Consider the following 72089-nt stretch of genomic DNA (forward strand, 5'->3'; position numbering starts at 1 on the left):
CAGCATCAGACAAAGCCAAACTCTTTGCCAAGAACTTTGCTGCCACTTCTACCCTTTGCGACCAAGGCCGCAAACCCCCAATGTTTCCTCCTGTATCAGAAAACACACTATGTGATATAAAAATACATGTATGTGATGTTGCCAAGCTAATCAAAAACCTTGATTCCAGTAAAGCAACCGGCCCTGACGGTATTCCAATTATAGTACTCTAAAAACTTCAACCAGAACTAGCACCCATACTTACAAAACTGTTTAAACGTTGTCTTTAAAACAACTGCTTCCCATCATCCTGGAAAATCTCATTAGTATTCCCTGTATTTACGAATTCAGATGATTGTTCATCCTCCTGTCAGTACAGGCCAATAAGTCTCCTGTGCGTCATGAGTAAGTTGCTGGAATCTGTGTTAAATACAGAAGTAATCAACCATCTCAGCAAAAAATAACTTTCTTAGTGAAACTCAATATGGTTTCCGTTCTGCTAGATCTACAGCAGATGTGCTTACAGTTATATCTCATAGGATTAGCGAATCTCTCGACAGAGGCAACCTTTCTAGGGCAATTGCTCTTGACATATCAAAGGCCTTTGATAGGGTATGGCATAAACGTTTACTTCACAAGATCTCCAGCTATGGTAAAGCTGGAAATGTCTTCTCAATTATTAAATCATTGATTCATAAAAGTAGTAGTTGATGGGCAAAAATCAGAAGCTCACAGTATAAATGCTGGAGTCCTTCACGGGTCCATTCTGGGCCCAACTCTTTTCCCGATCTACATTCATGATCTTCCAAATCACATCCTTACATCATTCGTAGACATTTTTGCTGACGACACTACCATCTATGGTAGCACACCTAAGACAGTAAACGACAAAGTTCTCTCCGATTCTCTCTCCTCTGATCTTGATCACGTTGTACAATGGAGAAAGTAGTGGCTGGTTACTTTTAATGCATCTAAAACCAAGCTTCTATCTTTACATCATCAACGTTCTGATCCCCATCTTGCATCAATTAACATGAATGGCTCTCGTCTTGGGGAGGCCTCAAGTTTTGACAGGCTTCTGGGCTTGACCATTACTCCTGATCTTAAATGGAATACGTACATCAAATCTGCTGCCAAGGCCGCTGGAAAAATGGTCGGATCCTTCTATCGATCCAGTAGATATCTCACTGCTGATGCAATTCTCTATCTATATAAGAGCCAGATACGTCCAAGGATGGAATACTGTTGCCACATATCGGCAGGAGCTACTAGAAAAGACTTGTCCTGCCTTGATAGGGTTCAAAATAGACTTCGTGGCCTGGTGGGAGATGTCTTTTTCTCTTCGCCGCAACCTCTATCTCACAGAAGAGATGTTGCGAGTTTGTCTCTGCTTTATCGTTATTTGCATGGAAATCGAACGCCGAAGAAAGTCATTTAGCAGCAAAAACGCACATGAACCTACCGATGAGAAATATAAGAAGGAAAACCCACCATTGGAATCATTCAGCCAATTTATAGAAACTTAAAATCTAAAAAAAAAAAAATTAATAAAACCTGAAGCAAAAAAATAATATCTAAATAAATAAAATAAAATAAAACTAATATTGAAACAAATTGAATAAATGTGTCACCAAAAAAGAAGGAAGGAAGGAAGGAAAAGGGACAGATAGAGAGTAGTTGTAGTAGAAGTAGTAGTAGGAGTAGTAGTAGTAGTATTCTTGGCTTTACTACAATTGTTCTTATGTTTGTCAACGGGTTAAAGTTGTTTAGTTGTAAGAAAATAGCGACAGTATAGTTGTAATAAAGTATAATTGCAAAACACCCACACTCTCCCATGTTAAATAATAATTTCGAAATAATTACGTTAATATTTCAGTGCGCAGGTCGAAATCTGCAAAAGAAGTGATTTGTGTTCATTTGTTTACGTCGTTATGGGTTAATGTTTATGCGCGCATGCGCAACCGGATGTTGTAAAAGGGAAAGTGGGTAACATCACTCGTCACATGGTCATTTGAGTTTTATAATTATATATATATATATATATATATATATATACTAGTAGACGACCTGCCGTTGCCCGGGATAGAAGAAGAATCATCAAATGGTCAACATCAAAGTGACAACAAGAAGAGAAAACAACCAAGAAAATTAATCACGAATCAATATATATATATATATATATATATATATAGTAATTATTAAAATATATATGTCACTTAAGCTACGCAGAATATTCCGTGTTTCATTCTCGTGAGAATTCGTCAAAAGAAGCCTGGCGAATTCTCAGGAGAATGAAACGCGGAATATTCTGTATAGCTTCATTGCCATACATGTGTTTATACCTTACTACCTAGGTCTACATATGTATTAAGCACTGTTGACGTAAACACTGAAAATTGTACGCATAAAACTATATCTGCGTATATTAATGTATATGATTAAATGAAGTAATCATATATATATATATATATATATATATATATATATATATATATATATATATATATATGGTTTTAAATAAAATAGTAGGCGGAAGTTTCTCGAGAGCTCTTTCGGCTATCATCTCTTCAGGAGCAAATCGATAGCAATCTAAATAGTATTGTGACGAAAATAAAGAGTTCTATAGGGGAACTTATTTAATGTGCCAACGTACGGGGGCATTAATTAAATTTATTTACGTTTAAAAAACGATTAAAAAATGTTGGCACAACGAGGGAGAAAAAAAAAAAAAGCGGGAGAAAATTTCAAAGTTCCCCAAAGAGAAACAATGCGTTTGATGTTTCCTTTTGCCGGCACAAAGAAGGTTGACGCATCGCGATAGAGACGGCCTCCAAAATCTTTAAATGGTTTTTGGAGTCCGCTCTAGGTAGCACCTCGAACCAATCTATTTTATATCTATCGGCACAGCACGGGTTGTCAACCAAATGCTGGCCAATAGCAGAGTCCAAGGCTGCAGAAGGAGGGAGACCTCCGAACCCCATCCTCCCTTGTCTATATATATATATATATATATATATATATATATATATATATGTAAAATTTAAATGAGAAATTTCATTTTGGTTTTATGGCGAAGAGACGAGAATTTACGCGTTGTCTGGTGGTTTCAAGCGATAGTGCTCCAGTTTCGAGCGGAATTTAAAGTATAAAATGGTCACAAACCTTTTGAAGACACTTATTTTTAAAGTAAAATTTAAATGAGAAATTTTTGAAAATTTCTCATTTAAATTTTACTATACACTTGAAACCACCAAAACGTAAATTCTCGTCTCTTCCCCATAACACCAAAATGAAGAAAAAGAAAAAGAAATTCACGAACCGGACTTATTAGCTAATGTATTAGCAAAATATAGGACTGACAAAATAAATCAATAAACAAAAATGATTTTAACATTAAATTCGACACTTAAAAGTTTTCAAAAATTTCTCATTTAAATTTTACTTTAAAAATAAGTGTCTTCAAAAAATGTGTGACTGTCTATATATATATATATATATATATATATATATATATATATATATATATATATATATATATACATTGTTGTTGTTGTTGTTGTTGTTATTTATTTTTTATTTATTTTTCCCCCCAACCTCAGGGATTTTTGCTTAAATGATTACAAGTTGTTTCAATTGACAGGACAATAAAATTATCCTGCCGATCCCGACAGTCGATCTAAGCCAAAATAAATTAGAAGAAAAAAGATTATTTTAAATTACATATGAGTCTAATAAAAAACAGGAGTTGAAGTGCTGAATATAGAGGGAGGAAGGACGAGTGAGAGGAAAGAAAAGGAATATAAAGGGGGTGGCGGGGAGAAATGTAGATTATATTTATAGTTTGGAGTGAAATTAAAGATTAAGAATAAAAGGAATTAAATTCAAATTTAGCTCTACTAACGAATTGAGCACTTTTCCCCCATGTTTTTTACCAAATATACTTCCTAACACACACACACACACACACACACACACACACACACACACACATATATATAAGTGTGTGTGTGTTAATACTAGTAGAAGACTAGCCGTTGCCCGGGATTTAATGAAATCAACAAATGTTCATCACCATTTAAGAAACAAAGCCTTTTATTATCGACCCAGAAGATTAAATCACGATTATATATATATATATATATATATATATATATATATATATATATATATATATATATATATATATAAGCGGGGAGCACATCCAGCGCCTAGTATGCCCAAATTGTCACCCATTTGGTACTATCCAGGTTTAACGTTGTTTAACTTCGGTGCTGTGACGAGAACCGATATGTCAACAAGTCAATTTATTATCTACTAAACCAACATGCACAACTAGAGTTGTTTGTTTTATTTGTTGATTTTAAACATTAAGGAAAGACTTAAAGGAAAAATATAAGGTGCTTTTTGGGGTTGTGTTTTTCTTTTTTAAGGAAACTTCCCAATAAACGAACGCGGAAATGGTGTCTATGTAGTAATTTCTCGTTTTAAAATTAGTTCATTTCCTTCGATTATTTCATTTCTTTTTCTCTTTTTAGCACATAAGAAAAACATTAAATATTTATTATTATTGTTTTATAATGTAGACTGCGTTCTTATCCTATTGGTTCATATTTGCTTTTTTATCCCTGTTTTTACTCTGGTTTGATCACGTTCACATACATCTACTTCGAATTCGTAGCAATAGACCGTCATCAATGAACATTCTTTTTTTTCCAAAACGGTCTTTAATACCGTTTTTTTGTTTTGTTTTGTTTTGTTTTGTTTTTGTGACGTTTACTCCCTGAACTCACTTTGGAACTAGAAATTACTCGGTAGACACCATCTCTACGATCGTTTATTGAAAAGTTTTGTTTAAAAAAAAAAGGAAGCATCCACCTAAAAAAAAAATGCATCTTAAACAAATATATATTCCCCCACCTTTTTGTAAATGAAGTTAAAATCATAAGCTAGAGATCTTAAGTAGATAAACTCCATGGAGAGAATATGGTATTATGATGATAGTGTCTCGTTTAGGGATGAAATAAAGTTTCAATAGAATGACTAGCAAAGTAGTTAGATGACTCCCGACCCCCAGCTCCCTCTACTGACCTAGGTGCCTAAATGTCTTTGACCCCAAATAAGGTTCTGGTAGTAGATAATACCAGAGCCGGAGACAAGCACTAAATAATTACTTAATTCATTTTCTCCTATTTTACTTACAAATATCTACCCCAAACGTAATGCAGCCATACCTGTCCTACGTTCTCATCGCTACCTCTTTTTTCTCATCTGACTTAATCTCTACCATTATCTGTTCCTCAGAACTTAATTTCATTCAGTAATCCAATTAATTGGCAAATAATAAACGCACAAACGATTGCAATTTACAATGGGGAAAAAGTCAGTGAGAATTAAGGGGGTTATGTACAAAGAGAAACTATATAGCGGGAAAAACGCTGACGTTCCACCAGCGTCTGTCCAAGACCGTCTTAAGGCCCAGTAGTGTAGGCTGGTTTATGACCTCATAAGGTAGTTGGTTTAACGAAGGTGCCAATCGAACCGAAAATTCTGCTTGGCGCCGAAGCCTCCGGAACCGTCGAATGTAGACCTTTCTCGCGTCCCCACGGAGCCTGTCTTCCTAGGATTTTTTTCAACGATTCTGTATAAATTGCCAACGTCTTTTAAATAAAAACATATTTCCATGCATAAGCTCTGATTTACAAACCGAAATGGTCCTGGATATGACCTTAAACTATATCCGATGGTGAGGGCCCCAGCTTGCAGGCCTTAGGGAGTGTAGAGCCACCCTTTAATTGCCATTGCTCCCAGGTCCACTCTGACCCGGAGTGGTAGCACCTGTTAGGGTCCCAACTATGGGTAAAATAGAATACGACTTAAAAAACAAATATACTATATTAAAAAATCGTTCTTCAGAATCACTAGATTCGGCATTAAATAACCTGAAAAAGGGTTGATATGCCGTAAAACAAAACAACCAACCAACCAACAAACCGAAATATCGATGCCCTAAATAAGTAGATAGGTCATTATTTTAATTATACTGATTTTATTTTCATTCACACCAAAGCAGATGTCATTGATACTGACACGTAAGGAGCTCCTATTATAGGGGTCATATTTAAAAGGACATAATGTGGGTGATGTTGTTTGCTCACATTGTATGTGGAAGCAATTAGCAAAAGGTGAATTGCAAATGCAATCGTCCCGATGAAAGAATGTCAGGGTAGAAAAGATTCTGGGATCGAGGGAGCACTTTAGTAAGCTCACATTCTATAATATATACTCACTTTTTTTTTTGTCTTCTGGGGCTAAAAATCAGACTCTCTGAAGATACTGGCTTTTTGGCTTAAAATGCACAAACATTAATGTTATTGCTTTTTTTATTTTCTATTGCAAAACTCAATCATGTCCTGCAATATCCCAAAATAAAAACAAGAATTTTCTTATACAATAAAAGCAAATCTAATGCAATGAAAAAGTATTTAAAGACAAAAAGAACTGGAAGCATAAAAGCGTTTTGTGAAATTAGTGAATTCGGAATTAAAAAATAACCTACAAAGGTTTATTTTGCAATAAAACAAAGGAATTAAACCAAATATTTAAAATAAATATTTAAAGGCATGAGAAAAACTTTCAAATTAACATATATTTAAGGAAATGGCAGAAACACTTATGGGTGACCTCCAATCTGTAGTTGAATGGGGGCAAAAATGTATGGTCACATTCAATGCTGCCAAGACTAAGCTTGTTTTCTTCAATAACTACAAGAAACTTTCTCAACCACCAATAGCTTTGACTAAAGATACATCACCTGAAAGCATTTCTTTTAAACTCATCAGCCTAACGTTTACAGGGAACATGAGCTGGAATAGATATATTCAGAGCATTGCCAATGTTGCTGCGAAGAAGGTGGGCTCCCTCTACCGAGCTAGAAAGCTACTTACGTCTGAAAGTATCCTGTACCTCTATAAGTCCACCGTTCGCCCATGTATGGAGTACTGTTGTCACATTTGGGCTGGTGCATCTGCTACTAGTCTCTCGCGCCTGTGCAGGGTTCAAAGAAGAGTCGCCAACCTGATAGGTCCTAAACTGTTATCTAAGCTTCAACCTCTGTCTCATCGACATAATGTTCCTTCTCTCTATCTGTTCTACAAGTATTTTAATGATGAATGCTCTGACAAACTACAAGCTCTTGTACCCCTTCGTCATAAATATTCCCGAAAAACCCGACAAACACCAGAATCCCACCCTTACAAAGTAGTGATTCCTAGATGTAAGAAAGCCTTCTACTCCAATAGTTTCTTCCCTAGAACTGATAGACTTTGGGACTCCCTTCCGAGATCCTGCTTTCCTAACTGTACTGACATGCCGAATTTCAAGTATAATGTGAACGGTTATCTCGCTGCTCAACTCCGTACATAGTATCCCTGCAACTTATGTGACCGATACTAGCCCTCTACATCAAAGTAACACTGTGCCTTGTTTGTGCTGAAACTGGAATAAAAAACAAAGCAAAACATAAAAGGATTGATATGTCATAAAACAAAATTATCAAAATCCATAAATAAATGTGTAAAAATATGAAGAACTTGAAATATCAAAGACTTTTTTTCTAGAATTACTGGATTCGACATTAAATAATCTAAAACAACCAAATAAAACTCGATGAAAACATTTTGGAAGAACTTAAAGCATATAACAATTTTCCAAAATGAATGGATTCTGCATTAAATAATCCGAAAAAGATCGATATGCCGTACAACAAAACAACCAAACCCAAATTATTTTGTTTGGAATTTCAATCCCATCATCAAAACTTTATTAGCAAGTTAACGTTGTCGTCAAAAACAATATTTATTCGCAATAAATAACTATGTAAAAAAAAACTAACTTTATCACAACTCTTTTAGAAGAACTGAGATGATGATGATGATGATGATGATGATGATGATGATGATGATGATGATGATGATAAACTATTTAGTCGGATAAGTCTTAATCATCCATAAAATGCCTTTCAAGATGCCGTCTAAAGCAGATGTGTTTGGAGTTAGTAGCAACACACGAGTGTTCACATTACAATCTCCAATGTCTCTTCATCTATGTTTGTCCATTGATTATCCCGGACACACTGATATGGTTCCCTAGCAACATAGATATTCGGTATAACGTTGATGTAATAGATGGTTTTTAAGTGTTTTTAAGTGTAGACATTTTGTCAGACAGCCTTGTACCACTTTCTCCTTTATTGGACGCTTGAGGGGCTTCCTGTTTGGAGACTATGAGATTGAGCGCTGGTTGTATTTTTTCAGACTTAAAAAAATGATTAAACATCTGTGTTCCTTTTTATCTTTAGGATTAGTTCTTTTCAACAAGTAGTTTTATACTTTATCCGGTTCAATTTCCATAAAAGTGACTTTAATTATAAATGGTGGGATCCTTCTATCGATCCACTTGTTATCTCACTGCAATTTTCTATCTATATAAGAGTCAGGTACGTCCAAGGATGGAGTACTGTTGCCACATCTGGGCAGAAGCTGCTAGAAACGACTTGTCCTGCCTTGATAGAGTTCATAATAGACTTCGTAGCCTCGTAGGAGATGTCCTTTTCTCTTCTCTGCAACCTCTATCTCCCAGAAAAGATATTGCGAGTTTGTCTCTGCTTTATCGTTATTTTCATGCCCCCTTCGCCAAACTTTCACAAGAAACACTCGTCTAACTGAAAACACTATCAATAATTCCCCCACTCTTTATCTGTGCCTAAACCTAAACGTAGATTCCATGAACAAAGCTTCTTTCTTAGAACTGTACGCCTTTGGGACTGTCTTCCGTTTTCCTGCTGTCCGGATGACTATAATATGGTTGTCTTCAAGTCCAATGTAAACAAGTTCCTGATAATCCGTTCCCCTTAACTTAACAAATTTACCGAATTTCTATTACTAGCGATTACTATATTGTCAAATTAACTACCGTACACTCTTAACCCTTATTCTCGAGTGGTCTCTGGGCCTTGATAAGTGGTTATGCCTATGTAAAAAACAGTCTTTTATGTCGTGAGCCTTGTAACTTCTTCATTACTCATTGAACATCTGAAGGACTTAAACGTTTTGTCTAGCCTGTTCGGACTCCATAAGATTGAACCTTGGCAGTGGAATTTCGTTTAGGTTCGATTTATTTGGAAGTGATTCATTTTTATTATTACCGTTATCCTTTTTTATCCTGTAGTTCCATGCCTTGTCTATAACGACTTCTATTAAAAAAAACTGTGTACCAACAGAAAAATACTGACATCAGTTCAGTGTTTCTTTTTGAGGTAATATAAAAACACAAAAGAAAAGACATTACGAATGAACTAGATATTTTCAAGATTTGAAAGTTTACAAGTAAATTCTCTAGTAAGATGTTAGAGACTTCATTGCGCTGATAACATAAGGTTAAATAAGAAATATTGGGATAGCAGATATAGAACAATTGCAATGTCAGTTAGCAAGGAAAATACAGATAAAACACTGGAGGAAGTGATAAAAAGGTCTCGGGAGGAAGAGAGATAATTGTGGTTTTAAGGGAGTAGAAAATAGACCTGCATTGTTACTCTCATTTTCTTATTTTCTCTTTAGTCCTCGCATTCTATGAGAAATGTTTCTGACAAAAGGGAGAAGTATTGCTGTCTTCTTGATAGGAATATTTATCTAATACCTATGTTTGCAAGTTTTTGACTTTGAATAATATTTATTTTTTTTTAGATTTTTACAACAGGTAACTGCATACCTTGTCTGGAATTTAATTTTTTTATTATTAGAAAAATAAAACAATTAGATTTTGGAAAATGTGGATTTAAACCTTGGAATGTTTAGTCAGGAATTTAACTCAGAAATAAAATAAGGATTTGGGAATTTTCAGAAAAGTTGCGGAATTAGGTTAGTTAAGTAAACAATGTTTTCGCTTACGTGAACGATACGCGATTTGGTTTGTCTTGCTGACGTAATACTTATTTATGTTACGCGTTAGCGCGATTAAGTGGTGATGCCATTACGAGAGTCAGTTAAAATGCGTGATGACAATATATTTTCTTTCTTAATTAGATTTTTATTCGATTAGTGAAAAAAAAAAGTGAATGGCTTATGATTCCCACGCGTTACAAACGGAAATGGCCGAGAAAAATGGCCCCTCTGCCCCTCCTTGTCATGTCACAATTTTTTTTTATCCCCTTACAATTCCGCCATTCGTTCTTCATATTTCTTACAGAGAGAATGTGGGAGGGGATTTGAAATAAAGTTGGCGCGCAAAATGAAACCGTGAGAGGAAAAAGAACTATTCTGAAATCGACCAACACAGGGAGCAGACGAAGAATCCATAGTAAAGAAATTGTTAAATTAACCACGGGCCCTAAGTAACTCAATTTGGAGATAACCAAACTGGATAAAGGGCCAACATGCCTATATGTCTTGATCGATGCAGCACAAAAAGGGCAGACACATAAAAGAATCGTGTTTACTGCAATCCAAAGCGAGGAATGGACGTGTTTACTGCAATGCAAAGCGGGGAATGGGCATGTTATATCAAGGAACTGTAAAAATTCCGAGAAGCTTGAAATTTGACGATGATTCTCTAGAACATTTATTTCTGTGATTATTAATCTCCCCTTTTTATCTCAATCCTGTCTACTCCAGGAATAGCCGAACTCAAATCTTCAGACATCTGTTTATATATTATCTTATATATAAACCTCACTATGTCTGTGTGTGTGTGTGTCTGCTAAACTTATATAATATATAAAGAAAAGAAAAAGATTGCTTAACTTGCGAACTTCCTCCTTTTACCCCATTTTGTTCTGACCCGTTGAGATATTGCATTATATGTTTTGTTTAAAAAATAAAAAAAGAGAGACATTGGTTAACTTGCGAACTTCCTTCTTTTCCTCCGTTGTATTTTAACCCGTTGTGACATTGCATTCTGTATTTTTTTTTGTCCTTTGAATTTTATTGCACAATAAAATAAACACATACACACACATATATATATATATATATATAATTATACATACATATATATATATATATATATATCACAAAATCAGGACAACAAAGGTTGTATTGATAGCAACAAGTAGTGTATTTTCATTGTTTGTTACAAATGTTTAGCGACTATTTAGACAATTTCAAACATTATATCATTTGGAAATATTCACAATACCGGCCTTACTTCAGACGTTAAGAAAAAAGACTTTTTTAATAAACAATATTGAATCCATTTCCCTTTTAAGGAAAACTATGCGATAAAAGATTTGCCTACATTTCTTCCTTCAGAGGTTTTCGGTTTCCTGTTTGTTAAGTGTTTTTATATCTACCCATGTTGGCATCTCTATTTTTGGTTGGTTGGTTGTTTTTGTTTTACAGCATATCAACCTTTTTCAGGTTATTTAATGCCGAATTTAGTTATTTTGCGGAACGATTTTTAATGGAGTATATATATATATTTTTTTTACGTTAGATTCTATTTAACCCATAGTTGGGACCCTAACAGATACTACCACTCCGGGTCAGAGTGGACCTGGGAGCAATGGCAATTAAAGGCCTCCACACTCCCCAAAGCCCGCAAGGTGGGGCATCACCATCGGATATAGTTTTGGGTCATATCCAGGTCCAGTTCTATTTTTAAATTTTAAAAAATATGTATATATATATATATATATATATATATATATATATAATTTTGTTGTCTTTTTTCTTGTCTTATTGAATTGTTCTCTGGGTTATTTCACGACGGTCCTGATAAAAAAAAAAATAGGATTGCCGTGCCCTTTGGGTTATAACATTCAATAACCGGCATATTACATTGTCTTTTATTAACACGATAGTAATCGGGAATAAATTCCAATTTTGAATAATCAGTGGCGTATCATAACAGTTAGCAGATATCAACCTGAGGAATAAGCGAGAAACGCATTATCGAACAGACGTGTGGACGACCTCGTTGGAAACAGAAGGGACAGCCAGTGAAAATGTAGAAGAGTCTCAGCATGCCAAACTCCGACAGGAGAATCTAAAAGATGAATAAAACCCGTGTAAAATACAGCCCGTTGTTATGACGTTCTTTTGGGGGTTGGACAAATAAGAAGGTATGTGTTTCTTTTGGTCTGAGACAAGCAGACATGTTGGTTTCCGTTACATGAAAGAAAAGCTGTCTATAAAAGTGCATGTGTTACGTTTGTTAATAACGTGTAATTGTGAAGAATCGCCCGCACACACAACAAACATTTTTAAACATGAAGGACACAATGAATATTTCTACACTATGCATACACACATTCACAAGATGTCAAAGACTGTAATATGCACCTCTAGACGATATACGAGCTCATGTAATATATATCGACACATGTAAGAAATATAGACAAGTATTAATATACAAGATACACACATATATCTATGTATCCATGAAAGTGATACACGTATATCTATGTATCTTTAAAAGTGATAAACGTATATCTATGTATCTTTAAAAGTGAAAATGTATTTCTGTGAGGACATTTTCAACCTATATACTCAACGAATATTTATCTGCAGACTTGAATTTTGTCTATATGGTATGCAGACATTTCGAAAAGTTTTCATCGGCTTTCCTCCGAAAAAAAAACGGCTGGTAGGGGGGTCAAAATTGAAAAATTGGTACGTGTGGGGATCATAAGATTTTTATGTGTTTTTTCAACTGTTTTATGAATGCGCATGTGTTGATGGTTCACATGACAGATTCCTTATGTTAAGAATAAGTAGGTTTGAAAATGCGTTTAAAGGTCGTGTCAAGTTAATACTTATGGTACTTGACTGTTTTAAGATATTTTGTTTCGATCTTAGCTCAAGTATTTTTTTACGTAAGAGAAGCGAATTGTTTAGAAAAAACATAATAATTGCATGCCCATGTCTCAGGCTCTGTAAGGATTAAAATTTAATAGTTCTACGTAATTTACGACCGGGCAACGTCGCGTAACTCCAGGTGCCCTTCTAGTATGTAATACAGCCATCGGCTACATAACGAAACGGCTTCGGAGTTGGCTTCAAAAGTTATCGATATGTGACTGAATATCAAGATGAGTGCCAGAGTTGGATTATCAGACATGAACAATTCACCTGCAATTTTTCATTATTTGATTTTAAAATGTTAACCGATAGAAAAAAAATAATCATAAAAACGTATTTTTGTAAATACTTTTAAAGAAGAAAAAATATCTTTCATGTGATTGCTTGAAGATCTTTGACTTTTTATAAAATAAAAACTTTTTCATTGATTGAAAAATTTTATGCAAAAAAAAAAAATGTTTCTGAAAAAAATTGACTAAGTATCATTTTGTCGACCATAAAATTATTTCAATAGTTTTTTTCTTTTTCAGATTCCTTCCCGCCAATTTTATTTATCGATATATTCAATAACGATTTAAAGAAAGATCATTCTTTTTCGATATTATTTGCCTTTTTTTGAGGGAGGAGGTACTGTATATTAACATTTCTTTCGTTGGTTATTCTGTATGTACACGAGAAGTGGCAGGAGAGGACTGTATAGGTATTATTTTGATTTCTCTTCATTTTCATTTTCTATTACAGTTCCATGCGACATCTATACAGCGATTGCTTCTCACATGAACAACAATGTTGCGTATTCTACAGTCGGCAAGTCACGCACTATTATATGTGCACAGAAAATGGAACATCACAAAGTATTGTGTGGCCACAAGTATTGAGATCATAAACATGTAAGAAACATGCATTTTCTTTTTTTGTTTGTTTCCAGTAAACCAAACTAAGCCAAGACAACGCGTGGCCGGGTGCAACAGTAATATGTATAAAAGTGATTATAAATGTGTGAGCCTACTTCAAGCCTATATACTCCACGAATTTTGGATCTACAGACTTGAAATTTGGTATATAGGGTATTCAGATATGTTAAAAACGTGTTTCAGTAAGCAAATCTCCATGTAAGTTCCTAATGCTAGCATGAATCAGAAGATTCTATTAATGGCAATGTTTTCCCCCAGAACATTCAATGAGTGCTATTGGTTTCAGAATTCTTTTTCGAAAGACATCAGATACTTATATAAAGAGCAATAATCCATTCATTATTATAATGTACTCAATATATACTAGAGAGTTAAAAAGTTGAAAATATATAACTAGGTTGCCATCAGATAGAATCGAAACCGAAACATATAGATCATCAGTCATCGACACTATGTCCTAACGCATTAAAACAAATTAAAAAAAAATTAACATTGTGAAACGTTAAAATGAGTAATTGCGCATATGTAGAAGAACACCTCAATCGATTTACTCCTGCCAAGTTCTAATTGTTTTCTTTTTATTTTTGTCTCTAAGCAGCTATATCTACCAGCTAAAATGCGAACACGAATTTGTTCCACGGGTCAAAATTCCTATATATAAAGTTTGTAGACCAGAAATTTAAAATGACAGTAGTTTTGTAGAGAACGTTTCTCAGGCAGACAGACAATGTCTCTATCTCTTTCTCTCTCTCTCTCTCTCTCTCTCTCTCTATATATATATATATATATATATATATATATATATATATATATAGGCATTTCAATATATATATATATATACATATATATATTGAAATGCCTACAGTAGTAAATTTTAAATATGTATACATGTATAAAAAAACATTGTCCGCACATCTAACTCGTAATACGCCACCACGTGACCGTGACAAAAATATGTATATGCCTGAGGATGGTGGAAGTATTCCTATCGAAAGCGCTCGCTAAAGAAACTTATGGATCCAACCTAAACAATTTTGAGAAAAACACCAAAAAATTATTTGGAGATTGGAGAAAACAAAAAAGAAATAGTGAAACAGAACAATTCCGTGCTTTCCAATAACACTTGTCACAATATATATATATATATATATATATATATATATATATATATATATAATTCCTCATTATATGATATATATAATTCCTCATTTAAACATAGTCAACAAGATTCATCTTGGTTTCTACATGTGGAATATAGAACAGCAAGCGAGATCATATATATTTTCAAGACTTTCTACCTAACACTAAGTACGTACAGAGCACTGTCGAAGTAAACACTGAAAGTATTTACATAAAAATTTATGTAGATACATAAAATAATATATATATGTATATGTATATATATATATATATTATGGACATATATATATAATATATATACGCACATATTTTATGTATATATATGAATGTATACATACATGCATATTATAGTCACATACATAATATATACGTGAATATATATATACACGAATATGCATATATACATATATGTATATATATATACGAATATACATATATGTATATATATATGTATATATATACGAATATACATATATACATATATATATAAATATATATATATATATATATATATATATATATATGTACATATATCTGTCTGGTGTGTGCGTTTGTGTCCGCTATCGATTTTATGAAATAATCAATAAGGTATCTCAAATTATTTCTACTATCTAAAACGTTAAACTTAAAATTACAGCCATTAAAAATCACTTCAATTTTAGCGTATTTTAATCAATTCAGTATCGATATTTTATGAATACAGTAATTGAGACATTTTGGAATTGGATAATCCGTTGCATGTTTAAACATAAATATTTCCCGTATGAGTTTTGGTCCCCCGACAAAATAAGGGTGGACCTGTAAATTCTCTATTGTCCGTTCGTTCGTTCTTCTGTCCGCACTTTTCTCAATAACTACACCTTTTTTGAAATTTTGCACAAACATTAAACATGATATGAGTAAAAAAGTAACATAACGGATTTTCCGGGAAAACTCCGGTTGCCCCCCTAGACGTGCCTTTCGGGTTAAAATGGCTAAAATTGACACATTTGTGCGTATTAAAAAAAATTGATACCTTGGATTTTTATAAAACTTTCTGAAAATTTGTAACTAACAAATTTCTATATAATTTTGTTTGTCTGTACTTCGCGATACCTCTTGGGTGTGCCCCAGGGGCTCATTTTAGGGTTATAAAACACTCCATTTTTAGGACGAGTTTACCATATTTGTCCATAATGTTCTGTGCATGTCGATTTAGCAGTTGTGCGTGGTGCTGAACTCAAATTTTAATATGTTAAAGCCTTGGGGACTTTTCTGACTAAATGGTGGAAACGCAAATGATGGACTTAGTCATTTCTTTTTTTTTTCTTTTTTTTTTGCATGATGCAGAACTCAAATTTACATATTTTCTGAACTTAAACTGCACTGTTTGTTCATTTTCACCGGATTTGAAGTATATATATATATATATATATATATATATATATATATATAATTTAAGTGATTCAATGAATTTTAAAAAATGTTGTAGTGAAATGTTTGAGTTTCATATCAAAGAGTTTTATTTTCCTAAGTAAGACAAAGAATACATAATAATTTTTATCTCCTTATCCTATAGGGTTTCGATGTCTACCATCTCTTCAGAGGAGAAAATATTAGCAAATAGCTATAATGGTATACACCCTATTTGCTAAAGTCAGTGAGACATGGAAAATCATAATTAAAAATTGAATAATTTAAAAGTCATAGAGTAAGGGAAGATAAAGAAAAGGGTAAACAAGTTCACACCCATGTTTTTCTTTTTTTTGCAGACAATCAACTATTAATAGTTGGCCAGTTGTGTACAGATCATAAGAGCGATAAAAGCGTTCTATCATGTCTCAAAGTGACACAATGTTCGTGTGCCCGATAATGACGGCCAGTATGCGAGCCTACTAGACCTTTTTCTCACAACTTGCCCTGAACTATGTTCAGTTTCTGTTCTGTCGCCTCTTGGATCTTCCGACCACTCTGTTGTATCAATTAAGATAAAAATGAAATGTAATAAGTCCCCAGACGTACCTCTTCATCGTACAGTATATCGATACACTAAGGCTGACTGGGATAGCTTCCGTACATTTATATCTGATCTACCTCTGCATTCCATGTTTAAAAAGGATGTGTCCTCTATAGTATTAGACCTAACTGAATGGTTAATTGTAGGTATTGACAATTTCATACCCTCTAAAAAGTTTCAGAAAAAACCTAACAGCCAGCCATGGTTCTCTCCAGAATGTGCTGCTGCCATTGCGCACAGAAATCACTTTTACCACTGCTTCAAACGTAATAGATGTATGGAAACTAAAGCCGTTTTCAGGACTGCCAGCAACCATAGTAAGAAAGTAATAAGGAACGCAAGAGTGTTGTATGCTCAATCTGTTAAGTCCAAAGTAGCTGAGCAGCGGCTTGGTTCCCACCAGTTTTGGCAAATAGCAAACAGAACCCTGAACAGAAGCGTGTGCTCCATCCCAACTATTATCAATGGACCTGAGGTAATCTCGTCAGCATCAGACAAAGCCAAACTCTTTGTCAAGAACTTTGCAGCTAATTCTACCCTTTGCGACCAAGACCGCCAACCCCCAATATTTCCTCCTGTATCAGAAAACACGCTATGTGATATACGTATATCTGTACGTGATGTTGCGAAGCTAATCAAAAACCTTGATTCGAGTAAAGCAACTGGCCCTGATGGTATTCCAATTATAGTACTCAAAAAACTTCAACCTGAATTAGCGCCCATACTTACAAAACTGTGTAAACGTTGTCTTAAGGAGAATAGTTTCCCATCTCCCTGAAAAATCTCATCAGTATGCCCTGTATTTAAGAATTCAGGTGATCGCTCATCCCCCTCTCAGTACAGGCCAATAAGTCTCCTGTGCGTCATGAGTAAGTTGCTAGAATCTGTGTTAAATACAGAAGTAATCAAACATCTCAACAAAAATAACCTTCTTAGTGACACTCAATATGGTTTCCGTTCTGCTAGATCTACAGCAGATGTCCTTACAGTTATATCGCATAGGATTAGCAAATCTCTCGACGGTGGCAATCTTTCTAGGGCAATTGCTCTTGACATATCTAAAGCCTTTGATAGGGTATGGCATAAAGGTTTACTTCATAAGATCGCTAGCTATGGTATAGCTGGAAAAGTCTTCTCAATTATTAAATCATTTCTTTCTGATAGGTTCATAAGAGTAGTAGTTGAGGGGCAAAAATCAGAAGCTCACAGTATTAATGCCGGTGTCCCTCAGGGATCCATCCTGGGCCCAACTCTTTTCCTGATCTACATTAATGATCTTCCAAATCATATCCTTACATCATTTGTAGACATTTATGCTGACGATACTACCATTTATGGTACCACATCTAAGACAGTAAACGACCAAGTTCTCTCCAATTCTCTCTCCTCTGATCTTGAGCACGTAGTACAATGGGGAAAGGAGTGGCTGGTTACTTTTAATGCATCTAAAACCAAGCTTCTCTCTTTACATCATCAACATTCTAATCCACATTTGTCATCAATTGAAATGAATGGCTCTCGTCTTCAGGAGGCCTCAAGTTTTGACAAGCTTCTGGGCTTGACCATTACTCCTGATCTTAAATGGAACACGTATATCAAATCTGTTGCCAAGGCCGCTGGAAAAATGGTGGGATCTTTCTATCGATCCAGTAGATATCTCACTGCTGATGCTTTTCTCTACCTATATAAGAGCCAGGTACGTCCAAGGATGGAATACTGTTGCCACATCTGGGAAGGAGCTGCTAGAAAGGACTTGTCCTGCCTTGATAGAGTTCAAAATAGACTTCGTAGCCTCGTAGAAGATGTCCTTTTCTCCTCCTTGCAACCTCTATCTCACAGAAGAGATGTTGCGAGTTTGTCTCTGATGTATCGTTATTTTCATGGAAAGTGTTCAACTGAGCTTCAATCTTTGGTCCCCCCTCGCCAAACTTTCACAAGAAACACTCGTCTAGCTGTAAACACTATCAATAATTTCCCCCACTCTTTATCTGTGCCTAAACCTAAACGTAGATTCCATGAACAAAGCTTCTTTCTTAGAACTGCACGCCTGTGGAATTGTCTTCCGTTTTCCTGCTTTCCGGCTGACTACAATATGGTTCTGTTCAAGTCTAAAGTAAATAAGTTCTTGATGAGCCGTTCCATATAAGTTATTAAATTTACCAAATTTGCATTACTAATGATTACTATATTGACCAATTTTTACTGTACACTCTTTAACCCTTATCCTTGAGTGGCCTCTGGGCCTTGATAATGTGGTGATGCCTTTGTAAAAAAAAAAAAAAAAAAAAAGTGAGGTCGGAAATGCGCTGCTGTACAATTCATGCTTACTACTGATCCAAGTTACGATAACAGGACCATTGCCAGCACCCTCAAAATGCACCGCTGGGTTGGCATGAATAACAGAGACGTGCCCAGAGTGATGATAAAAAAGTTTTCAACCACGGTTATAGTCTTTGTTGTGGTTTCATGTGACGGCCACATCATGCCACTTCACATCTTCGAAGTCACCTTGAAAGTCAGCACCAAAGTGTACCTGGATATGAAAAAGACTGTGGTGATCCTCTGGTGCAATCAGGTGGTCGCTGGCAGATTCTGAGTGTGGTAGCAGGGCTCGGCGCCAGGCGACAAGTCTGAAGAGATCCAGAAGCAGTGCTACGACTTTATACCTTTCTTTCATTGGCCCCCTTCTTTCCCGACCTAGACCCGCTGGACTATTTCGTTTGATCATACGTCGAGAACATCACCAACATGACCTCCCACAACACCAAAGCCAGCATGATCGGTGCCATCCACTGAGTATGCATCGAGTTCCCGCCGGCACTCTCGGTCCGCATCCGTCTCGAGGCAGTGATTGAGGCTGAAGACGGCTCCATTGAAGAGATGTCATCTCTACTCCATAATCAAGTTACCTGAATGGATTTTATCAATAAAAGTTTTAAAATAAATCTGTAGCGTGGTTTTATTTAGAGTGAAAACTTTATCGCTCCACCTCAGCAGGAGGACTCAACGTTGCCCGGGATTAAATGATGATCAACGAATGTTTCACACTCTTATATTTTTATTGTCATCGAAATCGGTGAAAACTGACTTTTTTCAATCAAATCGATTGATTGCCTGCTCTAGTTGGAGACCCATCGCAGTGCAATGAGATGGTTCACGTGCCTCCTTGCAATTACTTAGTTCATAATACATTGTAGTCAACGTTGCACTGTAGAGAACCTACTGTTGATTTTTAGTAATTATTTTTCATATAGTATGACTTAAATTAAAGGTTAAAATGCAGAAGTCAAGCATCATGGATCAATTGTGCTCTAAACAGAAATATTCACTTCTAACGCGCTGTTGTCATATCAAAGAACCTACTGTTGAGTTTATATGGCTGGCTTGACTGCTTCTGTGGTGATAATCAAGGATTTTTTTTTTTTTTAAATCGTGTATCATGATGCAATCATGTTTTTAAACAGAAACATTAATTTTTAACGCGCCCCTATCATATCAAAGAAGATACTGTTGATTTTATATGTCGGGTCTTTCGGCTTGCGTGATAAAAAGAACACTTCTCCAATAACCTTGTGATGTTATGCTGTGTTAACTGTTAACTTCGCCTATTTCTACTTTCATCGGATTATATCGATTATCGATAACTGTCGAAGATATTCCGATATAAAACTTATCTAAGGACACTGCCAGGCGCATAATTAGCTTCGCGTGACGTTTGTAAAAATCGGCGCGGCCGTTTTAGCGTCCATAAGGAACAAAATCACACAGCAGCACACACAGACAAAGTTCCTTTTATATATAATAGTAGTGATGGGTATAGAGATAGAGATACACATGCAAATAAGCAATCGCCCTCCTACTAACATTTTGTCATCGAATACTCTATCTAGTTTTTGTCATTGCCTTTCATTTTTCTATCATCTACTATTTTCTTTTATTTATTTCCATCTTTTATCTGTCTTTTAATTGTGTATCTTTCTTTCTCGTAGAGATGAAAAGGTTCTCTAAAAATATATATTTTTTTAAATATAGATAAAGGAATTTTCCAGAGAACAGACAACAAATCACGTATTTAATCTGACCATTTTTCCGCTATCTGATGGCGCCATGATTTTATTTTTAGATTACGACCGAGCTACTGAATTTCTTCATTTTGGAGTGTATTTTTCTATTTTCGCTTTTGCAAATATCATTTTTTTACCTTTAAATTTCCTTTTTTTTTCTTTTTAAATATGAATACTGATGTTTATCTGAGAATGTTACATTTGTGTCTTGGTTTCATTTGGGTAGAACGATTGCACGTTTATTATTTAATAAAAAAGCGGGTGATATTTATTCATTCATAATGGTGCAGAACTTAGATCAACATAGTACCTTAGGTTTGAAGCCTAGAAATTGGATCTAGGCAAAGAATACTGGGTTTTCTTAAATGTCCACCATAAAACGTTTACTAATTTTTGTCACCCATATTTTTTTACGTTTTCTGATTATTGCTTATTTGGAGTTCGTAATAAAAAAATTTACAAAGAAAGACCATGGGAAAAAATTTTGTCCACAGAACTTCTGTAACATTATTGTTGTGGGAACTCATTCACTAAAGACGAACTCTTCCTAATAACAGAAATAGACCGAGAAATATAACTCTCGGAGTGGGCTGTTAACTTCGCAGTTAACTTTTGTCAGGGTTCCAACCTCGACAATCAGGCCGACAGAAACTGAAGGCCAAAATGCTGCGCTTGAAGCACTTGACTCATTTTCTCGCCTTCCGACTTGTGTCACATCCACTCGTGGTGGGAAAGAGGTAAATGTCAGTCCGTGTACTTTCGTCACTCGTTTTGCTGTCGGATTGATGCAAAATGTTCTGTGTAGCCCTAGGAGGTACACTCTCCCATGCCTTGCCTCCGAGATTTCGGAAGAAGCAAGTTTATCGCTTATTGCCTGAGGGGCTCTTACCAGGCAATGTCAATGGGGCTACTCAGGCATTTTTTCAGGCCCGAAGTGCTCCTTTTTTTGGAGCATCGACTCATTTTCCCAGTTTCAGACCTTATGTCACATCCTCTCGGTATGAGAAAGAGATAAATATCGGTCAGTGTACTTTCGGAGTACAAGTAAGTCGAGGTTTCAACATCGGCAATCAATCTGACAGAAATTTGGACATTTCAATCACCTTTTTGCTTTCGGACTGATGACTTCTTGGCAGCACAAATTTTCGACCCTAATGGATTAAAAAGCTTGCCCTATCTCTGAATACCATTTATGTAAAATTTTAAACGTTTAGACTAGAACTTAACTGAGTAATTTGGTAAAGACCGCAGAGACCAATTTATTTCTTAATTTGGACCCAAATTTTGACGCCTTCATTTATTTTATGGGCTCAAATCAAATTAAAAAGTTAGATCCACGCCCAAGTAACCTACATGTAAAATTTCAAGTGTTTACCCCCCAAATTGGCGGAGGAGTTTGGCAGAGTTTTCAAAGATCAAATCGCTGAACTTTGACACCTTGACAGCCAAATTTATGGCCGAAAACCGATTAAGATTTTCCCAAAATCTTAATAGACCTTATGTCAAATCTCGAGTCTTTAGACTGGAAATTGACAGAGTTATTTGGTAGGGAAGTGGACACACACACGGACATACACAATTTCACTTTAGGAAAGTACTAATTTATTTATTTTAAACGCTATTCGCCGACGTTTCACTTTTGAAGATGTGTCGGTCAAAAGGTAACTCGGGATTTTGTTTTGTTTTCTATCTTTGGTCGAATTAGATTAAAAAAAAATAATATACATTTTAGGTTTTAGTAGAATCGTCATTTAACTATTAAATTAACGAGCATATTTTTTCGCCGTTCATTCTTTTCCCCACTTTATTATGTAATGTAATATCCTACCCTGATTCATTATGACTCCATTTATTCTTTTTAAAACTTTACGTAAATTGTGTACATTACAAAATCTTCTCATAGATTCATTCATATATATATATATATATATATATATATATATATGTGTGTGTATGTGTGTGTGTGTGTGTGTGTGTGTGTGTGTGTGTGTGTGTGTGTGTCGGTATGAGCATTCTAAATTCGAATATATATTTATTTTTATGCATAATATTTTATTTTCTTACACGTGTTTCCTTGCTTAAATTGGTGCACAACTGGTAAACCTGTGGAATAAATGTTAACCGTTCTTGTACTGCTATTCGTCTTATTACATTTAGCTTTTTGGATTATTAAAGGTACGATATCAAGCGAAATTTGAATCCTGTGTAATAATTGTGCCTGTATTGTGTTTTTATAATGAAGCTAGGTTACGTAGTAGTAACCGCATTTCTTCATACTCAGCATAGTTTGAGGTCCTGAATATGAGCTTAAACTATATCCAGTGGTGAGGCCCCAGCTTGTAGACTTTGGGGAGTGTGGAGCCACCCTTTAATTACCATTGCTCCCAGGTCAACTCTGACCCGGAGTGGTAGTACCTGTTAGGGTTCCAACTATGGGTTAAATAGAAACCGACTTGAAAACAACAAATATATTCTATTAAAAAAATGTTCTTATAAATCTTTGGATTCGGCATTAAATAACCCGAAAAGGGTTGATATGCCGTAAAACAAAAACAACCAACCAACCAATCGGCATAGTTTGAGATTCGTGGCGAAATTAATTGAAGATAACTGATAATAATTAAGAAAGATGGCCGTGATTATGCAACTGTTATGTAGGTTCGAAGATGGCGTGTTAGATCGATTTGAGCTCTAAAGTATTTCCCACATGTTGGACATATGTGGATAATTCTTAAGCAACAGTGCTGACTGTGCTGTTTTTTGCTCTTGCGTCCTTCATTTCGTGCGGAGTTGCCAATTGTAGCCTATTATGTGAGTTGCGTCATGCAGGGACACCTGACTTCGATTAGTTTTTCCCTTGAATTAAAATACAAACCGAAATGCTGTGATAAGTAGTCACAAAATACCATTATTTGGAAAACAATCCTATTGAATTAATTATATACGGCACAATCACGTTGACACACCAGTTCTTGCAGATCACCGAATTTAAGCAACGTTGAGTCTGGCCAGTACCAGATGAGAAGGCGAGGCGCTGTACTTACCGCCAGGTAAAATACCAGGTTGGGAAACTGGCGCGGTATCCTTCTCTCGAGGGTAGATGAGCCTCTACTTAAGCCGTGGTAGGCAACCCATCTAGTGATGGCGTCACGATAAAAAAAAGATACCCGTAATAGCCCTGGCAAAGGGTCAAATATTTAGCTTCGGACAAGATTTGAATTACACTACAAATTCATGCAATGAGTTCAATCTCGGCTGCGGTCGTATGTTACGCTGTTATTGAATTAATCGCGAAGTTCAAAATTTATTTACTCATATACATTAAAGTATAAATATGTTAGTGAACATTTATTACATATGTTTTATGGATTTGTTATTAATTAAAACTAATGTCCTCTTTTCACAGCAAACAATTTTTCAAAGTCGTACGATTAGTTGACGTAATAAAGGTTGCTCAGTCGGCTAAATGAGAGAACGCTAAAAATGTCGAAACATTTTTTTTTCTAATGTTATTTTTCGCTAACACCTACGGAGTTTGCACGTTTGTATTAACTTTATTTTCATTCTCATACACAGCATAGGTGTTTATGTTCATTTAACAATTTTCATTTTACTAAATTGAACTAATAATAATTAGAATTTAATTGCAATAAAGCTATGAAAACCCTTCTTTTTTGTTGTTGCGAGTCTTCATTTTTTTTCTAAAGAAAAATACGTCCTTCAATTGTTTTAGCATGTAAGAATCAGTAAAACGAGGGGTAACGGAAAATGCAAACTAAACTAATCATGCATATTTTGCACCCATTTTTTTGAAGAAGTTAATTTTCAGCAATATTCTATCAGAATTTTGTTTAATTTTCAATGATTGAGCCATTATCGAAACTCTTAATGTATGTAAGAAGACCGACATTTATTCGTTCTAACTCAATAGATTTTCAAGTAAATACCAAAAACAATTTAACATCAGTTAAAACATTAAAAACTTATCCAGTTATGTGAAAGAGTAAATAATACTGCCTTTGGTAACATTTATTTGCTGTATATTTATTTTTGTCCACCATTTTTTTTTATTGTGTGTAACTTTGCCAATATGAGAGGCAGGTAAGCAAATTACTTTGAATTACGTATAGCAGCGCGGATCGCTTGACTAATGAGTCGTGTCTCATGCGTATCTCTTCAAAAAAAATAATAAAAAAGGAGGGGTTGCCCTTGACAGCGATAGATACTGAATATTCATATGTAACTTTTATGATTATATCTCCGTTTTCATTTTAGTTGATTTCTTTCTTTTCTCAGTGTTTTTTTTTTACTTCTTAATTTCTCCTTATTTTACTTTTTTTGTACAATTGCCAATTTAGTTTTCAATGTTTTCGTTTAAATCTATTCCTTACCTTTTCTATTTTTTTATATAGTCAGAACCATCCACCTTGTTTTATTGTCTAGTTCCGCAACGCCTTTTCTTCCCGAAAACTTATTTTTTATTTTTTTATTTTCCTTTTCTTTTCTCGTATAGAAGCAATTTTTAGCTAATTTTTAAAGCCAAACAATCAATATATTTAAACGAACGTTGCCATTTTCTGATTTCCTTGGGAAGTTGTTTTTTTTTCTCTCTCGATTTCTTATTCCTTTATTTCTTTATTGGTTTGAATCTTGAGACTTTTGGCATCGATCATTTCATCTATTTCTTGCGGAATGAAAAGCTCCAGGTCCCTCGATACACTTCAGCCTGATTATTATCCTATATTCTCTCTGCACACAGCCTCACAAAATTGCATACACATACATATACCAAGCGCGGGCATCCACACCCACACATATATTCACACACATAAACACAGAATCACACGTGAGCAGAAATATACATACGCTAACATATTTGCATACATATCCGCACAGGCAAACAAATACATATACATACAAACACACGAATACATATACACACATAGACAAAAAACGCGCGTCATGACACTCACACCTACATAAAGACTCATTTAAACACTTACATAAGTAAAACAAAACACACACATATATAAACATATATACTTACACCACCGCATAAGCAGACTGAAAAACACTCAACAAATAAGCGTACATGCATACACTCCTACATACTCACACATGCATATACATATATCAACTTACGCACCTAAACCAAAATCATATTAATGTGCTTATTTTTGTGTATTTTGTATAATTGTGTATTATGCGCACGTGTGCGTACGTTTACGCAGACAGGCACAAATACACGCATACATAGACACATACATATGTACAGTAAGTTATGAACTGATAGACAGTAATTAAACTGCACAGATTTTTCCGCGTATTATCCTCTCATTAGGCTAATGCGTAGAATTGATGTTACCGCGTGTTTTTATATATAAAAGTGGTGTTAAATTTGCTAGTAAATCAATCAGATTTTTTTTCAATATATAAATATTTGATATATTTAAGCAAATTCGAAACGTGCATATACAATGCTGCCAAAAAGAAAGTCCGCACTTGTAATTTTTCAAAAACCGTAAATTGAATGTAACTGTTTAAACAACCTATACCTCATGTGATTCGCCTCTATAATGTTACCTGTGCATATTTGACTGTTAATTGAAGTATCCTAGTGTTCACGTCAATTCAAAAAATAACTTCAAATTGAGAAGACAAAAAGATACTCCGCACAATGGAAAATAGTTATTAATATGTAACTTTAGAACATTAAACAAACACAAGAGGAGCACAATGAACTAGTTAATATTTAGTAGCATAACTCTTCTGCAATTTGACAGACTGCAATGTTTTGGGTATTCTTTGAGTTAGACTGAAGCAATACTCTTAAGAAAGGGCATCCTACTTCTCATTACTTTTTGTCCCAAGTTCTTCCAGATTTGAAATTTTATCATTGCGTAGCTGTTGCTTGATGTAATGCCATACATTTTCGATAGGATTGAGGCCTGGAGATTGTGCAGGCCAATCCAAACATAGAATATCGTGCTCTTCAAGGAACCTCTTGACATTGCCAGCTGCGTGAATGGGGGCATTTTCCTGCATGAAGATGGAATTGTCATCCAAATTCCGACCAGAGTCGGGTAGAAAATGCTCAGTAAACATATTAATGTACTGGGTCGAATTACAGGCGAACTACAAGCCCTGAACCATTGGCACTAATAACGCCCCACACCTAAACTGAACCTCCGCCACTTTGCAGAGGTGAAACTGTGCACCTAGGCTAAGATTTTTCTTCCTGTCTAGCCTACTGAACTTGCTTTTGTCGTTAAAAATCACTTTCGACAAATATGAAGAGTCGTGGCCTTCAGTGCATCTAACGAAGTTTAGACGGCGCTTTCTGTTCTTTACTAAAATCATTGGCTTGTGTTATGCAACACAACCTCGCAAATTAAATTCTTTCAATCTGTTCTAAACTCTAGGAAGAGAGGACTTTTTTACCAGATTACACTGCTATTGGATTTGGGGAGCCGTTTTAATCTGTTTTTTAGGCTGCAGATATTGATAGCATTGTCTTCCCTGTAAAAGTAACTCTAGGACGACCAGGTTAGGAGACATCACGAACACCTCCGCTGTCTTGGTGCTTTTGCAGTCATTGATACTGTTTTCTCATCACATTTCAATCTGCAGCCGATTTTTCGATTTAATAAACCAGAAAGGATTAGATTAAACAGCTCCTGATGTTCACTAAGAGAAAGTTGAGGCATATGAACTAAATGTTACATTGTATAACCTGGAACAATAACAATTACGATTAGAGATGCTTTCTTACATAAAGAGTGGATATTTAAAGCTAGTTTTAAGTTCATTTGTTTCTGCAGAGTTTCCTTTTCGATTTGTAGTTAATTTTTTAAATTGACGTTAACACCACGATACTCCAATAAAAAAATAAAAAAATAAAACAATTATTTTAAAATATCGAGTTTCTATTCGAGATTCTAAAATAATTATTTTGTTAGAAACAGGTTCACTCATAAATTTGAATTAAAATTAACGTAAAATTGTTATCGTTATAATTTCCCTTTACCTAATCGATCTAAATCGAAAATTAAAGTCCTGGTAGAAAATAACATTTTCGCTGAATTGTTTTGATGTGTTTCTATATGCGTTTGTTTAATTTTCGATTTTGAGCGGTTATCAAGTGTCCTTGTGTTGGGTATATGAGGCAGCCATTTTCTTCCAACATTACATAGTGAACACTAAGTTTATTTTGAGCTAAAACACGCTTTTAAATAAGTTTGAATAGAAACTTATCCAGTCTTGTCTTTGATTGTATTTATTTGTTTTATGTTTGATTTCTTTTTTTTTTTCGTTATTATTTAGGGAATATTTATTGATGTAACGAATGCGGGAATCTCATTTTTCTTTTTACATTTATATGTAGATATAATTTTTTTTTTAATTCATAAAATTTCTAAATGTTTCCTTTTATGTAATTTATCCAAGATTTTTAAAAACTCATTATGAAATTTTCATCTATATTTTCACTTGTGTCCAAATTCAGTAAGTCAAACTCTGCATTAGCAACCAAGGAGGCTTTCCTATCAGCAGGTGAAAAGTACTGGGGTTACTGTATTCCCATTTGCTGAATTGATTCAGGTCCATGCAGTAGCATCTGATGGGACCTCTCAATGCCATATTAGTAATTGTTAGTTTTTTTTCCTTATCATGGCCTTCAAAAAATATTTTTCCTTTCTTTTTCACCCTTTCTTTTTCTCTCTACGCTGCTCTTACCAACTCTGCCGACCTGTTCCACAAATCCCAAAACTCCACCATGAAATGTCTCAAGAAAGAATACAGAACTCCAACTTCCAACATAGACCTCGTCTATCAGATCTCCTTATCAAATATCTAGCGTCTACATTCCAACCTTCCAGAGGTTGAAACCCAATTACAGGCGACCAAACCAGACCTATTATTCCTAAGTTACACTAGGATTGGGCCGACTATTTCTCTAGATGAGTTCGTGATTAAAGAATACTCTAACTTAATATCAAAATCTGACCCTCAAGATCGCCATGGGCATGGAATATGTGCCTACATTAGAGACGGTTTTCCATGTAGTAGGAATATCTCCAGAGAAGATCCTAAATTTCCCTTTATGTGCTTTCAGTTGTATTTGCTCACATCACTGCATTCATATTTGCCCTGTATCGCCCCGCCACGGCAGAATTACTATCTTTAAAACATATCTAAGAAAATGACCACATCCTTTCTTCTCATCCCTTGGCTTACATTCATGTATTTAGAGACTTTAATTTTCACGATGTTGAATAGTTAGCCGGCTCAAACAAGAAAGGCGATGAGGGAAGGTTCTGTCACGATTTCCCCATTGTTTATGCCCAAACTCAGATTGTTCACGAACCCATCTGTGTGCCTGACACTGGTTGCCAGTGTGCAAGTCTCTTATACCTTTTTATCACAACTTACCCTCAGTTATGTTTATCTTCCGTTCTGCCTTCACTGGGATTTTTCAACCACTCGGTTGCCACAGTTAAGATAGAAGCAAATGTAATAAGTCTTCAGACATTCCTCGCCATTATACGGAATATCGATACTCTTTGGCAAACTGAGATAGCTTCCGTACATTTATATAAGATCTACTTCTGCGTTCCATGTTTAAAAAATACGTTTCCTCATTCCTCTGACGGAATGGTATATTGTAGGTATAGATGCTTCATACCCACAGAAAATGCCAGTAAAATATTACAGCCAGGCATGGTTCACTCCAGAATTTGCTTCTGCCATTGCGCACAGAAATATCTTTTTTCCATTGCTTCCAACGTAACAGATGTACTAAAACTAACGCCGTCTTAAGGACTTTCAGCAACCACTGTAAAAGTGTAATAAAGAACGGAAAAGAGTTGTATGCTCAGTCCGTCAGTCCAAAGTAGCTGAGCAGCGGCTTGGTTCCCATCAGTTTTAGCAAATAACAATCATTAGCAATTGACCTTAGGTCATCTCGTCAGCGTCGGATAAAGTCAAACTCTTTGCCAATAACTTTGTAGCTAATTCTACCCTATGCAATCACCCACCGTCTTTCCTGCTGTGTCAGAAATAACACTATGCGATATAAAAATAGTTGTGCGTGATTCCAGTAAAGCAACTGACCATGAGAGCATTCTAATTATAGTGCTGAAAAGCTTCAATCAGAACTCATAATTGCTTCCCAACACTCTGGAAAACCTCATCAGTATGCTTCGTATTAAATATTCAGGTGATCCGTCATTTCCCTCTCAGTACAGACCGATAAGTTTCCTGTCGGTTGAGAGTAAGTTGCATGAATAGAGAAGTAATTAACAACCTCAGCAAAAATAACCCCCTATGACATGCAATATGGTTATCGTTCTGCTAGATCAACAGAAGATTTGCTTACAGTTATATCTCATAACATTAGCATATCTCTCGACAGAGGCTTCATTTCTAGGACAGTTGCTCTTGACATATCAAAAGCCTTTGATAGAGTATGGTATAAAGATCCAGCCCATAAGATTTCCAGTTACGGTAGAGCTGGAAATGTATTTCCAATTATTAAATTATTTCTCTCTGATAGGTTTATAAGAGAAGTTGATGGGCGGAAATCAGAAGCCCACAGGATAAATAGTGGAGTCTCTCAGGGATCCACCCTCGGCCCAACTCTCTTTCTAATCTACATCAATGCTCTCCAAAATCACATCCTAAGATCATTCGTAGACATTTATGCTGACAACACTACCATCTATGGCAACAATTCAAAGGCTGTAAATGACCAAGTTCTCTCTAATTCTCTCTCCTATGATCTTGAGCACGTGGTACAATTGGAAAAGAGGTGGCTGGTTAATTTTAATGCATCTAAGCTTCTATCTTTACATCATCAGCGCTCTAACCCGTGTCTGGCATCAACTGAAATTAATGGCTCTCATCTTGGTGAGACTCTATTTTTTGACAAGCTTCTAGGTCTGACTTTTACTCGCGATCTGAAATGAAACACGTACATCATATCCGCTGTAAATGTCGCTGGAAAAATAGTGGGATCATTCTACCGCTCTAGTAGTCCAAAGATGAAGTACTGTTACCACATCTGGACAGGAGCTGCTAAAAAAACGTATCCTACTTTGACAGAGTACAAAATAAACTTCATAGCCTAACACGTGATGCCCTTTTTCTCTTCCCTGCAACGTCTTTCCCATACGTTGCGAATATGTCACAACTCCGGAATTATTTTCATGGCAAGTGCTCGTCTGAGCTCAAGTCTATGGTCGCCTATTGCCAAACTTTCATAAAAAAAACTCGTCTTTCTGAAACACGTATCAATAATTCCCCCTGCAACTAATCTGTGCCTAAACTTTAACGTAGATCCCACGGACAAAGCATCTTTCTTAAAAATGCACGCCTGTGAAATTCTCTTTCGTTTCCCTACTTTCCAGCTTACTACAACACGGTTGTCTTCAAGTCCAACGTAAACAATTTCTTTATGTACTTAAGTATTCCAATTTAACAAATTTCCACTATTAACTATTATAAGATAGTATTCCATTGACTACCGTATACTCATAAATCCTTATCCCTGACTGGCCTCCGGGCATTGATAAGCCGTAATTCTTCTGTAAAAAAAAATAGCGAAAACATATAATAAAAAATACATTAATTATTCCGGAAGAAGCCAATTACAGACGGTTTCCAATCCGTGCCAACGAAATTGAAAACCGTGTACAGTATATTTTAAATCTTTTAATAATAAAGTGTGAACTCCTTGAATGTAAGCAAATTGATGTGAAAAGGTTTACAAAAGGAATGGGCAAGTTTACTCTAAACGTTTACTTTCTTTACAGTAATTTACCAATAAAAGAAGTAAATTAGATAAGCAATGGAATGTATAACCCTTAGGCTTATGTTGCAACTGAGAATTTCCTAATATATAAATACATTTGTGTGTGTTTCATTTATTTTATTTTTAGGGAAAAAAAAGGATCGTTTTGGAATCGGAAATCGGGCTCAATATTTTCGATTCCGATATTCAAAAACGTCCCGAGTTTTCCGATTCCAATTAATTGCTCCAATACTAGTAAATTTCCTTACTAACTCAACAAGCAGACAAAATATGTAGAAGAAAATACCCTTTACGTAGAAGAAAAATTTCTGCTTTAATAATTTATTTTGTATATCTGTTACATCGACTGCGTGCGCCCACTTTTATAAACCTAGTCAACGACTATAAATGGAAATTAATGATCGAGGTCCCAAGATGCTTGGAAGGACTCTACCTACTCCCCACCTCCTTCACCTGTTTCTTTCCGCCCACGCTTAGTCCCCACTCCCACTTAGAGATTGATCTGCTTCTTTCCGTCAAACCGAAAAACAGTACGGTCTTATAAACTAATTTTTGTAGCTTCTTGTTTATTCCCCATTCCTTCGCTAATAGAATGTTATTACTGTAAATAATTCAATAAAACTTTTTCGAATTTGGGTTTATCTTAAGTAGGACAGCCCCTGGAGTGAATGTAAGTAATATGAAGATTCTTAGTAAAGAATAAGAGATACAATTTTAAGTATTGGAGGCGAAAGATGATTATCCTCACATTACGAATGACTAATTTGTTTATAATTTATTTCTAATATTTTGTGTAAATAAATATTTCAAGTTTAGTAATAGAGCTGTCAATTTAAAGTTTACCGCCTCGAAAAAAAATTGGCAAATAAATATCTCAAATTTGTTCTTTTTACAAAGATGATACAAAAATAGGTATTGTGCAGTTTTTCTTGATATAGGTTTCTGTGAAGGGAGCATTTAAATATTCTGTACTTTCATCTAAAAATTTAATAAACAAACGATACGGTAAAAATTAAGTACAATTCGAAAATTTTATCTCAAAAGGGGAACGGTCGGTAAACAGCACAAGCACTCAATAATATCATGGGATCTACATTCGCGCCGGACGTCCACAGAATGGAAATATTTATAAGCATGATTGCAACATACAAGATTAGCGGATACAACGGTCGAATTTCCATGGATTCCGCTACTATAATATGAAGATTTATGAATAATATTATGAATATTTAGTAAAGCTTTATATGCTTCTAATTATTTTATCCGATAGATTCCAAAATTTCATTTTTATAAATTAATTTTTTACATTTTTTCTGAATTCATCTGTTTTATATAAAAACTATTTAAATTAGAATGAGTGTTTTTTTTTATATTATAAGACAATATTCTCCAACGATATTTTCCCGTATTAAACAAAAATAACTGTGTGGAAGATTCCGTGTGTAGTTTTTCGGTAATGTTTAAAGGTCACGACCAGAGGATACACACGAGAAAAAGTTTGTATAAGCATTAAAAATGTGTTTATGCTTTTTTTTTTGTTAAATATTACTAAACGAGGAATCATTTCCATGAAAATGTACTAAGCATTATGCATGCAAAATTGAGAAAAGCAAGCTTCAATTGTGCCAGCATTATACGAATCAACTAAATCAAGAAGAAAATAGCCACATTATATTATCTGATGTTGTGTTTATCTAAAAACAAAAGACGAACTGTAATTCGAAATGATTACCAATTTAATAATAGTTTTAATAACTTCCAGGGGGCTCGGCTTTGCCTTATCATAAAATACGCTTAAATAGATTTTAATTCACTCAGATTTCGTATTCATTATTCTGGATTGAATATTATATTGTACCTAATATAGAGTACTGATTTTAAAATTAAAAGAAAACGCCTTGGACACCATCGGCCAGAATCGAAACCAAAACATTTAGCGCTCCAACCGCGTTCCCTACCGTTTGAGCTATCGACAGATAGACGAGAAAATCTAAAATTGAATCACTTCAAGCTATGAATAAACTTTCGCATGCGCAAAAGTAATAGAAATATGTCGGTAAGTTTAAATGAACATTTTACATTTCAATTGCCTATATATTTCTCTATGAGTTATTCATCTTACCAAACAAAGATTTTACTCGTTACAAACACTCCTTGGTGTGTGATTACTATTTCCAGTTAATTTTTGCCTTATGTGACCTGTAGTTTAAAAGTTTATCGGTTAAATATTTTCACGCACAAAACCATGCGTGCATCTACTTTTTTTTATTTATTTAGAGTATACGAATTAAAAATAATCAACCAAAACAACAACCAAAATCATTCGAATGTCTAGATTGAATTTTTCCCGCGTTCTTCTTTTAACAGCAACCTTTAGATATTATCACGCTTTCTTGTCAATGAATTACTAATGCGAAATGCAATCGTCAATAAAATGAACCCTGTTTATTCCAAGCAAACTTCTTAAACCTAATGATTCCAAAGTATGTTTATAATTGAGAATACATCGTAAAGTTTTTAATGAACAGTTAAATCCGTTATATTAAATCCGTTATATTAAATCCGTTATAAATCTGAAAAAAGTTAGAGTTTGGGAAATGTAGGTGAAAGGAGCTGAGATTGCCTTTTATTGATTCATTTTAAATCGTTGGTTTCGCTTTTTTATCGATTATTTTCTTTTATCAATTTATTGATTAAGATGAACTGTTTATATCACGTATGTGTGTTTGACGCTTTCAAGCAGTTAACAGACATGCGTTCTTAATCTTATTGTAGCAGTAACAGTTAAATATTGCTTTATTTCCAAATATGCGTATCATACAAACAACCTCTCTCTCACACACACACGCACGCGCATATATATATATATATATATATATATATATATATATATATATATATATATATATATATATATATATATACTAGCATTGGTACCCGGCTTTGCGTGTGGTTGACATGAAGTTCCATTTGGAGCACACCTGTTATACTAATCATTTTCATCATGGGAAACGTGGATACCCCCCACAACAATACAAAAAGACAAGAACAGATAAAAACATGCAAATGTAATCGCCCCTAAAAAGGAGAAGACCATGATACTCTCTCCCCCAGACATTTCGGCAGAAGTGATACAAACAGAAGTAACTATTCTCCGGATATTGAGCACTGGAAAGACAATCCTCCCAAAATTATTAATTAAAAATAAATGATTACAACTTTTGTTTCAATAAAAAATAGCCGCGAATGCCCGTGCGACTGTAAAAAAAAATAGCCAAGTAGGCAGGCTCGAATCTGGAACGCGAATGAAGGGAACAGGTAACTTGAAACAGTTTTGCCCACTCTCCTAAGAAAACTCACAATTTTATGAATCTAAAAAATAACGTTTATAAACATTAATGCGTGCGTTTGTTTTTTTTTTTGTTTTTTTTTTTTTGTAAGGACACTTTTTTTCACTGTTTTTTTTTGGGGGGGGGGATAAAGAAAATTTTCGATTTGCTTTTTTTTGAGGGGGTGAGGCTTTTTCTGTTTTGCTTTTGTTTGAGGGGGAGCCTTTTTATTTTTAAAAGTGTGTGCTTCGAATTAAAACTTTGAAGTTGAAAGTTCGAATTTAAACTAAAGTTTGAATTTGAAGCAGTCAAAGATTCTGTAGTAATTTTTCGACGTGACCCAGCGTCGCTTAACCCCAGCCTCATCCCCAAAATGAAGATCTACCAGGTTTTTAGTGGCATAAGATGGAGTCCTTGGGGGATGATAAGGGGTGTCAAAGGAATAAGAAAGTTAGAACACCAAAGTTTTACTTAAATAAAGATCGACGAAAAAAAAAAACGATGGTAACCGTAAATGTTAACATTGCTTTTATTTTCTTCGATTCTCCGTATGTAACAGTCAGCGATTATCATATTTTTTAGTTTCTTTTGTAACTGCTCTTCAACTTCCGGGTTTTTTTTTCATTTTGAATTCTTTCAAGTATCCACCCTAAAAAATACAATCTCTGAAACAAAAAGCATTTATGTTTAGCAGTTTTTTTCCTACTTTGATTCTTCTTATCAGACAATCAACAACGCTATTTTCTTTGTTTTTCTTTACACAGTTAACTATAATGCTTGACATTTATTCCTAACTACAAATTGACATTTTATGTACTTCAAAATCTCCTTACGTGTGATTTTAAAGCCTTTAAGCTGTCTACATCTTACTATTTTCGAAGTGTGTGCGTGTGCGTAAGTGCTTATGTGTGGGTGCGTTTGTGTCCGCGTGTTTGTGTTTTTGCGTGTGTGTGTGTGTGTGTATGTGTTGACATTGTCTTAGATCCGGAAAACACCGGTGAAAGGAAAATAAGTTGTAAGACTGGACGTAAGTCCAGCAGTGGACGTAAGTCCATGGCAGAAAGAAACTAAATGCTATGGGCAATCTATATTTAGAATTGATGTAAAGCTATGCCGGGGGGGGGGTCACGTAGGGAACACCAGGGCAGTAGAGTAGAAGAGAGAGAGAAGGAAAACAGAGGAGTCTGAAATGCCAATGGGAAGAGACGGATGTTTTCGCTGGGCTCCGAAAAGTAAGAGAAAAGGAACGAAATGGAAATAACATAAAACAGTAAAAGGATTTTCTTTCCTGTGCCTCTGTTCGAGTGAATATGAAGTTGAATTCGGAGATCAGAAAAAGGTTTGTGAAATTCACTTCGTCTCTCCCTTGTTACAAGAACAGAAGTCTGTTTTTGTAAGTGAGTAAATATGAAATAAGCTAGTAAAGGATTCGAACTTGCGAAGCTAGACTTGGAATTGGGAATTCCAATCATAAGTTAAAATAAATACAGAATGTTATTGAAAATAAGGAATGTGGAATTGCGATTCTTTAGCTCACACAGAATAGTTAGATATCTATTTATTGAAAAAAGAATGTAATGATGAAATTTGTTTCTGTTATAAAAATGAAAACTAAACTAAGGAATTTAAAAACGGGCAATGGAAAATGTTATTTGTAAAATGGGTTACGAAAATTAGGTTAGAGGGTCGGCTTTGTAAGAAACACGTGAATAACAATGCATGTTTAAACACGGAGGCATGTCGTGCCATGTGTTCTGAGAGATACGTGTTGGTCATGCAGTGACGTAACGAGTTATGAACTTAGTTAGATTAGAGCAGGGGATCAGGGGAGTCAGTTAGAAGAAGCGAGATCAGTCAGATCAGAGGAGCAGAGAGGTTCAGACCGATTCTCGGATAGAGTCACGGCTCCCTCTGGAAGCGGGAGGGTTTAGAAATAACGATGTAACAACTTTGAATCCCTGAAACACAGAATCATTTCCGACCGGTCGAAGAATAAGTGATCATCATGTTTTTCATATATGCCGTCTTTCTGTGTTCATCATTACAACGAGAAAGGTAACGTGTTTATATTATATGTAAAACTGTCAAACATAAATGCCAAACGCGCTCTAGGTCTATCTATCAAGATATTCAAAAATCCCTTCTAGTTGAATTACAGGCTTGGTGCCCTTGTAGTAGTGCGTACCTGTCCGTTCCGTTATATATAAGAACTGTATGTCTCTCTTTATATGTATCCTATCTCTCATATATACAGAACGGTGTCTCGTTATATATACCCTGTTTATGTCTCCAATATGTTTTCCCCACAAACATGAACATTCTAAGACAATATGAACACTCACAATGAATATATAATATCTAAGATCCAACAACATGACCACACATAGGAACACACTAAGACTCCTCCTAAGACGAACAACAACAACAACAACAATACAGAATATACGTCATCTTAATACCACCTACAACATAACAAGCAGTGGGGGACACTGATATACATCGGCGCTGAACACTTTGAAGCGGTCAAGATAGACCGAGCAGAACTCAAGAGAACATGTCGGAAGTACCAATCCTTACCACCTTATCATGAAGATCTCTATATCTGTGAGGTGTGTGACCGGGATTTTTGTCCAAGATAGGTACGTTAATCACATGAAAGTTCATGATGATACAGGTTCCGTTGCTGTTGATTTCATCCAAACCAATGACCGCCATTAATGTCATGTCTGTTAGAGGGTGGGATATTCGCTGGCAGGACTGAAAAGTCATCTTCGGGCAAAGGGATGTTCGGTGACTGGGAGAGTGGCACTCGTCTGACAAGACGTCGCAATCATCACATGTATATATATATATATATATATATATATATATATATATATAGAGAGAGAGAGAGAGAGAGAGAAGGAGGGAGGGAACGAGGGAAAAAGAGATCTTGGAGAGTTTGTACGTTCGGTTAAGAAGGCCTTATCTCTGTAAACAGAGGGAATGCCTCTTGAGTTTGAGCGTGATTAGTCTATAGGATCTTTGAGTAATATAACGTTGCTTTATTTTAATTAAATTAAAAATGTTTTAGTTGTTGTTGTTGTTCTTCTTCTTCTTCTTCTTCTTTTATATATATATATATATATATATATATATATATATATATATATATATATATATATATATATATGCAGACAGAAGGAATCCCCCATTTCTTATCCCCTCGCGGTGTTATTTTAATCGCTTTTTATCCGTTTTATTAAATTAAATTATTGATTTTTTTGGCACCTTTAAATTATAAAAGTTCCCCCATTGCTTTTTACTTTTCGTCATTAATATTATTCCAATGCTAACGATTTCTCCTGATGAGATGATAGCCGAAAGGGCTCTTGGGATATTTCCGCTTATTTTCAAGTGTATGCATATAAAATATTAAAAGGTTACATTATATATATATATATATATATATATATATATATATATATATATATATATATATATATATATCCATTTTTCAGTTTTTACTTCAATAGTGCTCAATTCGTTAGTAGAGATAAGTAGAAAATTCTGAAAATATGTCAAAAGATTTACCGCTCAGCTTTAATAGAAACCGACTACTGAACTAAGTACATTACTTCTTAATGAAAAACAGATAATAAACAAAGATATAAAAAAAAAACCCTGAAGCGAATGAGTGATTAGGCAATTGCAGTTTCAAGTAAACAAATGAATTGTAAAAGTTTAAACGTTGTGAAAGTCGGCAAAAAATCACTGAGCTTGTGTAATTTTTTTGTTTGCATACAGTTTGGCTGTCGGCCGTCATTTGTCAAGGTGAGTAGCGCGTTGCCATAGGTTTTGTGTTTTGCATCTTCCGTCGAACAATAGTTGGTTGCTAGACAACAGAGAGGAAACATTGGCAAGTGAAGGGAGAGATGAATACGGATGAAGGGAAAAGAAGATAATACGCAAGGAATAAAGAAGAAAAAGTAGAAGAAATGGAAAGAAAGTAAGGATTGTATAAAAGAAGATGACAAATAACAATGGAATAATAATAATAATAATAATAATAATAATAATAATAATAATAATAATAATAATAATAATAACAACAATAATAATAATAATAATCACAACAATAAAAACAACAACGGAATATTAATATTAATAATAGCAATAATTCCCCTGTTCGTTGTGTTTTTTGTTTTTCTCGTATTACAATAGACTAGTGACATACTAAGCTCTGAAGGTCAAGGAGGATTGAAAGACCGAGGAAAGAAAGCACTAGCAAGACCTCCGCTCGATGAGGGCAAAAAGGATTGGGACATTGGGGAGCCTTATTTCCATCCAAATTACAGTAAAGACCAGTGGTTGCTGCTTATGAGAAATCAATGTCAAACTGATGTTTATCTGCAAAGGCTATCGAAAAAGTGAAGAGTACTGATAATAATAATAAAAAGAAGAAGAAGAAGAATGATAATGATAGGAGCACTAGGTACAATTCCGAAAATCTTTGATGAAAAAATAATGGCAGAAATTGGAATCAGAGGAATGACTGGAAAGATACAAGGAATTACAATAATGAAACCAGCTGAAATATTAAGGAAACCCTTTGAATGCGGAGACTGAGCCACATGAGCGGGCCAGACCAATTACTACATGAGCCACATGAGCGGACCAGACAAACTGCTACAGAGGCAAAACATGAAGAAGCGTTACATGAAGGCAAGAAGTGTCAAGGAGGAACAAAAGACAAAAGAGAGAGCACTGACCAGACCTCCGCTGGATAAGTGCGAAGCGAACTGGGACCTTGGGGAGGCTTATTGCTACTCAAAAATTCCAGTGGAGACCAATGGCCACTGCCAGCGAGAAATCAATGGTGGCGTCTCTTGCGACAACTCAAATTCATTTGCAAATGTAGCCGAAAGAGGTGTAGAGTACTGGAAACCCAGAGAGACTTGTTGTCACTCAGCTTCCAGGGAACACCACAGGTTATTTTTGAATGATAGATCTTTGATGACTTGTGTGAAAGCTCGTTGTGAGCCAATAATAATAATAATAATAATAATAATAATAATAGTAATAATAATAATAATAGCAATAATAATAGTAATAATAATAATAGTAATAATAATAATAATAATAGTAATAGTAATAATAATAATAATAATAATAATAGAAATAGTAATAATAATAATAATAATAATAATAGTAATAGTAATAGTAATAATAATAGTAATAATAATAATAATAATAGTAATAATAATAATAATAATAGTAATAATAATAGTAATTATAATAATAGTAATAATAATAATAGTAATAATAATAATAATAATAGTAATAATAATAATAATAGTAATAATAATAATAATAATAATAATAATAATAGTAATAATAATAATAATAATAATAATAATAATAATAATAATAATAATAATAAAAACTTTTTTGCAAGAAACGAAAAGAAACTTGAAATTCTAATAAACACAACCAGGTATCCGAACTGGAATTTGGCATGGAGAACTGTGTAATGTAAGCTAATTGAACGGGAAATTGGAGACAATGAAAGATATGGAACTATCCAATCAAGAGGAGCTGAATACATTAGGTGAACATACTTACAAATATTTGGGAGTTATGGAAGCTGACGCCACAAAATCAATAAAAATGAAAGATACAATTTGAAAAGATTACCACAAAAAGACAAGAACATTCATAGAAACTATACTGTAGAAACCCAATTAAACATATGAGCAGTGCCACTAGTAAGACCGTTCACAGACTGAACGAAAGAAGAACTGTTGCATTTAGCTCAGGAGATCCTGAAACTTATGACCATGCAAAGTGCACTACACACAAAGGATGATGCTAACTGACTCTACGTGAAAAGGAAAGACGGGGGAAGAGGTGTGGTTTACATAGAAGACTTCGTGAATAACACACATACTAAAAAAATATAAGAAAAATACTTGACGCCGGACACTGAACGATTAATCAGCGCAGCATGAGACACTGAAAAACAAAAAAACAAAAACAAAACAGAGTACAGAGAGGTATGGGATAAACAAGAAAACAAAAATAAAAGGAGAGACAGCTACAGGACGACAACAGATGAGACTCACGAAAACACTTGGACATGGCTACGAAAAGGACGCCTAAACAGAGAAACTGAATCCTTAAAAACAATCACACAAGATAAGGCGATTAGAACCAATTGTAACAAGATGCGTCTCTCGGACAGCATCCGTTAGCCCTGGCTAGTCAGATGGAATGTAGGGTATGGGCGATGGGGGATCGTGTTGACATTTTGTTAAAATCCAACATGACTGAAGGGAATGTATATTTGTCTTTTGGAGAGTTGGAAAACAAATGGATCTCAAATAGATAAATAAATAGAAGATATGTGTTGGGTATATACAAGGAAACTTAGATAAAAGACTGAAGAATCGTGTCGCCAAAATGTTTATTGAAAACATAAATGGAAGGACAGTTACATGTTTTGTCTCAAATATTTTGATGTTAGATAATAGACCACCCTGGGTCGGATGACAACTAATGATATTTAATGATGTAGTCGTCTAAAGTTTATTTTGAACGAGTATAAACAAAGATTAACTAGAACAAGGGCTGATTATCTGAAGACGAAAAACTTAAAAGTAAATAAAAAATAAATTAATTAATTATTGATTCAGAAATATTTTTGTTTTAGAAGGAAAGATGAAGAGAAACGGGAGTTTGAGCGAGAGAGAAAGAAAGAAAAAGGAAAAGGAGAATTAAAGTTAAAAATTGGTTTAAGAGAAAGAAAGGGTGAAAAGAGATTCAGGAATAAAAGGAAAGAGAAAAGAAAGGCAATAGAAAGGAAAGGGTAATCTCCAAATGACAGAGGAAGAAATGCTAATCTAAAAATTCTGGTCATGGAATTAGGGTTCCATAAAAAACCCCATGGTGTTTGGAACTGAAGATGGTTGCTTCCTTGCGTCGACGAGAAAAGCCACACCTCGTCTTTGGGCTCTTGCACAGGGCTAGAAAACCTTCCCAAAATAATTAAGTTGAAAACTTACTCAGAAAAGTTGTCTGAACGACAGTTGAAAAGATCCTGTATCTTGAAACCGTTAACAACCTGAAAAATTTACTTTTCTTTACACAAAGTTAACAATCCGAAAAATTTATTTTCCTTTACACGAAGTGTATCCTGAAATATTTTATAAATAACTATTCTCGTTTATAAAAAATAAAAAAGTTATTGAATTATTTGATTTAAAAACCCAGTTATTTGCAGTGCCGATACCACCAAAGCACCTACGAGAGGAACTCAAACCACAACATCTGACGACATACGGCTTGCCAGTGTGCTAGAAGTATTGCCACACGGGCAAGGGGTCCAGCACTAGACGAAGCTAAAAGTGTTGCCACAGGGACTTAATATTCCTGCAGTGTGTAGGACCAGGTCATTGTTGTTTACAGATTTTAAAGTCCCACAGTGGTATACAACTATATCAAAGCAAAGATCGACAAAATACAATAAAACAGTAAATGCAACCTCCCTGAACAAAGAGAGGAAACAATAAGCTACATAAATGCATGCAGAAAACTAGCCCCAAAAGAATGCAGTTATACTCAATATAGTGGGGAAAGTAGTACACTGGGATTTATGAAAGAAACTTCATCTTGAACAACCAAACAAATGGCACAGACACAATCAAATTGTAGTACTGGAAAACGTAAATCATAAAATCTTATATTATATGGACGTATAAACAGATAACCCCATCCAAACAAGAAGACCCGATGGCATAATAGTTAACAAGAAGGAAAAATCCTGCCAGATCATAGATTTCGTCATTCCAGCAGACCACAGAGTGATTATTAAGGAGATGGAGAAGCGAAGCAAATACAGTAAACTAACAAGATCAAACAAGAAAGCTCTATGAGATTTAGAAGATGAAGAAAAGTCAATAACAGTAAGAATCCCGAAAACCTTCGAAATTAATAATAGGAAGAATCCCGATAAACTTCGAAAAAAGGATTGAAGAAATTGGAATCAGGGATGGCTGAGAAGGTACAACGGATAACAATAATGAAAACGGCTGAAATATTAAGAACGCCGTTGAATGCATAGAGTAATACATATAAGCTACAAACGCTAACCAGGCATAAACAAACTGCAGCAAAATTAATACAAAAAGATAAAATGATGGAATCAAGAAAACTTAAACTGTATAATTGTAACAATTAATGGCGATATCAGCAGGCACCATAACAAATAATCGTGAAGAGTCGGGGAGCTGGAAAAAAAACGAAAACGAAAGCACTAACCAGACCTCCACTGGATGAGTGTTAACAGGATTGGGACCTTATGAAAGGCATATGTACACCCAAATTCCAGCCATTGATCGATGCAAGTAAGAAACCAATTGTAAACGACTATTTCAATAACGCAAATTCACTTTCAAAGTTTATCAAATGAAGAGGAGAGTATGAGAAATCTATGCTGTTCACCTAGGTCTATGGGTTGAAAGAGAAATCTTTGATGGCCTGCTTGAATACTCCGATTGAGTACAATAATAATAATAATAATAATAATAATAATAATAATAATAATAATAATAATAATAATAATAATAATAAGGAGAGACCGCTAACCAGACCTCGGCTGGACAAAAGCAAAGAGAACTTGGACCTTAGGGAAGCTGAGTGCCACTCAAATTACAGTATAAACCAATGACCACTGGCAGCGAGAAATCAATGGTAATATGACGAGATCCCTGGCGAGACCAGATGATCTGCTTTTCAAATAGAGGAAGAGAAGATGGGAGAGGAAAAACAGACATTTATGAGATTCCTGTCCACAGAAAATATTTCAAGGAGAGAAGAAATAGTGAATATTTCGACTGGAAATAAAAAATAAATAAATATCATAATGAGATTCTCGAGTTGGCAGAAAAGGCAATACAGGGTCGTTTTATGGTTTAGGTTAGAACAACAATTCAAATTATTAAAGAAACAATGTTTTGTTGAAAGGTACAATGACTTGGGTTCAAAAGGTCTGTTTAGGTGTCTGGGAGGTGTTGTCGTTGGGCCCATTTGTTGTGTTTAACTGCCAGATCACCAGCCAGTGATGGGTTTGTTAGACAGATAAATAAATAAATTGAACCTAGGGAGAGATATGGTCATGAAAGACGAAGAAGAGAGAAAAGAAAGAGAAAATGAAAAGAATAAAATAATGTGTTCACGAGAGAAGGAAAAGAATAAGATAATGGAAAAAAGAAAGAATAACTCCAAAAAGGTGGAGGGAGGAATTTCTGATTTGATAAAAACGATTGACTTTTTGGAGTTAGAGTCCAGAGTTTCTTTTTTACTGACTGGCATCGAGACGTACACATCACTCTCACCCCGCCAGGGGAGGGGCCTCATAAGAGCTAACTAAATTGAAAGGCTCTTGTTTTTAGCTGGGAAATTGATTAGTGGAACTTAAGTATGCAACCTGCATCATGAAGCTTGAATCAAAGAACTCGACTAAACAAGTGTAAAACGATTTACGAATAATTATTTTGTTTCGTTATATAAAAATGTCCCAGAGTTTTTCCTTGTTTCTCGCTTGCCGGCCTGAATGAAGATACAGTTTGTTTCAGATATCCCCTGACTCCAGATGATGAAGGAGACAGACTGGATCCAGCACGAAGCCAGAGTGACGGCCGAAATCGACAATGTTGCCACATGCACATTTCGCGTGCCCTGAGCAGCAGAAAGATATTTTCCAGTGACCAGTGAGAGTCTGATCACCCTTAAGGGGTCCACCACTAGATAAATAAGAATGTATCCCTGCTGGGTTGCATCTATGGTCCTGTGAGCTGGGAGCGACGAACACGGCCAGAAGTACATCACAAGTATGCTCCCATGAACCAGGATAGCGACGGATGCGGCCCGGCCCTCGGGAGAATAGGGTTATATTATAGTAAGAGGCTGTTGCGATGATGCAAATTCATTTGCAAATGCTATCGAAGGAGATGGAGAGAACTGGACGTCTAGGGAGACGTGTTGTCACTCAACTTCCAGAGAACACCACAGGTTTCCAATCAGACCGTTTGTTGACTTGTGTGAAAGCTCCATGTGAGCCAATAATAATGATAATAATAATGGCGCCTGATTTACGAACTCATGAGTATGTATAGGTATCATGGCTGGTAAGCTGACTCATCTTTTACAAAAACAAAAAGATAAAATGAAGCTTGGCACATATGACATGTAAATATCTAGACAATCTAGAAACAAACCATTCAAATCAGCAGAAATGAAAAAAAAAGATTTAAAATAATACATGAGAAAAACAAGAATACTCTTAGAAACAAAATTATATAGCAGAAACTCGATAAAAGGAATAAGATCCAAGTCAGCATCACTAGTTAGATATCCTAAACGTTTTATATGTAGGATAAAAGAAGGAACCAGACGCCTGGATGAGAAAACCAGGAAACTTCTGACCATGGACAATGCACAACACTCGAAGCATGAACAACACTCGAAGCATGTTCACACACGCAAAAACAAAACAAAAAACAACGGGAAAATAAGTGGTATGTTATTCATTTGTTTTACGGCATATAAATAATTTTCGGGTTATTTTATGCCGAATCCAATAAATTTTGTGAAAGTTTTATGATTCGAGTTTTTCAAATATTTATTCATGAAGTTTGGATTCGTTGATTTGGAGAGAAAAATTATTGTTTTTTCTTCTTCTTTTTTTTTTTACTTGCAGAGCATGACTGGACTTTGCAAGTAGAAAGGAAAAGGCAACAACATCAATGTTTGGTGCATTTTAGGTCAAGAAACCAGTATCCTAAGTGGTATTACCACGAAAATATGAACTAGAACAATATAGAGGGTGACCGCCCCCCCATAAAAAAACAGAGGATATTCAATTGTTTTTCTGAGCATTTTACAGTCAACGGAGAAAAAAAGTCAAAGACCCTAGTGTTTTAATGTGATGTTTTGAATATAATAAACTAATTATGACCAAAGTTTCATTTAATTCGGACAAAACACCAAGAAACGAGGCCGAATTAGAGTTGGGCCCGTTTTTTTTTGGGGGGGGCACCCTGTATAACCGAAAACATAAAAAAAAGTAAAAGATCACTGATGTAAAAGTTACCATCAGAAGGAAAAACAGAGAATAGAGTAAAACTGAAAAAAAAAAAAAATCCATCTATACTCCTACAAATTCGTTTTTCTTTTGTGTATATTTATATCCATATTTACAAGCCTATTTTCTATTTATTTAAAAAGAAAATACAATGTTCTTATATATGGGTTGTGGAAATGCATTCACTAGCAAAAGATCTAGCTAATTTGCGTATTCTTTTAAACATTCATTTTAATTAATTCCCTATTAGTTTTTCGATTTTCTTATGGGATGGTCATCTTTAGTTAACTATTACGTGTAATTATATTCATGAAGATATTCTACATGAGTTATACTTGCATAATATTTGCGTAAAAGGCTTACCGTAAACATAAAATTATTTTATGTATACGCATATATTTTTGTTCAATCTATAAAAGTGAACGTGTCTGTGTGTCTGCGTGTGAACATGTCCCTACGCAATAACGCTATCAATTTTAAATCTACAGACTCAAAATTTGATATACAGGGTACTGCGATTTGGAAAAATCTTTGTAATCCGTTTTCGCCCAGAAATTTGGTGGTTAAGGGGTCAAATTTCAACGATTTGACCTTTGATAACTCTACCAAACTCCTCCGACAGTTTTGAGTCTTAACACTTGAAATTTTAGATATAAATTCCTTGGACAGGGGTTTAACTTAATAACTTCATTTGAGCCCCAAACAATAAATGTTAAGGGTTCAAAATAGGGGTCAAATCCAAAAAACAATTGACCGCTTTTTTTTTGCTCAACATATACCTCCAAACACACGGACAACGCCGGGCTGAAATGCTAGCATATCTATAAAAGTGAACATGTCTGTGTGGCTATCTGTGTCTGTGTCTCTCTCTGTCTGTGTACATTTCCCTACAAAATAACTCTGTCAATTTTAAGCCTACAGACTCAAAATTTGATATACATAGTACTGGGATTTGGGAAAATTTATGTGATCGGTTTTCAGCCAGAAATTTGGCTGCTAAGGGGTCAAAATTCAACGATTTGACCATGAGAACTCTATCACACTCCTCCGACAAGTTTTGGTCTATACACTTGAAATTTTAGGTATAGATTCCTTGGACATGGATCTAACTTAATAACTTAATTTGAGCGCAAAACAATAAGTGCTAAGGGGTCATAATAGGGGTCAAAGGTAAAAAAAATTGACCTTTTTTTTTTTTTTTTTTTTGCTCAGCGTACACCTCCAAACACCCGGGCAAAGCCGGGCAGAAATGCTAGTAGAAAATAAAGGTGGGAAGAGAAGCAGTTACGTTCGTCAATCAATCAAACAAAAGAGGAGACATACAAAAAACAATTGGACATGTCTGCGAAATAAACACTTGAACGGAGAAACGGACACTATCATACAATGCACTAGACGGAGTAAAACAACAGAAATCACAAGAAAAGATTTCGAATGCGTGTTAGAGAATGGATAGGGAGAGAGAGATAGATAGAGAGAGAGAGAGAGAGGGAGCGTGTTAATTACAGTGTAGCCATGTTGACAGGAAGATCAGCTGATTGGATTGCGTGTGAGTCATGTGATCATGTTAGCAGAATCGTTGAGATTTGGTTGCGACTCGGACGACAGCGGACGGCTTTGCCGTTGTCTCCTCCCCTTCGCTGGGGGTGGGGAAAGAACGCTTACGTGGTAGAAATAAGACCTAGAAGAAGAAACCACAGGCCAAATTCACTTTCCACCTTCTGCAAGACATCTGGGAATGTGAAATAAACTATAGAACCAATTTCTTGTCTTGGTGTGAAATAAATCTTCGTCCCCAAACACAGGTATCAAGTCTCCCTCCCAGACGAAAATTTCCAGATGGACCAACAAAATGGCAGAAGGTATGTTCAAATGACATGTCACACACATATTCACACTTAACAGCATATGAACATATGTAATAGAAAGACCACTAGATGATCAAACACAATGACATTAACTCTGATAAGATAATCAAACACTCAATATTTTATAAATAGACACGTTTTAATATATCATCTCCATTCCAATTTCAACCAATATACAACAAACGATCATTTTATGATACGACAACATAACATGCGGAAACAGACCTACAGCAGGGCAGATGAGGGAGTGCACTTACCATACCACTTGGACAAGCACGAATAGTACTGTGAAGTTATTTGCTTAGGTTTTCGAAAGCGACGCAGAGTACTAGAAACCGGTTGTTACCAGTGAGTAATCTCTGATGATGAAACTCCCACGGTCATACGACCATACTACTGCAACTACTACTCCTATTGATAACTATAATAAGAAGATGTAGAAGAAGAAGAGGAGGAAGAAGAAGAAGGAGAAAAAGAAGATATCTCACCCCTGATGTCATTCTCTATCTGTATAAAAGCCAAGTATGTTCAAGGATGGAGTACTGCTGCCACATCTGCTGCTAAAAACAGCCTATCCTGCCTTGACAGAGTACAAATTACGCTTCGTGGTCTAGTAGGTGATGCCTTTTTCTCTTCCCTGCAACCTTTCTCCCACAGGAGAGACGTTGCGAGCCTGTCTTTGTTTTATCGTTACTTCCATGGCAGGCGCTCCTCTGAGCTCCAATTTCTGCCCCCCCTCGCCAATCTTTCACAATAAACACCCGTCTAACTGAAACCACTGTCAAAAATTTTCCCCACTCCTTATTTGTGCCAAAATCAAAACGTAGAGTCAATGAACAAAGCTTCTTTCTTAGAAGTACACGCCTGTGGAACTCTGTTTCGTGTGCCTGTTTCCCACCTGACTTCAATTTGGATGTCTCAAAGGCCAATGTAAACAAATTCCTGATGAACCGCCCTCTTAAGTAAGGCACTTTATACAAACTCCAATACTAACATATTGTACACGCAATAACCCTTATCCCCGAGTGGCTTCCGGGCCTTGATAAGTGGTGACTACCTTGTAAAAAAAAAGAAAAAGAAAAAAGCGGAGAAGACGCAAATATGAATAAATAAAAACATATATATTATTTTAATTGGAATTCATTATTAAGATGAGTATTATTTATATTCATTTATTTATTGCGGACTATTATTCTCATCTTTATTAGTTGTTGTTTCTCGACGTTTCGGCCAACTATTAAAGATGAGAATAATAGTATGCAATAAATAGATTAATATAAATAATACTCATCTCAATAATAAATCCCAATTAAAAGAAGGCCAGAGGAATAGTAGACCGAAACGTCATGAAAGAAGGCCAGAGGAATAGTAGACCGAAACGTCATGAAAGAAGGCCAGAGGAATAGTAGACCGAAACGTCATGAAAGAAGGCCAGAGGAATAGTTGACCGAAACGTCATGAAAGAAGGCCAGAGGAATAGTAGACCGAAACGTCATGAAAGAAGGCCAAAGGAATAGTTGACCGAAAAGTCATGAAAGAAGGCCAGAGGAATAGTAAACCGAAACGTCATGAAAGAAGGCCAGAGGAATAGTAGACCGAAACGTCATGAAAGAAGGCCAGAGGAATACTTGACCGAAACGTCATGAAAGAAGGCCAGAGGAATGGTTGACCGAAACGTCATGAAAGAAGGCAAGAGGAATAGTTGACCGAAACGTCATGAAAGAAGGCCAGAGGAATAGTTGACCGAAAAGTCATGAAAGATGGCCAGAGGAATAGTAGACCGAAACGTCATGAAAGATGGCCAGAGGAAAGTAGACCGAAACGTCATGAAAGAAGGCCAGAGGAATAGTTGACCGAAACGTCATAAAGGAGGCCAGAGGAATAGTTGACCGAAACGTCATGAAAGAAGGCCAGAGGAATAGTTGACCGAAACGTCATGAAAGAAGGCCAGAGGAATAGTTGACCGAAACGTCATAAAGGAGGCCAGAGGAATAGTTGACCGAAACGTCGTGAAATAACAACTAATAAAGATGAGAATAATATAAAAAAAACTATTTTCAACTCAAAAACTTGAAGAGCTACGAAGACGAGGATGGTTCCATAAAAACGAACGACTTTTTGTGTTCCAGAATGTATTTTTTCTTCATTGTCACCACCATCCTCAATGAACTTTTGCCAGAAATTCAGTGACGTATTCTCTGCTTCCGGCGCACGTCAATGACAAGAGTTACTTTCTTAGAGTCTTCCGCAGTCAATATCTGCAACAGGGAGACGAAACTTTCAAGTCATGAATGCATTAGTTCAATCATCATAACAATGCAATTTGTAATTCCATCTGATCAATTCGGACCGAATAAAAAATAGGAGGCATTACTTTTGGACCGACCTGCATATATAACCAACGGATGATTTCTTGCCACAGAGAATTTTAAACAAAGAAAACACACAACTCGAAAGGAACCCCTGGCGGGGAGGGGAACCGAACTTTTCCCGAAAGATCAGTTGTTACTTTTTGACTCATATCATGTTTAATGTTTGTGCAGAATTTCAAAAAAAATTCCAAAGTGAAGTTATTGATAAAATGCAGACAGAGGAAATAACAAGGATGAATTTACACGTTCACCCTTATTTTGTCGGGGGACCAATATTCATTCATTTTCGAAAAAATATCAAACAACATTGTGTAATTATTTTTGTAATAAAACATTGTTTTAAAGAAAACATTATATTTCCGAAATAAACTTTCGAAATATTTGGAATTAAATCGATGTCCTGAAATATTTTTATAATGAAAAACGTTTCGTAAAAAATATTTAAGATACCACTTCCTCCGAAATAGAAAACAAAAAATAAAAGAAACTAAGCAATAGCTCCTGACATATCAAAGACTTTTGATAAATTATGGCATAAGTTCTACTTCACAAGATCGTTAGCTATGGAATAGCTGGAAATGCTCTGACAATTATTAAATCCATATTCTCTGATAGGCTTATAAGAGTAGTCGTTGATGGAAAGAAATTAGAAACTCATAGTATTAACACTGGCGTTCCTCACGGTTCCATACTGGGCATAACTCTCTCCCTGATCATCACCAATGATCTCCCAAATCACATTCTTAAATCATTCATAGACATTTATGCATACGACACCACAGCCTATGACAACACCTCAAAGGCCAGCAATGGCCTAAATCGTTACTATTCTCTCTCTCTCTCTCTTTCTCTCTCTCTCTCTCTCTCTCTTGTTCTTAAGAACAGGGCGCAATAGGGGAAAAGGAGCCTGGTTAATTTTAATACATTGAAAACCAAACTTGTTTCCTTTCATCATAATCGCTTTGACCTCCATCACGCCCCAATTGAAATCAATGGCTCTCGTCTTGAGGAAGCTCCTTGTTTTGACGAGCTTTTGGAACTGATCTTTACTTTTGATCTGAAATGGAACACGTGCATCAAATCTGTTGGCATGATCTCTTGAAAAATGGTGGGATCACTCTACCGCTCCAGTAGGTATCTCACTTTCGATGTAATCCTCTATCTGTATAAGAGCCTGGCACGCCCTAAAATGGAGTACTGTCACCACATCTATGCAGTAGCTGCTCAGCGCGCCCTAACCAGCCTTGATTAGAGTCCAAAACCGGCTTCGAAACCTGCAACCTCTTTCACACAGAAGAGACGCATATCGTTATTTTCATGGCAAGTGCTCGATTGAAATCCAATCTTTGCCCCCTTGCCAAACTTTTACAAAAACACTCAATTAGCTACAACCACTATATATGATTTCTTCCAATCTCTTAACGCAGTTCTCATGAAAAAAGTTGTTTCCCCGAACTTCTCGTCTCTGGAACACTGTTCCACTGGCCTGCTTCCCAGTTTCAAATCTAATGTAAACAAGTTCTTGTTGAGCCGTCCTCATAAATAATCAAATTTTAACTAATTTAACTATTAACGGTTACTATACTAGCATTTTAAATTCATTAACCTTTATCCTCGAATAGCTTTCGGAAATTGATAAGTGGTGACTCATAAGTAAGTAAAGATAATAATAAGAAAACTGTGTAAATATTCTCGTTTTATTGTCTTATAAACTTTTAGGTTTATTCAAAACCGGAAGTGCTTCATATCCGCAAACTATTTTGACCTAAGACAGTTTCTGCCGACTTTAAGTCAAAACTTATTCGGTTAAGTTAAAACTTATGGCGAGTAAATAACAAAATCGTGTGTTTGTCCAAAGACCATCTTTTATATTGACCGCTATTTTGAATATTCAAAAAAATATTTTCAAGAATAAAATAATTTTGGTGGTAGACTTATTCGAAGCGATGCAGCAACGATGCTATTTATAACGAAATACTCTGAAAAAAGAAAATTGATATATTTTTACAACTTTTATTACTAGGGCTGTGACAACAGCATAGTCTTTTCATTGTTTTGACTCTTGAGTATATATCCGTTAATATCTTATATGTTTTTTTATGGGTTCTCGGTGATTGACTGTCTTACTATGTCGGATATATACTTGAGAGTTAAAATAATGAAAAGAATATTCTGTGGTCACATCCCTATTTATAACTGAACAAAGAAGCCGTATCGCCAGCAAAACGCTTGGATCAACAATGAATAACGGTTATATTTATAAGATACATCCCTAGTATAGAGATTTGAATAAAAAAAAAGCTTGTTCAGACTGCATTTAAAATTTTTCATGCTGGTACAAATATGGAAACAAAGAACAAAAAGCCAATTCCAAAGGCAAGTAATTCGAGGAAAGGAGCTATTAGAATAGAAAGTTTTCGGAAATCTAGAGATCTTAATAATGAAGAGGCGAAATTTCGCCGATAGTTACACTGGACAGTGTTCTTTAAAATCCTGGTGCACAAGTGCATCGAATTAGTCAGAGCACATGTCTTGAATTATTTTTGAAACAAGCGCAGTGATGCAAATTTGCGACAATAGGACAAGGAAAATTTAAAAGCAATTATATTTCTCTATTAAACGACCGTTCTATTCGTATGTTTTGCTTATATTAACGCGCGAAAATGAAGAGTATTGAAATGTTAGGAGAGCGTAAAGTCTACGTAGTAAATTTAAGTGGTTAAAGGAACGGATTGAACACTTGTGCGGGCTAAGTTCGGGCCCATTTCGTTTTACAGAAATATTTTCATCAAACAACCACTTGATCATGTGCTCGCCCAAGAGTGTTTAAATAAAATAAGAATTTAATTTTACAGCTTCATGCATTTTATTATTTCGCACAGAACCACATCGTCATTTTTTGTACTCTTTATCGATATGGCAGGTGTGTGAGACCTACTTCACAAGATTTCAAGCTACGATATAGCTGGAAATCTCTTCTCAATTATTAAATCATTTCTCTCTGATAGGTTCATAAGAGTAGTGGTTGATGGGCAGAAATCGGAATCTAAGTATTAATGCTGGAGTCCCCCAGGAGTCCATCCTAGGCCCTACTCTTTTTTTGATCTACCTCAATGATCCACAAAAACACATCCTTAGATCATTCATGGATACTTATGCTGAGGGCACTACCACCTATGGCAACACATCAAAGGCCATAAATGACCAAGTTCTCTTTGATTCTCTCTTCTCTGATCTTGAGCACGTAGTTCAATGGGGAAAGAAGTGGCTGGTTACTTTTAATGCATCTAAAACCAAGCTTCTATTTTTACATCATCAACGCTCTGATCCCCATCTGGCATCAATTGAAATAAATGGCTTCTGGGCTTGATCTTTACTCCTGATCTGAAATGGAACACGTACATCAAATCTGTTGCCAAGGTCGCTGGAAAAATGCTGCGATCCTTCTGCCGCTCAAGCAGATATCTCACTGCTGATGCAATTCTCTATCTATATAAGAGCTAAGTACGTCCAATGACGGAGTACTGTTGTCATATCTAGCCAGGATCTGCAAGAAGAAGCTAATCTTGCCTTGACAGAGTTCAAAATAGACTTCGTAGCTTAGTGGGGATGCCCTTTTCTTTTCCCTGCAACAGAAGAGACGTTGCGAGACTTTCTCCGCTTTATTGTTATTTTCACGGCAAGTGCTCGTCTGAGCGCCAATATATGGTCCCCCTCGTCAAACTTTCACGAAAACACGCGTCTATCTGAAACCACTGTAAATAATTTTCCCAACTCTTTATCTCTGCCTAAACTTTAACGTAGATTCCATGAAGAAAGCTTTGTTCTTAGAACTGCACGCCTGTTGAACTCTGTCCTGTTTGTCTGTTTTTCAGCTGCTACAACTTGTTTGTCTTCAAGTCTAACGTACACAAACTCTTGATGAACCGCCCCTTTAAATAATCCAAATATCTACTGCTAACGATTACAACGAAATTATCCCATTGACTACTGTACACTCAATAACCCTTATCCTCGAGTGGCCGCCGGACCTTAAGAAGTGGTGACTCTATGCAAAAAAAAGAAAAACATCCATTTACGTTATTTCCAACGTTATAACGCGGTTTCATGTGTTATGTTATCTGAAAGCCCGTTGTATTTTTTAATGTCAGTTTGAAATGTTATCAATTTCTTTAGAACTAGCATAGGGGGGGTCTTTACCCAGCTGTAAAATACGCTTAAATATGATATTTTAATTTATTCAGATTTCGTCGATCCTGGATATGACCTTAAACTATATCCGATGGTTAGGCATCAGCTTGAGGGCTTTGGGGAGTGTGAAGCCACCTTTAACTGGCATTGCTCCCAGGTCCACACTGACCCGGAGTGGTAGTACCCGTTAGGGTTCCAACTATGAGTGAAATAGAAACTGGCTTAAATATATATATATATATATATATATATATATATATATATATATATATATATATATATATATATATACTATTAAAAATTGTTCTTAAAAATAACTGGATTCGGCATTAAATAACCTGAAAAGGGTTGATATGCCGTAAAACAAAAACAACCAACCAACGAATCATATTTCATATATATTATTATAGAGTCGTCATTTAAAGTTTTAAAAAAATATTTAAGTACCATTAGCTAGAATCGAAACCGTCGTGAGGTTACAGCTGTCCCAACGTGATATGCATGTAAACCGATTAAAAATTAAAAATTAAAAATAAACTAAGATAAATATAAAAAATGTTAAACGATTTTTTCAAAATAGACCCTATTTTTGATTCCTTATTAAAAAAAATTAACCGATTAAAGGCCCATAAAATAACAGTTCTTAAAAAATCCAATCATTTGAGGCTCATAGCCCTGCTCTATGACTTTTAGTGTCGGAGGAGAGTTTGAAAATATGTTGACAGACAGACATTCTGACAATATATAGCCGTTTAATTATTAGATTACCTACGGACAATAAGAAGTAGTGTTCCATGCAGTCTGAGTGACCTCTTCCCAGAATCTTTGCAAATCATTTTGTGTTAATGCAGTAGTCGTTTACCATTAACTTTTTGTTTGTAATGGCCCTTAGTCTTCTTTGAAATGTATGTGTTAATAAGCTTATTTAAGGTTTCGATACCCATCACATTCTCCCATTAGAGGGGTCGTCACTATTTCCTTCTTGTGAATTTCTAGCCTCTTTGACCCTTAACGAGTATTGTGTGATACCAATCTAAGCTTCTGCCACGACATCGATGTTTTAAGTAGGTGTCAGTTTGTTGGATTCATGTCAGTTTGCATTCCTTGTGTTTTTCTCTGTTTAAACTCCTCTGTGGCGAGAAATATTCGTTAGTTGTGTACGAGTGTCGTTCCAAATGTCTATTTTTTCTTCGACCCGAATAGATCAGATAGAATTATAAATTGCACTGTTATGATAATTGAACTAATGCAGTCATGACTTAGCAATTTCGTCTCTCTGTTGTATATATTGACTGTGGGAGACTCTAAGAATATTTACATATTAGATTTACTTGTGGCAATCAATCAGTAATCGCTTACTTACCCTCTGGTTCTTTTTCAGAGTTTTTCTTTTTTTTCGCCTTACTACGACTCGAGCAATGTGTGTGTTCAGAAAGAGGAATGGGCTTAGCGACAGGGAAATATGGGTAAACAAGTAGAGGAAGAAAACGGGGGAGAGTAAAGATGGAGAAAAAAATGCTACATTACTCTCTTGCTCCGAGCAATGCCAAACTAGCTCTGCAAATTTTACAGGAGTGTTAAGTATATTTTTTGTGTGTGAAGAACAGTGCCCGCGTCTGTGTTGAAAAAAATTAAATGTTTTCATTTGCAGAACGTTCGAAGTTAGAAAAAGGCACAAGCATTATAAATATGATTGTGTTTGCTTCGAACTCCGTTCTGTATGGATATGTCGCTTTACCTTCGGCTGTAATAGTAAAATGAGTAGCAATAGTAAGTCGTTGTTCCTCACGCACATCTCCCATGTCTTTGTTAGATGCATTGTTGTTGTTGTTGTTGTTGTTGTTGTTAAACATCATTCATTCATTTCTTATAAATCAGATGATTATATTGTTGGCATTCGTTTCCCTGATATCTTTCTCGTTAGAATCATTTCTAGAAGACACCAGGTACTGATGCGAGGGACCACGTGAATGTTGCCAATGTGTAAGTGTTTCTTTGGGACGAACTGAAATCGAACTTAGCACACAAAGGCTGACAGTCCCTTCTATTAACTACGTAGTCATTGCCACTTCCCTATTGTTGTCTCCGCCGCCATCTTTCTCATCTTCGTGGATTGATAGCGATAAAGTTGCGTCAACCGGAAAATGCCTGTTTTTAATTATCGAATGAGTGTTTATAGTGCGATCTCCAAACTCAAATAGGCCGGGACACGCCGTCTCTTATTGGTTGAAAAATCGAGTTTACACCGATTGCATTTTACTTTATTATTTCGGGACCTTATGTTATGTTTATGTAAAAGTAAGAGCAATTGTTTTAGTGCGCTTATGCGATACAGAAAGTGTAGGAATTGGAATGAAAAACAGAGTAAGAACGGAGTAAGAAAAAGAGTAGCTTATACGAACTGGTATCTTTTTCACGAACACCTCTGTCGTATGTCCATATTTATTAAGAGTAGCTATCGCAACTGCACTAGCAGTATTAACAATTTTGATAAAGCTATTACATATATAGCATCTCCAGGCCGCCAACTTCTAAATTAATTGAAATTTTGTCAAATAATTTGGGAGCCTATAAGTGAACAACAGATAAACAGACAGTCAGACAGCAGTATTACACTTTTATAGAGATAGTAACGTAGCTATCTACTAGAATCTATATTAAAGCTTTGAATAAAGATATTGTTTAGTAACTATGCATTTATGTATGCAGAACATTTAGCTTATTTTTTCTTCATTCAGAATGACTACGCGATCCTTGTTTGACCCTTTTGATATCAGAATACACTTAGTTGTTTCTTTTTTAGTATTTCGTGGTCGATTTCATTCCATTCGTCTAATGTAATTTTCATTGCGAAAAAACTTTTTTTTCAAGAGCTGTATTGCACAAACGTTGTTTATATTTGTTTCGTGTATTGTTGTATGCATTTAGTTTCAGCTTAACTTGAAGAATGTTTTATTTTTTTTTTTTTATATTTTCATGTTCGGTAATTCTGTCTAGTTCAAACGTGACACCATTAAAAGCTGGGTCATCTTCCTCAAATTCAGAACGAAAAATAATGTCAGTAGCATTGGAGATTGAATTTAGAAAAAACGAAAGTGGAAGACAAAGAAAAGGAAAAAGATGAAGAAAAGGATTTTAAAAAAAACATAGAGATTTGACAGAAATAACAATAAACTAGCGGAACCCGTGTAAATGCTGTGGTAGGGGAAAAATTGCTTTTTTTTAAATAACACATTATAAATAAAATGAATTTTAAAAAAATACAACAAATAACAACGAATTTGAAACAATTTTTTGTAAATCTTTTCACCTTTTAAAGCTAAACAGAATTTACTTAAAAAAATTACATTTTTAATATAAATTCAACACGCAGCACGTTGTTTTAATCTGTTTTGTTTAGGGGGTTTTTCTTAGTAATTTTTAATAAAATATACTGTATTATACATAATGTAGACGCCATAGCGTATAATTTACTTTCACCTGTACTGTATTGTACTTATCAAAAATGACGTTACTTGTATCTCTGGTCCCCCCTCGCCAATCTTTCACGAAAAACACCCGTCTAGCTGAATCCACTGTGAAAAATTTCCCCCACTCTATATCTGTGCCTAAATCAAAACGCGGATTCCATGAACAAAGCTTCTTTCTTAGAACTGCACGCCTGTGGACCTCTGTTCCGTCTGCCTGCATCCCTCCGGACTACAACTTGGATGTCTCCAAGTCCAATGTTAACAAATTCCTAATGAACCACCCCCTTAACTAAACACTTCAGCAAATCTCCTCACTAACTTAATGTACTTGCAATAACCCTTATCCCTGAGTGGCTTCCGGGCCTTGATAAGTGGTGATCACTGTGTAAAAAAAAATCTATGAATACACATAACCCTTCTGCCATCTAAAATATCTAGAGCTCGTACAACAATTTTTAGTTAATTCGTAATATCAAGCCATTCTGTAACGCATTATCCTATACCTAAGCCAACATAAAAATAAAAGGAAGAAAATTTTATTTTACTTTTATTTTTTTACTTATTTATTTATTTTCTTAATTATAAATTTAAAGGAAAAAAACATTAAGCCATATTATCTCCTCCCGACAGCTGCTTCCACTGCATGAACTCTTACTCACCCCCTCTTCCAGTAACAAACAATGAAATAGCAATGTCTCGTAATCACTTTGAAGAGTGTAATCTCTCAGTAGATATATAACCTTTATAAACTAACCCAGTAACAACACTAACCACATTCGCGGGTCACAGAAATACCTGGATTAGGGCCGAGGCGCGGGGCAAACCCTCTCGGTACTGATGGACCCGTAGACCTTCCCAGGTCATCCGTCTAGAAGAAGGAAAACTGAAGCAAAACCTAAGGGGAGGAAGGCCTCTCCAGTCTTGGACAACAACCTTCCTAGAGTTGGTGACTCAAACAAATTACCGGTCTGCAAACCTAAATTGCTTAAGGAGTAGATAGGCATTGTATATCGCCGGGCTTGTATACTCCTTCTTTGTCTTTATTATTATTATTATTATTATTATTATTATTATTATTATTATTATTATTATTATTATTATTATTATTATTATCTAAATATTAATTTATTGTTACTAAAACATCATCATCACAAACAGTCATTAAAGAGGAACGAATGACCTCCCTTTGTAGTCGTTCTTTAATAGATGGATATCTGTTTTCTGTTTCAAATTGTTCATTTTATTTTATAATTAAAAAGTCACGGCCCAAGAAAGAAGAAAGGGGGGAAAAGTTAGGACTATCTGTATATCTTCTCTAAGTATGAACGGGTCCTTTAGTATACTACTGCTACATTGGTTCTCCTTCCGCCTGGCAAAAGCACAGTCACCCGGGCAAACGTAAATGGAAGCCTTCAACTCGTTGGATACGTGTCAGATAAGTAGAAAAATGTTTAATACCTTTTAAACGACAAATTATAGTAGCACATCCATTTTTTTACTGTATTTTTGTTTTATTTTCTCACTTACAAGAAAGCCAAACCAAACGCCGCTTCTGTAAGGTTTCTCATCTTTTGAGTCGACATGTTTAAGTAAATATTCCCACAAGTGATTATTTTCCCACCGGTATTTTTTTTTTTTTGTGCTAAATTGTCGTTTTATTAAAATTCTTTATTTTGACTCAATTTCTGCCAAATATAATATTAATTTCAGTCAGTGGTTAAATGCAACTATATCTAAAATATCACCCCCCTCAAGGGGGAGAAAAAATCGGTAACTATATATGACGGTATTACGACGAATCCACAATACAAATACGCTTGTAAATATGGGAAGGGAATCTATCTTCAAATATCAACAATTTCGAATTACAACTACGGACTTATACTAAGTAAATATTAATAAGTCCTTTGAACCTCCTTCTTAATTTTTTGTTCATGTTCCATATGTATGTGTGATAGTGCACGATGCCTCCTGTATACATGGGAGCGTTACACTATCCCTGCAGCAGAACCACAGGTAAAACAATTATGGGGCCGGTGTTACCACAAACACCATAATATGAAAAATGTCAATTACAAATAATCCAAACCGTGGGACAGAGAAGACAGATCTGGGTGTCATGATCAGCAGGTGCTTCTTCGCTAGCCAGCATGGAGGACCCGGCCGTCACCCTGCGAATGTTGGCCAACTTTCTAATTTCAGAAACTCAAATAACATGGACGCTGAACAGGTAAGTATAACCTCTAATTTCAGGAAAGAAAATGATACCGAACAAAGACAGCACAGCCATGATAACCATAAAAAGGAAAAATAAACGAAGAAAGAAATAGACAACAAAAAAGAATAGACTCGTAATGTAATGCTACTATAGAAGTCATCCTAAATATAGATATGGAGGTTATCGGAAACGAATGAAAGAACTATGGGACCTATCCAGTGACTTCCATACGACAGAGCAAAGAATTGCTGACCAAGCAAGACTGATATTCAAGAAAGGTTGGCTTTCTAAACTAGAACTAACAGAAATTCAGCGAAAAATAAATGATGAAACTGAACGAGAAGCATCCCCCCAACGGAACCACACGTAGATCAACCCCACAAGTTGAAGCCCTACAAGTAAAAACACCAAAGACCGAGGACCAACAAAGAACGAAGTCTACAAACGTGGAAACCGAGAACAATAAAACAGAACTAACAGAGAATGAAGCAAATAAAATGAATAAAATAATACAGCTGATGAACGAGGAAAAAACAAAGCTCCCATCGTTAAGAAACCAAGAGCAGAAGAAACTAAAAACAGAAACAGAGAAGGTTAACAAGCTCCTCCCACATATCCCAACAAATACAATCACACTTAAACAACCTAATTTACGTAGGCGCCAAAATGGTAAGTATGAATCCCAAATCAGAAAAACAATCGGGGACAAGCGGACCGACAAAACCTGGATGGGAAATAAGACTAGAAACCCAAATACGCAAACATAAAAAAGAAGCCAAAATGATCAACAGGAAGAAAGCAATGTGGAGAAAACGGAATATTGGAAATGTAACTGACAGGGAGAGGCTAAACAAGAAATATAAAGAACTGGATCAAAAAATAAAAGCAAAAGAAGCGAGATTGAGACGATATAGATATAAATCTGAACAATGCAAACAAAACAGAACATTTGAAACTAATGAAAGCCAATTCTACCAAAATGTGAACGGAGGAAAAACAAAAACAGAACAACCAAATCCGACAGAAACAAAACTCTACTGGAGTAAAATAGGGGAAGAATGACGAAATCGCAATAGAAATGCCGAATGGCTGAAAGACATGAAAGAAGAGTTACAACAAATAGAAGAAGTAACAGTGAATTAAATCAACAAGGAAACCCTAAAGAAAAGCATAGAAAAAATGGCGGTATACATACATACTGGTACGAAAAATTCACAAACTTACACGAAAGGCTAGCACAAAACCTGAGATGTATACAGAAAGCAAGCGTACCAGACTGGATGACAAAAGGTAGAATCACACTGCTACAGAAGGACACGGAGAAAGGAACTATCCCTATCAACTTTGGCCAATCACGTGCTTACCAACTATGTGAAAGATAGAGACAGCACAACTGAGGGGACAAATCTACCACTCCCTGAATAACTGTGGACTCATCCCTGAGGAGCAAAAAGGATGCCAAAAAGGAAAAAGAGGAACACATGATCTGTTAGATATAGATCGAAAGATCCTAAAGGAGGTAAAAAGGAGGAGAAAAAATTTAGCCATGGCATGGATCGACTACAAAAAAAAGCGTACGACAGGATCGCCCAAGCATGGATAATAGAATGCCTAAAAATGTATAAAATACCAAGCGGAATCACCAACGTAATAGAAAATGCAATGAAAACATGGAGACTGGAATTGACAGTTGATGGACAACACATAACAGCAATTAACATACAAAGAGGCATCTTCCAAGGAGACTCACTATCATCACTACTGTTCATCATAGCCATGATGCACTTGAACAGTATTCTGAGAAAGTGCCAAGCAGGATACAAGTTCTCCAATACAGAGGAAAAAATGAACAACCTGATGTACATGGACAATCTGAAACTTTTTGCAAGGACCAAAAAGGAGCTAGAGACACTAATTAACACTAAAAGAATCTTTAGCCAAGATATCCAAATGGAATTTGGAATGGAAAAGTGCGCACAACTAGTTATAAGAAAAGGAAAACTGGAAACGACAGAAGGCATAGAACTACCCAACCAAACAGAAATGAGGGCACTAGGGGAACAAGTCGAATATAAATACTTGGGAAGTCCGGAAGCGGACACCATCAGAGAACAGAAATGAAAGAGAAACTTGGAAAGGAATACTTCAGGAGAACAAGAAAACCCCTGGAAACGAAATTATATAGCAGAAACCAAATATAAGGAATAAATACATGAGCAGTATCACTAGTAAGATACTCTGGACCGTTTATAGGGTGGACAAAAGAAGAACTGAGAAAACCTGACCAGAAAATCAGGAAACTCATGACCATGCATAATGCACTACGCCCAAAGTACGATACTGACAGACTCTATGTGGAAAGGAAAGACGACGGGAGAGGACTGATCTGTATAGAAGACTGTGTGAAGGACACGAAAAAAGGTCTTTAAAAATACATAATGCAAAACACTGAAAGGATAATTATGGCAGTGAGTGACACGGAAAAAACAACAAAACAGAAAACAGAGAGACAAACGACAAAACAAAAAAAGAGAAATGGGAAGAGAAACAACTCCACGGAAGATTCATAAGAATGACAAAAGATGAGAATAACGAAAATACCTGGTATTGGATGCGAAAAGGACATATAAACCCAGAAACTGAATCTCTAATAACTGCAGCACAAGATAACTCGATAAGAACCAACCATATCAAAGCAAGGATCGATAAAACACAAGAAAACAGCAAATACAGACTATGTGGAAAGAGAGACGAAACGATAAACAATATAGTAAGTGAATGCAGCAAACTGGCTCAAAAAGAATACAAAAACAGGCATGACCAAGTGGGGAGGGTGGTACACTGGGAATTGTGCAAACGACTGCATTTTGAGCGTACAAACAAATGGTACAAGCATAAACCCGCAACAGCACTCGAAAACGAGAACCAAAAAATCCTATGGGACATGGACATACAGAAGAACAAACCCATCCAAGCAAGAAGACCAGATGTCGTAATAATTAAGAAGAAAGAAAAATCCTGTCAAATCGTAGACTTTGCTGTCCCAGATGACCACAGGGTGAGTATGAAAGAAAAGAAGAAACGAAGCAAATACACAGAGCTAGCCAGAGAGATAAAAGGGATTTGGATGATGAAGAAAATCAAAATAGTACCGATAATAGTAGGAGCACTAGGAACAATTACGAAAAAATTCGAAAAAAAATGGCAGAAATTGGAATCAGAGGAATAACTGCAAAAGTACAATGCCTAACGATAAAGAAAACGACTGAAATATTAAGCAAAACCTAAAATGTGGGGAATAACACAAAACAGTATAAAAAAGTTGCGTTACAGGGAATGAAGAACACCGAAGCTGCATATCTACAAGTTCTACACTCCCATCATGCACCCCCCATTGTCTCATCACCGTTTCCCTACCCAATAGAAAAGTGATATCAAAGAGCCGTGCAGGGTCAAGGAGGATGGAAAGCTCGAGGAGAGAGCGCTGGCCAGACTTCCGCTGGACAAGCGCAAAGAGAACTGGGATCGTGGGGAGGCTTAGTGCCATTCAAATTTAAGTATAAACCAATGGCCACTACCAGCGATAAATCAATGGTATGAGGTTGTTGTGATGGCGCAGATTTATTTGCAAAAGTCTATTGAAGGAGGTGGAGAGAGCTGGACGTCTGGAGAGACTTGTGGTCACTCAGCTTCCAGAGAACACCACAGGTTTCCAAAGCGATCGTTTTTTGACCTGTGTGAAAGCTCCATGTGAGCCTATAATAATAATAGCAAAAACAATTCTGATTTTGTTTACCAACGTCTCCCTTAAAAGAGATGGGATTCATTCTCGGAGGATTTTCCCTCAATCCAGGCTCCAAACCAGGAGCTTCAAAGACCAAGGGTTTTCCTAAGGATATTGGTGGTACCTACAATAGCAGAGGTTTGAATGCTGCCCAAAACTTTCGGAATCTGTAGTGTTTTTTTCTCTCAAATGTCCTTCCAGATTACTTGCCTACCCACTACGACCGGGATTATTTGTATTTTAACCTCGGGTATACGCCTTATCTCCAATGTCAACAAGGCATAATTGCTCTACTTCCCATTCTCCTTCTCTCTCACATTCCTGCGCCAGTGTACCGAGAAGTCTACAATTTGCCACTTTTTGAGACGTTGTTAATGTCGACAAAATCGGGACGATTATGTTTCAATTACTTGGTTGTCATGACACTTTTGTTCTGCCATACCTCTATATTGTAATCATCACTTGTGTTCACTTCATCAGGCAACTCCTCGAACCACATTCCAGCAAACTTCACCCGAAACTTCTTACAAATATCCAAGTATATCCGAAGTCTCATGCGATCGTGTCTTTTGTGATACTCTCTCTAGGCCAATCAGCGTAGTACAACAGAATATTAAGGGTTATTCTTAAATCACAGTCGAAATGGAATATATGCCATCAAGATCAGAGCAGTAACTATCAATCGACATACTGCTGGTATAATTGACTGGAAAGTGGATGAATTTACATTTTTGGACATAAAAAACACGTAAAATGCTTACAATTTATGGGGGTGTAATTCGATTGTATCATCCTAGAAAGGAAGGTGGTCGAAGCTTACTTAGTGTTTCAGATGTTGCAAATATAGAAGAAGAAAATCAAACTAAATATATTTCTGAAAGCCAATGAAGTAAGAAAAAATAATAAGGGGTTAAGAAGAGTCAGAGATTACAAGAGGGGGGGATTATCTGGAAATAAACTACACAGTGCATTCTTTAAGAAAACTGAATTTAGAGATAACGATAGCTGGAATTATTTGTTCAGGGAAGATCTTAAAATGACTTATGCTAGCTCAACATCAATATAAAAAAATGAAGACCCAACAAAGTCACAAACTCTACGGATTAGACCACAATGTTATGAGCATAAACCAAAAGTGGTTCAGCAAAACGACAATACCAAACTCCTTTGGGATATGATCGTACAGACTGATAAGATCCTTGAACGCAACAGACCTTACATGGTTTTACTAAATAAAAGCAAGAGAATTTGCTTAATCATTGACGTAGGACGTAGCATAAATATCAAGATCTAAAATGGGAATAAGTTAGACTCTGGAAATGTACAGAAGTCAAGGTGATCCCCATTGTAATTGAAAAACTTGAGAACATAAAAAAACACCATACATTGCTTAATCAGATTGACAAGACAATTTCCCTTCCAATTTTGCAAAAAACTTGTTTGTTGGGAACAACGGAAGTGTTAAGTGTTCGAATGTCTAAAACAAAGCTGTAAGTAAATAAAAACATCAAACAATCTATGAAACATTAATAATTATACAATGCCAACACCCCGAAGAAGTCAAGGTGATTCCCATTGTAATTGAAACGCTTGGGATCATAATAAAAAGCCATCATAAATGGCTTAATCAGATTAGCAAGACAATTTCTTTTCCAATTTTGTGAAAGGCTTGCCTGTTAATAACGGCGATAGTGTTAATACAGCTTGAATATCTAAAGTCAAAGGAATTAACCTGATGTGCCAGAAAAAAATCCAACTAAAAATGTACAAAGGTTGAGACTACTACTACTACATAATAATAATAATAATAATAATAATAATAATTATTATTATTAGTAGTAGTAGTAGTAGTAGTAGTAGTAGTATTGTTGTTGCTGTTGTAGACCAGAGCTAGGAGTCACAAATGAAAGAAACTACAATGAGTGTAAAGTGTATACATATAATATGTATTTATCATAAAGAATACAGGAGGCACTAAAGTGGTATGAGAGGAACGTGTTAGAAGCATGCATTAAACATAGTGTGGATTTCTCCATCTACTCTCTGAAACACGTCGTATTTATAGGACTGGTTGATTCCGCTTAGTTCTCAAATTGGGGTGATTTTAACTCACGACACCCACCTCTCGAGCTTTTCATTACTCTGGAATGATCGTATAGCTCTTTTTCCTGAGATTGATCTCTGTCATTTTCCTTTTTCTGGAGAACCGGCGTTGTCCGGCTGCTTGTGTTACCAAGTCGAACGTGTCATATATATGGTCTATTACCTCTTGTTCAGCATGAGGTTGTCTTTCGTCATCTGTTATATGTTTCCGAATTTGGTTCAAATGTTTCCTGTGAGTAGATCTTGGACCTTCAATAATGTAAACGATCCGCTCGATCATTTTCTGGACCTTTCCTAGTACCCACATCGTACTATTATTTTTTGTACCTGGAAAAATACCTTTTTACCAGGTAAGTACCTTTTTTAGGAACTGTAGTATTCGGCAGTTTCACCTGCTTTGACAAAAGTTTCTCGAAAACCGGCCTATTTTTCCTCATGAACATTAACTCTTCCGATCTTCGATGGAGCGCTTTCATTTGGCGTAATTCGGTAAACTTGTAAAAACTGTTGGAGTGCCTTTTCTGGAGGCATTCATATAGCCTTTTTCAGGGCTCTTTTCAGCATGTCTACAAACCTCTCTGTCTGACCGTTCGGTCGGGGATGATAGGTTGGCGTCGTTATGTGGCTAACTTGGGAATCCTCGCAGAAGCTTTTAAAATCTGCTGAAGTGAATTGTGTTCCATTGTCTGACACTAGACAATCCACCATACCAAACCTAGCATACAATTCGTGAAGAGGACTGAATGTAAAATCCATCGTTGAACTTTTACATCGGAACACCTCAGGCCATTTTGAAAAACTATCTACCACTATTAAATAATAGTTTCCCTCCAGTGGGCCTGCGTAATCTACGTGTACCCTTGACCATGGGTGGTCAACTTCAGGCCACGAGCTAAATTGTATTGGGGGCGCTTCTGCAGCCAATGCGCATCCCCTTTACGACTTTACCGTGCCTTCTGTATCAGTGTCTATGCTCTTCCAGTAAACGTAGGACCTCATGAGGCTTTTCATTCGAGTAGACCCATGGTACCCGTATTAAAATCCCTCAGGATTTTCTTTTATAGTGTATTTGGGATTACTATCCTTTCTCGGTACAACAGTACCTCATTGCACATAGAATAAACTTCCGCCGCCGATTCATCTAATTGAATTTTTTGTTTCGTTTCTTTGATGAAACAATCTTCTTCTGCCTCCCTTATTATATCTTCCAGAGTCACTGGTAATTCTTTGATTGTATCACACAGTATGTGTGTATAGTCCTTTTCACTTTATCGTGGCACTATTACTGTGTCTTCCGGCGGTTCCCTTGATTTCGGGATTAATCGACACAATCCGTCTGTGTGACCTTACTTAACAGATGTAAGGAATTCCATAATGAAGTCGTAATTCAGTAGAATGGTCCCCCTTCTTTGCAGTTTATTGTCTCTGTACTTTGGCAGACCTTTCATTAGAGCCAAATATTGTTATAAGCGGTTTATGGTCAGTTTGTAATTTAGATTGACGACCGTGTGAAAATCGGTGGAATTTTGTATCTCCGAATATGATCCCCAGTGCATCCTTTTCGATTTGGAAGTAATTCTTCTCGGCGGGCACTAAAATTCTCGAAGCATGGGCGATCGGCTTAGTGGACCCATCCGGCATCTTGGGTAGAATGCATACATCGATCCCATAAGAACTTGCGTCGGTTGTGGAAAGAATCTCTTCTTCCGGATTGAAGTGAGTCAGGGATAAATCTGACATTAGTACATCTTTTAACTTCTTAAACTCTGACTGGCACTCAGGCGTCCAGTCACATTTTTTGCCTTTTTTAATAGTAAATTCAATGGCGCCTACAATTCATGCATGTTTTTTTTATAACAGTTCGCGATCCCTTAAAAGACTCTGCAATGTACTTACATTATGAGGCTCTGGTATGTCTTTTATTGCTGTAGCCTTATCCAGATCGGGTTTCCTCCCGTTCCTCTCTATTATATGACAGAGGTATTTAATTTGTTCCTAAAAAATCGCATTTTGCTTCCTTCAATGTGAAGCCGTATTCTTTTATTCTGCCAAACACTTGAACTACATGATCTCTATGTTGTTCAACATTTTGACTATGCATAGGAATAGCATCCAGATAGCCTATTGTGAAATCCAAACTGCTTAGCAAAGTATCGATTACCTGTTAGAAATTTGCAGGTGCTACTTTCATACCAAATGCTAATCTATTGAATTTAAAAAGTCCGTTATGCGTTGCGATACACAGAAGTTTCGGGGTATCTTACTATACTGGTATTCATAAGTATGACTCGCTTTAGTCTATTTTGGAAAAAAATTATCTGCCATTTAACTTAGCGAATACTTCCTCTGGGTTTGGTAGCGGATTATGATGGTCCTTGAGCACTGCATTCAATCCGGTAGAGAAATCTGCGCATACTCTAATGTCTTTAGATTTTTTTTCATATACGGTGAGGGCTGGCCATAGTTAATAGGGGTCAATATCCCAATGCTAACTAGTCTTTCCAATTCCTCTTGATTTTTCCCCTCGCGGCGAACGATACGTTATGTGGTTGCTTGCATATTTGATTTTGCTTCGTCCAGCAATTCGAATTTCGCTTTTATTTTTGTATAGCATCCAAGCTGTTCATAAAAAAAACACTTTAAAAAAATTTTTAAGATCTTTTTGAGTTTGTCGGCTTCGGCCGTTACGTTTTCGACTTTGTGACAAAAATCACTCATTGGCGAGTCCCATAATTCTAATTCCTGAATCCAATCAGTCCCGAATAATTTGTTGCGTTCCTTAGAACGAACACGTTTAGCTTTTTTACCGTTCTTTTTAGTGACACATTAATAACTACCTCCCGCTCACAATTTATGTTTTCATCAGTTACAGATCTGGCGACTTTATTCGTATTTGTCATGGTGGGCTTTCCTATTCTCTTTCACGTGTGAAAATTTATAATCGATAAATCCGATCCTGAATCGAGTTGTAGTTTCACTTCTCTATTTCTGATCCTCACCCTAACATATTTCCTTATGTTCTCTGTTGGTGAAAGGTTCATTCATGCAGTTTTTACGTAGCTCTTTTTTGCTACTTTTTCTCTGCAATATGAGGCCTTGTGCCCTGCTCGTTTGCATAGATCACACATTATTTTCCTTTGATACTGACATGCATTGTACCCATGAGGTCCTCCAAATTTGCTACAAGGGGGCATAGGATTTTGTTTTTCCTGATAATTTTGTGAAGGCTTCCTTTTGCCTCTTCGTTTGTAATTGCTGGCGGGCGGGTTTACTTTATTTTGGGGGTGTATCTTTTTAATGTGAGCGATAACTGCTTCCTTTATGTTTCGGGAATCTTTAATCACTGCCACAAACCGCTGATAATCTTCAGCCAGTTTCTGAAACGTCAAATCAGGTTCTAATTCCAATTTATTTAGAGCACGACGTCTTATATCTGCGTCTCTTTTGGCTATCCAACCTTGTGTGAATATTAGGTATTTAAAATTGTCCGCAGTTAATGACGATAACTTGCAATCATCACAGTGCTTATTAACTATAGACGCAAAAGTCGTATAGTCCTGAGTCTCCTTATGTGTAAGATTAATACACTTTCACCTTTTATGGAAAAGGTTTGTCTTAGAACAGTATAATAATAGTTAAATGTATCAATAGCTAACCAGATCTCATTTTGGGGAAAAGCCGTGCTGGTTTCCTCTCCGCTGTCCTTATTCATTAAAATTTGCGCTATCAAATCCAATTTTTATCTGACTGGTTTTGTTGCTCTAAAAAAGTAATTTTACAATTCGAATATTTATTAGTTCACTTATTTCTTTTCTCTTCCGTGTTTTTCCTCGAAGTATTTCATTAAATCTAACTGCTTCTCATCCATTATTGCCGGTTGTTTCTTGTCGTTTTCTATCTGTATTGCCAATTGATCTTCTCAAAATCTTCTTTCAAGTTCTTATTGTTGACTTTGTTGAAATTTCAACATTTCCAGCATCTGTTCTGCAAAATCGGCCATTTTGTTTATTGGAAGACTTAAAATGACTGAATATGACAAAATAAGTTTTTTCAGAAACAACAGAATTCCTTGATTTACTTTTCCTATAGTATCAACTCTATAAAAAAAATATTTACGAAATTCGTACCTGGTTATTTAACGAATATTTCTTTCATTTATTTATTTCCTCGTGTGGCAATTTTCCTGAGAAAATAATTTAGCGTTTGTATTTATACAGAAAATAATAGATTGAGTTTGCCTTTTATCAATTTTCGTAACGTGTATGTACTGGGTTCAATTCCTTGTTGATCCTACACATTTTTTCTTTTTTCCTTAACACAAATTAGTTATTTATCTGTGAAAGAGGGTTGAGAGTATTTATTTAATATTGGCCATGCTTTTCGGTCTTTGCTCGCGTCGTCCTTAGCGAAATCGTGTGTTTTCTTCTTCGACCTGCAGTCTGTCCACCAGAGAAATGTTTAATTTAATCGAATTCGAATCCGACGTACATTTAATTGTGCGATTACTCGCTTTATACAATAAAATAAAATATACTTTTACTTGCTAAGTTTTTTTCCTCCAATACTAATGCCTTTTAACCATAGGAAGTATAAGCGAGACGTGCTTTTTAGAACGCAAAAAATTTTTTTCAACATTACCTGTATTTATGGAGATGATTTTTTTCACTTTTATCATTCATTCAGTAATAGTAATTCTCAACACAATTTTTTCTGTTTTAACTCGTAATTACGCCTGTTGTAGCTTTTTACCAACAAGATAAAGTTTTTTACGACGTCTTTGTAAAATCCGTTTTCGGCCAAAATTGTTGTCATTCTTTTTATAGTCTTATTCATCCCGTGTTTGTGGATTTTTACAATCGAATGTTTATCTTTTACTCCAAACGTTGACAAGTAGATTTTTCCGTTCTTCACCAAACATTTGAAAAGAAATAATTTTGAAGTTTCGAATTTTCCCCGAATGTAGGTGAAAATTATCTGGAATTTCCGCGTGTGTTCTTTTGTCTTAAATCCTTTTGGCCGTCAAATGTTGTTTTCCAATGACTGTTTTTTAGAGTGACTCCTTGCCCAAATATTCGTCATCCACTGTAGCACTAGGAATAATTCCGAAAAACTTCGAAAAAAGAATATCAGAAATTGGAATCAGAGGAATACTCTGCAAAAGTACAACGAATAAAGATAATGAAAACGACTGAAATATTAAGGAAAACCCTTGAATACGGAGAATAATGCAAGAAAACAATATAACGAATAAGCGTTACAGGGAATGAAGAACACCGAAGCTGCATATCTACAAGTTCTACACCCCCATCATGCTCCTCCCCCATAGTTTCACCACCGCTCCTCCCAATAAAAAAAGTGACACCAAAGAGCTGAGAAGTGTCAAGAAGGACTGAAAGACTGAGGAAAGAGCGCCAGCCAGACCGTGGTTGGACAAGCGCAAAGAGAACTGGGACTTTGGGGAGGCTTAGGGCCACTCAAATCAAGTACAAACCAATGGCCACTGACAGCGAGAAATCAATGGTAAGAGGCTGTTGCGATGATGTAAATTCATTTGCAAATGCTATCGAAGGAGGTGGAGAGAACTGGACGTCTGGTGAGACTTGTTGTCACTCAGCCTCCAGAGAACACTACAGGTTTCCAATCAGATCGTTTCTTGACTTGTGTGAAAGCTCCATGTGAGCTAATAATAATAATAATAATAATAATAATAATAATAATAATAACAACAACAACAAAAATAAAGAAAATAAAATGATAGAAAGAACAGTACATTAACTCAAGGGAATTTAACTGCAAGAATGTTATAAAGTATCCTCCCCTTCCACAAGGATTTAAAAAAACGGCACTGATGTCGGCTTATGCCACAAAAGTA

General features: G+C 35.7%; 1 long non-coding RNA gene across 1 annotated transcript; it reads left to right on the top strand.

Moving 5' to 3' along the window:
• Window positions 1-13578: 13578 nt before the first annotated feature.
• Window positions 13579-46289, top strand: LOC145248922 (uncharacterized). The gene is made up of 2 exons (XR_013863429.1): window positions 13579-13726; window positions 45828-46289. It is a non-coding gene; the product is annotated as an uncharacterized LOC145248922 (long non-coding RNA).
• The last annotated feature ends 25800 nt before the right edge of the window (window positions 46290-72089 follow it).

Source organism: Euprymna scolopes, chromosome 27 (assembly GCF_053919585.1).
Source record: "Euprymna scolopes isolate OS-2025 chromosome 27, ASM5391958v1, whole genome shotgun sequence".
In the NCBI taxonomy this organism is placed as follows: Eukaryota; Metazoa; Mollusca; class Cephalopoda; order Sepiida; family Sepiolidae; genus Euprymna; species Euprymna scolopes.